The 72,089-nt window shown below is 35.1% G+C and overlaps 1 protein-coding gene and 1 pseudogene across 2 annotated transcripts; both read left to right on the plus strand.

Annotated features, from left to right (window-relative positions):
- The first annotated feature begins 10,032 nt into the window (after positions 1-10,032).
- Positions 10,033-58,658, plus strand: LOC148939842 (WD repeat domain phosphoinositide-interacting protein 3). Of its 2 annotated transcripts, none has more exons than XM_089105851.1 (8): positions 10,033-10,079; positions 18,069-18,221; positions 27,296-27,472; positions 31,090-31,272; positions 36,749-37,025; positions 52,062-52,163; positions 55,590-55,711; positions 58,453-58,658. In XM_089105851.1, exons 2-8 carry the CDS (start codon positions 18,158-18,160, stop codon positions 58,557-58,559), a joined length of 1,032 nt encoding a protein of 343 aa, XP_088961977.1. In that variant the 5' UTR covers positions 10,033-10,079; positions 18,069-18,157; the 3' UTR covers positions 58,560-58,658. The 2 variants fall into 2 exon arrangements, with proteins under 2 accessions (XP_088961977.1, XP_088961978.1); XM_089105852.1 differs by lacking the exon at positions 10,033-10,079 and adding an exon at positions 10,105-10,237.
- Positions 58,659-60,338: 1,680 nt separating this feature from the next.
- LOC148939843 (uncharacterized) lies at positions 60,339-63,007 on the plus strand (annotated as a pseudogene).
- Positions 63,008-72,089: the final 9,082 nt, after the last annotated feature.

Consider the following 72,089-nt stretch of genomic DNA (forward strand, 5'->3'; position numbering starts at 1 on the left):
CTTCCGACTATTAAAAAGGGTACTAGCCCTTTCAATTTCCAGTCGAATGATTCCTTTTTTGAAGTTTTTACGACAAGGCTTTCAATAAAAACCTTACATGCCCCCAGGGCATAACTTACAACCCTTGCCCTGAGGGCTGGGGGGGTCATCCTCAAAGATCTAATTTCCAGAACTTTCAACCATGTTAAAGAAAATTGCTGTCTCAAAATTTGTATTGGATGTATTTGGGGAAATGGTGGGCGTAAGAGGTGGGTTAGTTGCCCTCCAATCACTTCCGACTATTAAAAAGGGCACTCAATTTCCAATCGAATGACCCCTTTTTGATATTTCTTCCATAACTCTTTCTATAAAAGAAACTTTTATGCCCCAGGCCATAACTTACAACCGTGACCTGAGGGCTGTGAGGGGTATGTCATCCTCAAAGACATAATTTTCGGACCTTTCAACTACGTTGAACAAATTGGCTATCTAAAAATGTTGATTGGACGTGTTTGGGAAAATGGTGGACGTGATAGGGGGGTTACTTGCCATCCAATCACTTTCGACTATTAAAAAGGGCACTAGCCATTTCAGTTTATGTCACAGGGCATAACTTACAACCCTTGCCCTGAGGTCTGTGAAGGAGTGTCAACCTCAAAGACATAATTTCCACTCTTTTAACTAGGTCGAAAAAAGTGGCTGTCTGAAAATTTTGATTGGATGTATTTGGGGAAGTGGTGGGTGTGAGAGGGGTGTTAGTTATCCTGCAATCACTTTCGAATATTAAAAAGGGCACAAGCCCTTCTAATTTCCAATAGAATGAGCCCTTTTTGAAGTTTCTACAACATCACTATCGATAAAAACCTTATATGCCCCAAGAGCTAAACTTATAACCCTTGCCCAGATTGCTCTGAGGGGGGTATCATCCTCAAAGCCCTAATTTCTAAAACTTTTAACTTTGTTGAACAAAATGACTATCCAAAAATTTTGCTTGGATGTGTTTGGGGAAAAGATGGGCGTGAGAGAGGGGTTAGTTGCCCTCAAATTATTATCGACTATTAAAAGGGGCACTAGCACTTTAAATTTCCAATTGAATAAGCCCTTTTTCAAGTTTGTACGACAAAGCTTTCAATAAAAATCTTATATGCCCCCAGGGCATAACTTACAACCCTTACCCTGAGGGCTGTGGGGGGAGTTTCATCCTCTTAGATATAATTTCCGGACCTTTTAATTACTTGTAACAAAATGGTTATTTCAAAATTTTGATTGGTTGTGTTTGGATAAATGGTGGGCGTGGAAAGGGTGTTAGTTGGCTTCCAATCACTTTCGATTATTAAAATGGGCACTATCCATTTCAATTTCAAATCAAATAAGTCCTTTTTGAAATTCCTACGACAACACTTTCTATAAAAAAAAACTTATATGACCACAGGGCACTTACTTACAACCCTTGCCCTTAGGGCTGTGGGAGGGGGTTGTCATCCTCAAAGACCTAATTTCCAGATCTTTCAACTACATTGAACAAAATGGCTATGTCAAAATTTTGATTATATATATTCGGGGAAAAGCTGGGCGTGAGAGGGGGGTTAGTTGTCCTCCAATCCCTTTCATCTATTAGAAAGGGCACTAGCCCCTTGAATTTCCAATCAAATGAGCCTTTTTTGAAGTTTTGTACGAAAACGCTTTTTATAAAAAACCTTATATGCCCCCGGGACATAACTTACAACCCTTGCCCTGCGGGCTGTGGAGGAGTGTCCACCTCAAAAAAATAATTTCTATTTAAATAATTTCTGGAAATCAACTACGCTGAACATAATGGCTATCTCACAATTTTTATTGGATGGTAATTTGATGGAAATTTCCAATCGAATGAGCCCTTTCTGAAGTTTTTACGACAATGCTTTCTATAAAAAGCTTATATGCCCCCAGGGTATAACTTACAACCCTTGCCTTGAGGGCTGTGGGGGAAGTGTCCTCCTCAAAACATAATTTCTATCTGGAAATCAACTACGTAGAACAAAATGGCTATCTCAAAATTTTTATTGGATGTGTTTGGGGAAATGATGGGCGCGGAAGGGATGTTAGTTGACTTCCAATTACTTTCTGCTATTAAAAAGGGCACAAACCACTCCCTTTTCCTATCGAATGAGTCCTTTTCGAAGTTTCTACGACAGCTCCTTTGATACGAAGTGCCCTGGCTTAAGACCAAGAAACCAAAAATATAAATAAATAAACAATACATTGTGCCCATGTTGTTCTTTACTTAGGCAGCACTACTGTGCTACCTATGATAGGTGCAACGCCGTGGACAAGTGGCAATTTTAATAGCAGTGGTAGGATACAAATAATAAACCTTATAATAAAAACCTTATGTCCCCCCAGGGCATAACGTACAACCCTTGCCCTGCGGGCTGTGGAGGAGTGTCCACCTCAAAAAAATAATTTCTATTTAAATAATTTCTGGAAATCAACTACGCTGAACATGATGGCTATCTCAAAATTTTGATTGGATGGCAATTTTGATGGAAATTTCCAATAGAAAGGGCCCTTTCTGAAGTTTCTACGACAATACTTTCTATAAAAAGCCTATATACCCCCAGGGCATAACTTAAAACCCTTGCCCTAAGGGCTGTGGGGGGAATGTCCTCCTCAAAACATAATTTCTATCTGGAAATCAACTACGTAGAACAAAACGGCTATCTCAAAATTTTGATTGGATGTGTTTGGGGAAATGATGGGCGCGGAAGGGGTGTTAGTTGCCTTCCAATCACTTTCCGCTAATAAAAAGGGCACAAACCACTCCAATTTCCAATCGAATGAGCCCTTTTTGAATTTTCTACGACAACTCCTTTGATACGAAGTGCCCTGGCCTAAGACCAAGAAATCAAAAAATAAATAAATAATACATCGTGCCCACGTTATTCTTTACTTAGGCAGCACTACTGAGCTGCCTATGATAGGTGCGATGCCGTGGAATAGTGGTAATTGTAATAGCAGTGGTAGGATAAAAATATTAAACCTTATAATAAAAACCTTAAATGCCCCCAGGGCATAACTTACAATCCTGTCTCCGAGGTTCTTTTTTTTTGGGGGGGGGGGATTGTCATCCTCAAAGACCTAATTTCCAGAACTTGAAACTACGTTAAACAAAATGGCCATTTCAAAATTTTGATTCAATTTGTTTGGGGAATAGTGGGTGTGAGAGGGGGGTTAGATGCCCTTCAATCACTTTCGACTATTATAAAGGGTACTAGCACTTTGAATTTCCAATCGAATGAGCCTGTTTTGAAGTTTCTACGACTACGCCTTCTATGAAATCCTTACTAGCCCTGTCAATTTCCAATCAAATGAATTCTTTTGAAGTTTCTACGACAAAACTTTCTATAAAAGCCTTATATGCCCCCAGATTATAACTTACAACCTTTGCCCTGAAGGTTGTGCGGGGGGAGGGTCATCCTCAAAGACCTAATTTCCAGAACTTTCAACTATTTTGAACAAAATAAATATTCTAAAGTTTAATTGGATGAGTTTGGGAAAATGGTGGGCGTGAGGGGGGAAGGGTTAGTTGCTCTTCAATCACTTTCGACTATTAAAAAGTGCTCTAACCCTTTCAGTTTCAAAATGAATAAGCCCTTAGTGAAGTTTCTACGACAAATTTTTCTATAAGAACCTTATATGCCCCCAGGGCATAACCTAAAACCCTTGCCCTGGGGGCTGTGGAGGGGTTGTCTTCCTCAAGGACCTAAATCTATGAACTTTCAACTACATTGAAAAAAATGGCTATGTCAAAATTTTTATTATATGTGATGGGGAAAATGATGGGTATAAGAGGGGGATTACTTGCCCTCCAATTACTTTCGACTATTAAAAATGGGCACTAGCCAATTCAGTTTCCAATCGAATACGCCCTTTTTGAGTTTCTACGACAACGTTTTCTATTAAAACTTTATATGCCCCCAGGGCATAACTTAAAACACTTCCCTTGAGGTTCTGGTGGGGGGAGAGGTTGTCATCTTTAAAGACATAATTTCCAAAACTTTCAACTACGTTGAACAAAATGGCTATGTAACAATTTTGATTGGATGTGTTTGGGGAAAATGTGGGCGTGAGAAGGGGGTTAGTTGCCCTCCAATCACTTTCGACTATTAAAAAGGGTACTACCTCTTTGATTTTCCAATCGAATGCACCCTTTTTCAAGTTTCTATGACAAAGCTTTCAATAAAAACCTTATATGCCCCTTGGGCATAACTTGTAACCCTTTCCCTGAAGGCTTTGAGGGGGAGGGATTGTCATCCTCAAAGACATAATTTCCAGAACTTTAAACTATGTTGAACAAAATGGCTATCTCAAAATTTTTATTGTATGTGTTTGGATAAATGGTGAGCGTGAGAGGGGAGTTAGTTGCCCTCCAATCACTTTCGACTATTAAAAGGGCACTAGCCCTTTAAATTTCCAATCGAATGAGCCCTATTTCAAGTGTCTACGGTAAAGATTTCCATAAAAACTTTATATGCCCCCAGGGCCTAACTTAAAACCCTTGCCCTGAAGATTGTGGTGGGAGTGTCCTCCTCAAAGGTATAATTTCCAGAGCTTTCAACTACGTTGAACAAAATGGCTATCTCAAAATTTTTATTGGATGTTTTTGGGGAAATGGTGGGCGTGGAAGGGGTTTTAGTTGCCTTCCAATCACTTTCGTCTGTTAAAATTGGCACTGGCCATTTCAATTTTCCAATCGAATGAGTCCTTTTTGTAGTTTCTGCAACAACGCTTTCTATAAAAAAAAACCTTTTATGCTCCCAGGGCATGACTTACAGCCCTTACCCTGAGGGCTGTGGGAGGGTTGTCATAATCAAAGACCTAATTTCCAGAACTTTCAACTACGTTGGAGGGCACAAGCCTCTCTAATTTCCAATTGAATGAGCCATTTTCGAAGTTTCTACGACAACTTCTTCGATACAAAATGCCCTGGTCTAAAGAGAAAAAATAATAAATAATACATTGTGCCAACATCGTTCTTATATGTCCTCAGCGCAAAACTTAAAACCCTTGCCCTCAGGGCTGTGGGGGAGTGTCCTCCTCAAAAACATAATTTCTATATGGAAATCAACTAAGCTGAACAAAATGGCTGTTTCAAAATTTTCATTCGATGTCTTTGTGGAAATCGTGGGCGTGGAAAGGGTAATAGCTGCCTTCCAATCACTTTCGACTATTAAAAAGGGCACTAGAAATTCCAATTTCCAATGGAATGAGCCCTTTTCGAAGTTTCAACGACAACTCATTCGATACGAACTGCCCTGGCATGGAAGAAAAAGAAATACAATACTAATACATTGTGCCAACATCGTTCTTTACTTAGGCAGCACTATTGCGCTGCCTATGATAACCCATCGAAACTTTCTCACAGGAGCCTGGGTGTTACAGCTGCGAATGACAGGAGGGTATTGCGTGTGGCACTGTTCAGCACTAGGCCAACGCCTTCTCTTTTCCGACTGCCGCCATACCAGAGCAGTGTGCACCCTTCGCCAATGCCCTCTTCACCATTACCGGGGAGATGTGTTTCAGTGATTCCAGCTATATTCACTTTATATTTTTTTATTTCTTTGCCTAATAGAAGCTTTGAACCGGGTTCCTTCATTGTCAGGACATTCCAGATGGTCACATTAATGCCACGCTGGTCAACAATGTTCAGAAGGAATCTTCCTTGTGTGGTCCGGGGTCGAAAAGCAATTTGAGTTGATGTATCCGAGGTTGAATTTCTGGTTCCATTCGTAATAATAAAAGTTTCGGAAGGAGGGCTGCCAACCCAACTATTCCTAGGTGCATTTGGTTCTCCGGTGGCTAGCCAAATACCAAAGGTACATGGAGGTTGTTGTTCATGCGCAAATTTGCAAGGGAACTAAATCCAGACGAGCATCATTACTCCCAGTTGCATATGGCTATTTGTTAGGGTTCTTGGCTCCGATTATAAAATAAATGCCCTTTTTTATAAGCTTAATTTTGTTTCTCTTTAATTTCATAACTTGAATCCTGGTCCTAGTCTTAGCTATTTATTAAAAATCTTTTCCTTGTTAGTATTCGCATCCGGTTAACCGATCACGAGATGTCTTTAAAGAATTCAGTAATTAAGAAAGCCTCTGAAAAAAAATGCAGGATCTTAGAGACTCATGCAGGAATAAAATTAGCTTGGAAAGGCCAATGGTAAGTTTTGTGCTTCAATTGAATGGGCAATTCACATGCCTTGATTTTTATTGGTCAGAGCCTTTGCACCTCAGTGTTGGAGGTTAGTCGTTGGTTTTTGCATTAGTTGATTGCAATCAACAGTACTTTTTGCGATCTTGACTTGTCACAGTAAGATTTTGATCTTTTGTTCTATATAGAATTACTTTCATCATTTTTTTTTACTTAGCAGAGATCTCTCTAGAGAGAGTGAGTAAAAAGTTTTGGTATAAGAAAGAAGGTTCTATACTATCCCAAATTTCTTTCTCGATGGAAAATCAGATTTTTGAAAGAAGTATATCAGGCTTGAGACCGTGGCCAACCCCGTGGCCCTTAAGCCCACAGACAAACCTTGTCACAGTTTGAAATGATCTAGAGCATGGTACTCAGAACGGGCATTGGTTTGTAAATACACTTCTTGTGAACGTACCAGAAAATTAGCAGGAATTATGTCCATAAGCGAAACAATAACCAAAACCGCTGTCAAATATTATACCAGGATTCAAACTAATGGAGAGAGATACCGTATTTTCACTTTTTTTCGTAGCGCTTGGCTACAGAATCCAACTTGGATTGCGTCTTAGAAAGTATTTTCAGCCCTCTTTTTCAAACTGATCATTGTTGAGCATATACAAGACAAGTAGAGGAGTATCCAACATAGCTAAGCAGAGCTTAACTCTTACAGAAAAAGCAACAGATTCAAAACAATCATCTAGTTGTTTAAACTGATTGGTCCCTAGTAGGAAATAAACCCACTGCAGCAGCAATAATTTCAGATGCCTCTCTGACCATTCTTAGGTCTCTTCCACTAGACTCTACACTTTTGATTGCTGAACTGGCAGCAATATTTGAGTCGTTGAAGGTTTTCAACAAAGTTCTATCTCGCTTATGTAAGACAGCAAGCTTTTCGGATTGTTGAACTGCTCTTAAACTTATAAAAATCTATAACCTGGAATGCAAAGGAAAGTTATTTCAGGAGATAAGGAAGCTACTCGATTCTTTTCCCACGATTAACATAGCAGTGACTTTCCAACATATTCTTAAAAGGAGACAGTCTTGCTGCAGAGAGAGCAAAAGTCTATAAAGCCATAACTTGCTAGAAGACATTCAATCTTTCTAAGAGGTGTAATTTGAAACCGCCATCCTTATAGAAGGCCACCTTTTGCTCTGGTTCTAATTTTCAAAGAGCCTGAGTATGATATATATATATATATATATATATATATATATATATATATATATATATATATATATATATATATATATATATATATATATATATATATATATATATATATATATATATATATATATATATATATATATATATATATATATATATATATATATATATATATATATATATATATATATATATATATATAAATATATATATATATATATATATATATATATATATATGTATATATTATAAACAAAAAATCGCGAAGAAAGGAAACGAGGACAATTAACAGCCAGTGAAAAAATTGAAAAATTATGCAAATATTTCGGTCAAGACCTCCGCTTGACCGTCCTCAGTGCAGAATAAAACTGATAAAAATATAAAACCAAACCTTAAAACAAAAACATCAAACTAAAATTGGACGACCCTTTCCTAGTAACGGTGAAAGGGTAACCCTTTCACCGTTACTAGGAAAGGGTCTTCCAATTTTAGTTTGGTGTTTTTATTTTAAGGTTTGGTTTTATATTTTTATCAGTTTTATTCTGCACTGAGGACGGTCAAGCGGAGGTCTTGACCGAAATATTTGCATAATTTTTCAATTTTTTCACTGGCTGTTAATTGTCCTCGTTTCCTTCTTCGCGATTTTTTGTTTATCATGATTAGCCAGTGTGGTCTCAGAAATTATATATGTATGTATATATATATATATATATATATATATATATATATATATATATATATATATATATATATATATATATATATATATATATATATATATATATATATATATATATATGTATATATATATATATATATATATATATATATATATATATATATATATATATATATATATTACATTTTCAAGTAACCTTTAGCATAGCTGTTTGTGTCTCACAATATTTCTTCCTGGAGGTCTATTGGGTTACGACTGATCTAATAATTTAAAAGATTTTAAAGGCGAACATTTCTATTTGGTTCTGAAAGGTAGATTTGGCCATATGAATATGGTTCAAAATCACCTTCAGTGGTCTGTGATGTGTGGGCCACTAAATTGATTTTGTTGTAGATTTGCCCAGCTATTTTGATGCTTAAAACATTACGACCATTTTTGGTTCGATCATCGCTTACGTTGAATGAAGCTAAAGCGAAACATGAGTTCCAGTTTCGTATTTGCTTGTGGAACTCTTTTGAGAGCATTTGATGTCTTGTAACAGGTCAAACAAAATCATTTGGAAATTGTTCATGCAAAAATGCAATTTGACCAAGCAGGCAGCAGTCCCCAAATAAATCATTGTTTGTTTGCTACTTTTCCTGTGGGATAATGGAGGACTCTACAGTGAGTACATATAGAGTTCAAGGGTCCAAATGACATGTAAATAACCCTTGTTTAGTTTATGGCATCTTTGTTGGTTTTTACTGGGTTTTATGCCATATTTTGTTGGCATCGAAGATTGTGATGGTTGCTGTTCTTCTAACATAATATTCTTTTGGTACTTGTGTGCATAATGATACACAGTTGAGAAGTGAATTCAGGTCAATCCTAATGAAATATACCAAAACATAATGTAAATATAATACATTAGAAACAAATTTGGGCTATATTTTTGCACATTAGGGGGGGGGTAAAGTATAGTGGTTCTGCAAGCAAAATGTGTTAACTACAATTATTCTACATATTATGAAGTGAGAATTGTTTTCTAACTTTACGCTGTCCAAATACTTTACCCCACACCCACCCTCTAATGTGCAAATTTAAAGCCCAAACTATAGAAGTTCAATGTATTCTGTCACCCGTCACTTGTTTCTGATGACAGATAAAACCGGTTTGTTCTCGAGTGTGAACATTGTATGCACAAGTCCTTTATCAGTACAGCTTTTGTCACTTTTGGTGGTCTAGGTTGTTCATTATCACCTGTCATACATTACATTTCTCATTTGGTTCTATTCATCTTATCTCATTTGATGGTCCAGTTTGTTCTTTTTAACCTTACGGTTTTGTCCTCTTCTGTTCTTTTTTTGTGCTAACGTTAACTTACGTTTGTGTCCCCTAGATATTATGAAACTACTGAAAATGCCTTTTGAACTTTACATCACCGAATATGGGCATATGGATTTACATATTTCTAAGTTTTTGTTCAGCAAATGCTTCTAAAACAGTTTTAAAATATATTACCCTTGTGTATTCACTTTCAGTCAACATAATTGGTAAAATATTTAGTCTATCCTGATTTATTTTTGGTATGAAACACTTTTTTTAAGTGGTTTTAGCCTGGAAAATGATCTCTCACAAGAAACAAGACTTATTGGAATTGTTGAGAACATTTCACAATTTTAAGAATCAATTTTTAATTTTTATGGTGGAGTGGGGTCCTTTCAAACACGGGGCCTGATTGGGCCCAAACGTTCCAATCGCCCTTTTTCCATCCCTATATCTGACCAGCTAAAACAATATTTGTCAAAACTCTAAAGTTCATAAATGAAACTCCCAGCATCTCTAAGTGACTACTCACTGACTCCACTGAAACATGCGTGAGCCAAACCTCAAATAACCCAAACCTCAAATAACCTGAGTTGCGAAAACTCAAAGTTCGAAAGTAAAACGACGGCCCATGGGATTCTTATACAAGTAGTGTCATCTAGTCAGCTCATCTGCATATAAGTAAACCAATAATGAAATTATTCTAATCCGCTTAATGTACTAAAATTTTTGTTGTAAAGGTTTATGTAGGCCTATATAGTTTAGGCTAACAAGGCCTTTTATGACATTTTCCCCTCTTGGGCTGTATCCATTGGCAGTGTGATTTCCAGGGCCGGATGTGGACTCTAGGCCAAAGTTGAAGTTTTGTCACTTAGGTAGCCTAAATATAGGCTACTACTCTGGAGACAAATGGCCATATTTTTCTTTATAGGCTAATTTTGCAACAGCCTCTTGCCTATCATATTGCCTATGCATTTAGTACAGATCTTTTTATGTTTGTAATATATCACTAGGCTACTCAATAGGGTAGAGGTAGGCTAAGAAGATAGGCTACTAGAAAATGAAATAAGACCAAAAATGACTTGTGAAAATGCTGTTAAACATTAGATCTACTAATAGTTTATGATAATTAGAGTAAACAGTATATACTTAGTTAAGTACCTAGGCTATAGAGGAGGAAACATATTAAAAAAACATGCAGCATAAAAAAACATATTAAAAAACATGCAAAAATATGTAGAATAATTATAGCTAACACATATTGTATACAGTCCTGCCATATTTTACTCCCCCTCCCCAGTCTCCCTAATGTGCAAATATAGGCCTATAGGCCAGATAAAATTCTAGTTTAACTATTTTTCAGTCTCCCTAATGTGGAAATATAGCCTAGGCCTATAGAACAGATAAAATTCTAGTTCAACTATTTTTCACTATCTTGGAGAGGGGTTAGGTTAAGAAGATGAAACTTTCAGTGATGTATCCAGGGCCAAAAATATGCTCTGGGAAGGTATTACCAAGCTTTTATGTTAACTCTGTTCCAATTTCTAAGTCTTAGAAAGTTCACTAGGCCATGGGCACCCATGTGGGGGGCAGAAGGGGGTTCCAGACCCCCCCCCTGGCTGAATGATTCTACCTTATATTTTTGTTTTGAGATTTCTATTAGGCCTACAAAACATTGGAAGTGCCAATTAGACCAGGTAGGTCCCCCCCTAAAATTCAGCTTATGGGCACCCATGGACTAGGCTACTTGACAGGTCAACATAGCTACTTTTCATTATCTTGGAAAGCAGTTAGGTTAGGAAAATGAAACTTTCATGGACGTCTACAGATTAAAGTATATCCTGGGAAGGTATTTGAAGTACCTACCTCTACTCCTTCCTATAGAGAGTAATGACCTTTTATGACCTTCAAAAATCTTTGTGTGATCAAAGTGAAACCTTGCAAAACAGATCTTCTGTTTAAATAAAGTGCAAGAAAACTGTTTTCAGCTTTACAACTTTGCTCAATCCTAATTTATGAGGTTTCAAAGATCTGCAAATATATATCCTAAATTTAGGAATAAAAACAACAACTTTGATATGGCTTAAATTTCTACTCAAATAAAAGGAATTGCATTTTCAGCCAGAGAAAAAGAAACTGAAAATTAAGGTAAAATGTTGTTTTGTCAAAATTTCAATGGATGTTGAGTAGGCAAATTTCTAAGACCTAGAAATCAGAAGAGGGTTAGTGTAGAAGCTTGTTAATACCTTCACAGAGTATATTTTGGGCCCTAGATTTATTACTGAAAGTTTCATTTTCCTAACCTAACCCCTTTTCAAGATAGAAAGAAGTAGCTAAGCTAGAATTTTACAATGATAGGTTATAGATAGTTTTGGTATCACTATGGCATTAAAGCAGTTGGTAAATTTAGAGATGTTTCTATAACTGAGCTATAAATTTGGTGAACCTATCTTTGTAGGGAAATCTAAAGCTTACAACATAATTTAGCTAGGATGAAAGTGAATGTTTCATTTGATGTTTTTTTATGCTCTTTCATAGTTTAATGATAATTGCTTCTGGGTCTAATTGCATCTTGGGTCCTTAAATGGGTCCCAAAGGTATCTTATTTTTGTAACCACACAAAGAAGTTATCAACACTAGTAAAGGTATTGGAAAGTGGTTGAAAACATACTATTAGTCTAAAAACAAATTGTTCAGAAGTAATATGCTCTAAAGATACTTATTTATCACAATACAAATTCAATTGAGAACTCTTATGTAAACTGTTTTCCTGATGTTTCAATTTAAGCCTGTGTTTTTTGCAGTCAACTAACAATAGCACTGAATTTTTTTTACTTGAAACTTTGCTGCTGACTAACAATAGTGCTGAATTTTGTATTTGTAAAAAATTTGGTATAAACAGAGGAGCATCAAGAAAACAACATCATTGTTAGTTGTCATTTACCAACCCAAATTTGTTGAAAATCAATCATTTCTCTTTGTGATGGTTGTACAGTTATGTACTCAGAGACAGCATCAAAATTTTTATAAAATAATGATGCTAGCATTGATTTTTACAGGTATTTTTGTTCTTTAAGTTCATATCTATTCATGGCATGTTACAATATTTAACACAGAAGAGAAAGAGGTGGCAGTATGTAAAAATCAAATTGGCCTAGTAGGCTATGTTAGATTTATAATAGAATAGTAGCCTAAGTTTTGAACTAATGTTTAACCTGAAAATTAGGATTTCTATTGCAACCTTTCACCTTCATATGATCAATCTGTGTGTCTTTCAAGGAGTTCTGTGAATTTTGACTTTGAAAAAAAAGTAAGGGATAAAATGGAAAGTCAAAGGAGGATAAAAATATTCATCTTCTTGGTAACAATTACTTTTGGACCAGTTGCAACACTATATTTCCTGCTAAAAATGAGGAAAGACCATCAGTATCTGTATTTAAGAAAATGTAAATTATGGAAGTAGTGCAACCATAGTTTCCTTATCAAATGTTAGCCATTCAAACCCTCTAACAACTGTTTTTCAAAATATTTGACCCTGATAGTTTTTTTTGTGTTATGTAAGTGTTTAGTGGGGTAAAAACTACCCCAGATCCCGCTTACCTCCTTTCTGGATTGATGCCAGAAGTTGACTAACTCATCAAAGATTTTCATATGATGTTTAAAAATTGCATGGAACCACAACGGTGTAGACCTAAGGGTTATCGTGAAATCTCAAAAATAAAAGTACATGGGGTAATTCTATGCTCTATGCAACCAATTAAAGGTAAATCTTCAATAAAAATTTAGAAGGGATGCTCTCTAGATATGCTGAAACTTTTACCATTGATGAAAATAATTCTGGAGGTACACTTAGATCCCAAAGGTTGATATCTTTTATTGTTATCTTCTGCAATCTAATACACAGTAATTAAATAGCTACATAATGGCTTGAAAACAGAGACATACTAAAACCAAAGCCTTTAATTGTTAAATCAGAAAAGTTTCTAAGCTTGTTGTTTATAATAAGTTTGCATGGAAATTTTAGACTTCTAGGGGATGTGCAAAATATATCTTGTGAGGAGTATTTTCACAAACCTAACACTCTTATATTTATGATGTATAGTTGCAAGATACTAGTGGGTAAGTTTTTAGGTATTTCAACAAATGAATTGTTTGAACAATCCTGGTAATCTAGCACTTGATTTGAAGTAAAAGCAGAAGTCTGCAATGAAAAACATAGCTTTGTCTGTTGCTACAGCTCCATGACAGCTCAAAAAGTATCATTGGAGTGCATTACTTTTGAACAATTTAGAGACTAATGGTATGTTTTTATCCCATTTCCAAGCCTGTACTAGTATTGATAACTTTTTTGTGTGGTCACAAAAATACAAAACTTTTGGGACCCCTTTAAGGGCTCAAGATGCAATTTGCCCCAGAAGCAATTATTGAACTATGAAAAAGCATAAAAGATGCATCAACTGACATTCACTTTCATCCTAGCTAAATTATGTTTTAAACTGCATGTTTACCCCATTTCATACCTGTTTTGTGCTCTTTGTGCATAGTTTTGTGCTAAATTATGTTTTAAACTGCATGTTTACCCCATTTGATGCCTGTTTTGTGCTCTTTCCAAACATAATAATAGCTTTACTTAGATATTCAATTTTAAGCCCTTTATGGACCTTTAAAGGCAATACCCCTCTGTCTTGTTTTGGCTATAGATAAATTTTAAAATATTGGTTAAAATCTTATATATAATTACAAATCCATTTTGTTAAGGTTTTAGCATCCACATGCGTCAATTTTTCACAATCCAATTGGATACACAATTTAAAATTCATTTAAGTTTGCCATTTTTACTCTTTGCTGCTTTTTTCCTATTAAAGGTTGTGTTTTCAGAGCACCAAAATTGCTCAGTGTTAGGATAGCAAACATAGGAAGCAAGCAATAGGGATGTAGAAAAAAAAAGATTGTTGTCCTTCTACAAATGTGCATAAAAATGAAATCAATAATTATAAAAGTTAAAAAAAGGGAGATGTACCTTTGATGATACAGTTAAACATCCTCATAGACTAAAACCAGCAGGAGGTCCTCTTCATCTCAATCTATTCCCGGGGTGGGTTCTTCCCCCATGGCACTGTGAGGCAAGGGCTCTGACCCAGAGAGGGTAAAACTCCCCAGATTAGATAAAAAAAATAATGAAAGTGCTCTTCTGGCCTGTAGGTTTTTGAGGGAGAGAAATCTAGCCATATAATGTGTCTGGTACAGGCTCTTCATCCCTGACGTTTTGCAGCTTTTTTCGAAGAGCACTATGTGGTAGTATCTCAATCCGTTGGCTATGGAGGGTCACATCCTCAGGGTCAACACAGTTCTCAGAGTGATTTATCTGGTTTTGAGTATAGCTGAGCTCTGATAGTCTAGAGTATGCTTACCAGCAGTCACCCATAATTATTGAACCCATCCTTATGTCTTTCTTTATGAGACAGATTAGGGTTTCTTTGTCTCTTTTCAAAGTCTCACCACCTTCTAGGAGACAGATTATAAATTTTCCTTTGCTGGCCCTCTTGATCCCTCCAAATACTTAAACCTGGTTTAGAGACCTTTCCCTATTGTATTTTTGTTGAATCAATAGAATTTCATCCATTTTGACAACAATGTCTCCTGTTGGCTCCTGGTGTCCTGGCAAATGCTTCAGCACCTCATTGTAGAATGACCTCCACTCCACACTTGTTTTGCTGTTGGTCTGCAGTTCTTGCATTGTGAAATGCTACTCCCATAAGCCACTTATGGGAGGAATGGTTAACACACTTGATTTCTTTATTTGGTGGGATCTGAGCATTATACATCTCTTTCCATCATTAAAAGAAGTTGAATCTTTTCCTTCTTTTTGTATTTGCAATAGAAACTGATTTGTTGCAGATTCACTGTTTTTTTGGGTGATGGATAGGGGAAACAAGGAGTCTGATAACAAATATAAATTACTGCTGTAGAACACCAACCTTGATCCATGAGAATATAAGCCAATTGAAAATAAAACGAATTATTATAATTGAAAAGAGCATTTAATATTAAACTAGTATATTTCTATATTTTTTAAGCTCATTTTGTCGAACAATACTAATTTATTCTAATAATTGATTTTTTATCTGGTGATTATTAAATTAATATACCCTAAAATAAGCAAAAACCAGAAAAGGGGATTAGTTCTAAAACAGAGAAGTGTAGCCTATATTCTAACTATCAACAGTACAGACTGAAAAATAAATATAAACAGAAGAAAAAAGTAAAACTATTTAATTATGAAAAATAAATGAAAAAGTAATACAAATATAATTTACACCAAAAGAAAACTTTTTAAATTAATAAATAAAAATAATTAAGTTATTCGGATAGTAAAAATAATTTATAATTAGATTTTAATTGTATTCATGCTGTTTGATTATTGAAAATAAATAATAAATAAATCATTAACATAATAAAAATGAATTATAATTAAATAGTAATTATATTATTTGATTATTAAAAATAAATGATAAGGTAATGTTTATGTAATTCACACTAAAAGAAAACAAAAAAAGATGCCTGAAAAAATAATACTGAGTTTGCTGACATTTTTACTGAATTTGCAATCATTTAAGATTAAAATATTCTACTATGTTTGAAATATTACCACACTGCAATTTATTTACACATTTTTCCATGGACTCTCATAATTTTTATATATTTAGTGCTCAGAAAATATAGCCTTTAATAGGATAAAAACAGCCTAACAGAAGAAGAAGAAAGCATAAACTAAACACAGAGGCGGATTGGGAGCTTCTTCTTCTAGAAGAAGAAGAAGGAAAGAAGGATTGGGAGCAAAATTTCGTTCTGGAACAAATAGACTAAATTTCCTTGCATTCTCATATAAGCTTTCTAATTCAAGTGGTTCAATTCCCCTGTCCCCTCTTTGCAGGCATTGTAATATGAATAATGAAACAATTGACCATTGCCTATTTGAATGTAATATGCTGACGTCTGCACAACATACCTTGCTTTGTAAACTGTTAAAATACTTTAAACACCACAAAATCCCACTATCAGCCAAGAGCCTAGTCAACTATACCTGCACACCGAGCATAGAAATCGACATCTATCATCTTATATTTGAACTCCTAGAGTCGAAATATCTGCTGAAAGATATCTGAATATATCTAATAAATATGAGGCAATCAAGCCAGTAGCTCTGTAGCCCACAGAGTGAAGCAAAAGGAAAAGGGCTAAATAGTATTACTGAAAAGCTCGCCTGCTGTTAAATAGAAGAAGAAGAAGAAGAAGATAAGGTGGCATTTGGCTTAGGCCATCTTACCTATGGCCCTCCATATACAAGGAATTATTTTTTTTTTTTTGTGTGTGTTTAATCAGAATGGGCCTTGAACAATGAGAGGAAATTGCGCTCCCCGTAATTTGCGCCATCAGGCAAATTAGTACTACCTGCTAAGTAAGAAGTAGGCTTACAGTAGGAAGAGGACAGATACATCTAATCATTTTTTTTTTGTGCCAGATATCCCTGATGCTTGGCTGGACTTGGGGGCTGCTGAGGTTTTCACGTAAAGGGAGGGCAGCATTGTATTTTCAGCAGTATAAAATTGTGAGCTTTTGTCCTGCATCATGGAAATCTAGGCCAAAGAATGTTCATGGTACTTGTCCTCTTCTCAAGATCTCCCTGATGCTTGGCTGGACTTGGTGCTGCTGAAGTTTTCACGTAAAGGGAGGGCAGCATTGTATTTTCAGCAGTATAAAATTGTGAGCTTTTGTCCTGCATCATGGAAATCTAGGCCAAAGAACGTTCATGGTACTTGTCCTCTTCTCAAGATCTCCCTGATGCTTGGCTGGACTTGGTGCTGCTGAAGTTTTCACGTAAAGGGAGGGCAGCATTGTATTTTCAGCAGTATAAAATTGTGAGCTTTTTTCCTGCATCATGGAAATCTAGGCCAAAGAACGTTCATGGTACTTGTCCTCTTCTCAAGGATATTTAACACCACTGAGAGTTTTTCTACTTTCTTTCAGAACAGAAAAGATATGTTTTGATCAGAAACAAAACAAAATAACTGGACTGAAGGATGAAAAAGCTACTGCACTGACAATAGTGATTTTAAAGTCTTCAAATCTCTTTTCACGTCCTCTAGAACATCTTTATATTCAATGAATCAAGCAGCTCCCAATCATATGACATCAACATGAATGCTTGTGAGAGATCATTTGATATTGTAGTTCTTAATCTTGTCTTAACAAGCTTCAGTTTGCTGAAGGATCTTTCACAGCTGATGAGAAGACTGAAGTATAGGCTGATGACCACGGATGGAACCCTAGTAGCAGCCAATACGCGCCAATTATGCAATTATTGCATGAACTGCAGGAACTTGAATCTCGCACATCAGCCCCTCCACATTCAGCTTCAAGTTCAAGTCCATTGTCATATTCTGCACCAAGCCTATCATGGCTATTTTTCAATGAGCTTGGTTGCTCGTCGTTCGACACTCTTGAACGCTTTAGCGTCCGTATGTCCAAGATTGAGAAGTATTTTTCAAGGGTAAAAGTCTAGAATAGTGGCTCTTCAGATGGAGATATCCTAGAGCAAAGAGTTTATATTGTGTATATATGCTCAATGTGTATGTTGTTTTTACTGAAATAGTTTTCTCAAACAAGCAGTACATGTTCTAAAATTGATTTTGAATTTATTAACAGGTAAGGAACAGGACAGAAAGAATGAGTGGGAGGGATGTATGTAACCTCTGAGGATTTATTCTTTGCAAAACGCTGGCTGATTGACTGAAATGAAGACCCCAGGTGAAAAAATGAAACATCCTTTACTATTTTCGGGTTTTAACCAGGATAATGGTAAGTTTTTTTTTGTTTTTTTTTAGTATTTACACTAGACGTGTAATCATAAGTTGTGTATATACAAGATGCTCTCCGCCAGTAACATTTATGTAACAGTTCAATATCGCTATTTTTTTACCATTGCTCCCAACAAAGTGGTGGTGGAACCACTAATTTCAAAAATTGGACGAGTCTCAAATTCAAACCATTGGTTTGAATGTATGATTTTGTTTTGGAAAGTATGATTTTGTTTTGGGATGAAATAAATAGTTTTTTTAAGTTATTTTTTCTGCCAATCCTTTATATTTCTCAATGCTGTATTGTGGGTAGATTAATTCTAAATTTTTGCTTGTGTTTGTGTAGTTGGGGCAGATATTATGGAAGGCAACACTGGTAAAATAGGCCTATAGGACAAAAATCAGGTACAAAGACAGAAATATACCATTTGATTCCTTATTCAATGCTCTTTTCAAATGCAATAACCACTTTCATTATTATTACCTATCATAAATAAAAGTTCAAATAGGGATAAAATCTTTTTAATAGACAGGGATAAATTTCACAGAAAATACTAAATATTTTGGTCACATATGCAGTGAAAGTAAGGAGCAACATTAAAACTTACAAAGAAGAGAAATTGTTACGTATATGGGGGGGGGGGTTGTCCCTACTCAACACCTCGCTCTTGACGCTTAATTTTTTTTTTGTACTTTTGAAAAAGCTTCTTATTGTTCTAATTAAATAACCCTTGTGTTACAGGAGTCGTTCTTAAAGAATTGGGACAAAATTCACACATTAGTGTAAAGGGCTAGTTGTTGAGGAGAGCCCAACCCCTCTCATATACCTAATAATTTCTGATCGTTTTAAGTTTTAATGTTGCTCCTTACTTTCAATTGAAAAAACTTATTTGTGTCCATTCGAATAAACCTCTCCCTATAATCTAGGACCACTGAATTCAAACGATCACCCATAAGAAAAATAAATAAATAAACACGTATCTGTGATCTTTCTTCTGAGAAAAAAATACAAAATTTCACATTTTTGCAGATAGGAGCTTGAAACCTCTATAGTAAGGTTGTCTGATATGCTGACTCTGATGGTATGATTCCCCCTTTTTCAAAAATCAGGCAATTTTTCTCGGGCTCATAGCCTTTGATGGGTAACACTAAGCTCAATGAAACTCATATATTTGGAATCAGCGTAATAAGCTAATTCTTTTGAGATATCTTATTTGTATAGAAATTCCGTTTCATAGAGTTTGGGTTACTATTGAGCCGCACCGTTCCTTCCTTACAGTTCGTTACCTCGGATTGTTTGATATAGATATCGGAATGCTATCTAGAATAGTTTGTTGATTTCAAGGGTTTGCATTTTTGTGTGTGCTTATTTCTCATTAGAAGTGGATTTAAAATCATAATTTAAAAAAGTATAAATTCTACAAAGTTTTGACATAGCTAACTCCATTAGCTCTATGAAGTCTATAACTGACTCCATTAGTGGGGATGAATGGGGAGCTGGGACATAATTTCAATGACAGTAATTATTAATTTTCACAGTGCCATTGAATGGGGATTAAATGATATATATATTTTTTTCTCTGATTTCTATCCTATACCGAGTTTATTTTATCACCTTCTCTGAGCTAAACACTATAATAACAAAATTCTTATTCCATCACTTTCAGAAAATTTCTTTTCAATAGATTTTCAAATTTGCTCTTAGGCAGAGCTGTTCCTACGTTTGGTGGTACATGGGAAGAAGTAATTCCAGTACCTCCTCCCGCATGAAATATAAGCAAAAAAAGAGTCAAATCAAAGTGAAAAACTGTAGTAGAAAAAAAGAAGGACTTTCCCTGGCCACGGTGCCCCATCAAGTTTTGGCACCAGGGAAAATGCCCCGGTCGCCCCCCCCCCCCTTTAGGAGTGGCTGATTTTAGTTTGACCTCATCCTAGCCCCTGCTCTCATTATGTCTCTATATAATTCTAGCCTATAGACCTCTGGTTGCGAATGTGGGGCACAGGCTTCGATAACACGAAATCCTCGATATCTTGAATTATTTTCAATCCCGTTCAAAAAACCTATTTAAGTCGAAGAAAAACCATGCTTAACTCGAAATAATTTTGCAGTTATGTTTTACCTCTGTAAGTTCAAGTGACCCAAAAATTACCTCTATAACTGAAAATCCAGTAGATATCCCAGTATATATATATATATATATATATAGTATATATATATATATATATATATATATATATATATATATATATATATATATATATATATATATATATATATATATATATATATATATATATATATATATATATATATATATATATATATATATATATATATATATATATATATATATATATATATATATATATATATATATATATATATATATATATATATATATATATACATACTCTTTTGAATTTTACCTCTCACAAGGCTGCGGATTCAGTCCTTTCAAGGTCCAAGGAACTAATCATTGAGGGTTCCAAAATCTTTGCCACTTCAGAAGAAGTAGAAAAGTATAAATACGTGGTTTGTGGTGTAGACACCGGTACACCAATAGAGGAATTTACAGCTGAACTAATTGATTCTTCGGGTCATCCCGTCCAACCAACAACAGCCACCAGACTTGGCTTGAAAAATGATGGCAATGTCATACCCAGTCGCTCAGTACTCATTGTATGCAAAAAAGAGTTGCAATGAGAAGTTTTTTGTATTGTATGGCCCTTTGCCATAAGTCCTATAAACCAAAGCCCCTACAATGCACAATTTGCCTAGCTCATGGTCATAGCAAAAATAATTGTAAACAGTCACTCCAATTAGACCCGGACAGTCACTCCAATTAGGCCCGGCGGTCGACCGGGCCTCTGGTCGGCGGCGTTCGGTCGATCCGCTGGCGCGGCGCCGGGGTCTAACTCCAATCATGTCGAAAATGTGGTAAAGCTAGCCACGTTACAGAAAATTGCACTGAGAAAGAAGCCTACTGTAAAAATTGTAATAATAAGGGGCACACGGCACAAGGACCAGAGGAAACAGGTCCCACCCCCAATAGATAAAGGCCTCTTATTTACCCAGTGTCCTATTCAATTTCCTCTACTTAACGCCAAATCGCAGCCTTCCACTTCCCAACTTCCAGTTTTATCGAATCCACAAGCTATTCATCATTATAATCAAAAATGGCAAAGATTAGCCATATACCTCGCAATTTCCCATCTCATCGAGGTTTGTAGTGAACCAGTTGAACTGAAGAATATCCTTAAAAAAAGACCATTACTACGCTCCTAGGAGAGGAATTCTGGCAAAAGCTACGGTCCAACTTTTATCCTTCAAAGAAGGCATGGAATGCCATTCTAACTCAACATTTCCTACGATCCCAACTGTTACCAAGTCCCCCAGAAATTTGAAAGAATCACCAACACCTGAAACGATGGTAGAAGCCCCAAGAAGAACACTTGTTAAGGAAATAAAAAAAAAAATTAAGTGACACTGAAAAAAAAGATAGAAGAATAAAACATAGAAAATTAAAGCAAATTGGTTAAAAGTTGAAAGATTAAATTATATTTTCAAGTTTTGTTACGTTGTTGTACATCATGCAGAAACTTGTGGCTACCTCAACACTGGAGGGTATTTTGTTAAATAATGGATCTGTAAATGGCAGATTGCTGTGCAGCACTTGAAATGCATTTAGGAATTATAAAGACTCTATTGGATGAACGGCAACAGTGGGCTTCCGAATCATTAATATTATAATAGGTTAGTAGTTGAGGAGAAAGATTAGTGTGGAAAGCAGAGTAGGCGAGCGATAAGCTTAGTTTTTGTATGATTTGATCTAGTGGAGCTTTTCCAAAATCTGAGTACAAATCTAGGGTTGGATATAGACAGGAAAGCCGAAAAACTGCTTTAATGGCATGGTTTTGGGCAAATTTGAGTTTTTTAGTGAAGGATCGGTTTGTATTTCCCCAAACTGATCCGCAGTAAAAAAAAAGTAAGGAAAAATAAATGAATAATAGAGGGTAACTAGGATGTCAGAAGGAAGAAAATAATTCACACGGTTAATCATAGCTACTTGTCTCAAAATTATTGCTGTTATGTAAGAAATATGATTCGAGAATGATAAGCATGAGTCAATAAATACACCTCCACTTGGCAAACTTGGCAACCACCACTTGTGGGATGATGTTGGAGGAGTACTTGAGACCAAGAGCAGGTTGGGTTACGTGTTTGTTGCAGGGGGTTCTGTATAATACTACTTGACAAACGAAACATAAATAAATGAACAAACGAAACAATTAACATGAACATTTCCACTCAAAGCAATGCTTGTACGAGTCACACCCGATATTGGTAAACAAATTTATATCACACTATGAAAAGAAAAGAGAAGAGCTGATAACATAAGAGAGGGATAAAGAATTAGAAAGGAAAGAATTGAGACGAGGTGGAGTCAAAGAAGGAGAGTGAGAGGATAAGATACAAACGAAAAATTGAGACATTAACTCGTGCAGTATCCAATACTGTGTAAGAGAGGTAGCATTTGGCACATTCCAAAAACGATACCTCTCTTACACAGTATTGGATGATGCACGAGTTAATGTCTCAATTTTTCGTTTGTATCTTATCCTCTCGCTCTCCTTCTTTTACTCCACCTCTTCTCAGTTCTTTCCTTTCTAATTTTATATCCCCCTCTTATGTTATCAGCTCCTCTCTTCTCATTTCATAGTGAAACATAAATTTGTTTACAAATATCGGGTGTGACTCGTACAAGCATTGCGTTGAGTCGAAATGTTCATGTTAATTGTTTTGTTTGTTCATTTATTTAAAAATAAAAGGCTGATTGATTGATTGATTGATTGATTGACTTTTTTTTTGCTATTAATGGTCATGTTATTTGTAAGGCACCACGCATGGACTCTGTCGAGAAGGACATGGGCAGAGGTTATTGCCGATGGTAAATTGGTGCCAGTGATGAAGAAGTTGCTGTCATCAGCAAATAGTACAGGATACACTGAAAGGTCCAGATTCATAACAAGATCATCGATATATAGGAGAAATAAAATCGGGCCTAGAGCGGAGCCTTGCAGGACACCCCTCCAAACAGGTAATTGCTGAGTCCCTAACAGGATACTCAACATCAGCACTTTCTCAGTACACTTCAATTTATACAAGAGTAGAAGCGAGAGAGAAGAACATCATAAATGTCACAACTATTAAATTCATTTATTAAAATACTATGATCGACCGTGTCAAAGGCCTTGAAGAAATCCAAAAATAAGCCCAGCACAGTTTTATTAAGGTCGAGTTGTGAGCGTATGAACTGTTTGGCGTCAGTTAGAGCATGTGAAGTTGAAAATTTTTTGCCGAAAGCCATATTGATGAGAAGAAATCAAGGAAACGCAGTTCTGACTGCCAAACAGAAAGGGAGACATACGTCTGAAGATAATTCTCTCGAACACTTTGGATATAACAGGGAGAATAGAGATTGGATGATAATTACCTGTCTCAGTTGGATCACCCTTTTTAAGAACTGGAATAACAACGACTGACTTTAGTAAATCAGGGAAAACTCAGTGGGTCAAAGATAGGTTGGCAATGTGCTTGATGGGCTCGTAAACAAAAGGAGATATGGTCTTCAGGAGCTTATTACTTAATCCAAGACAATCAGGTGTAAAACTAATAGGGAGAGAACCGATGATTTGAAGCATCTCATTGCTATCAGTTGGGCAGTTGATCTCACAGGATCAACTTTACTGGGGAAACAAATTGTGGGTAGAAGACCCCTCGCGGTCACTGATTCAAAGAAAGTGTCAGATTCAATATTTTTACCAACATTGAGTAGGTTACAATTAAATTCCCCAAGAACTATTGCCTTTTTATGGGGTAGATTAATAAGATTAGAGAAATCATCAAACAGATTACAAAACATGAGGTCGGAAATGGAGGATGTTTATAAAACAAAGAGAGTATATAGGAATTTAGGCCGATAACTATGTTAAAAATTATTGAATAAATACATCTGAGACTTATTTGTGTAGAGAAAATAGATTCGCCCTCTGATAGCCTGGTAAAACTTACATTCGAACGGATGTAAAGTGAGATACCCCCAGAACACTTAGTCAATCTCCTGGGCATATGGATTATTTGGTAACCAGGGAGTAAAAAATCACTAGTGTCATCATTATTGGAAAGCCATGTCTCTGTTAATCCTATTACGTCAAAAGGGCAGACACCATTGAATGAAATTAAATCTTTAAACTTGAGCCACTTATCCCGGATGCTTCTGATGTTGAAACAAAGAACAGTAAGGGAATTATTATTGACTAGTTTTGGCTTCACATTCGTAGCAAAATCGAGAATATCAAAGTATCTACAATTAGTATGAGTTAAGGTACCATCGGGTCTGCTTATAGGGTTGGAGTGCTGGTTACTTTCTATATCGGAATAATTAAAAGCAATGTTATTAGAAAGGGATAAATTAGTTAAAAACGAAAAGTCACACATTAATTAGTCGTCAGGCATTCTTGTTGAGTATCTTCTTGCTTGGGTTTTGCTTTGAACATGATCCTCGCCCGAAGAGACTTTGTGAGGAGTCGTCAATTTCTGTGTTACTGTGTTGGTCGGCTTCTTCTTCTCCTTTTTTTCTTTTTTTTCTTTTTTTTGTCCTTAACAAGTTTTCTTCTAGGATCTTTATTGTTATTGATGTTTGTGTTATGTTTTTATTCGAATAATAAATTGAATTGAATTGAGTGTGTGTGAGTGGACTATACTATCGAAAGCTTTCGAAAGATCAAGAGCACAGATGAGAAGAGGAGATTTATTACTAGCAGATTGCAACAGGAGGGAAGCTAGTACACGATGGGCGCGCTGCCACCCCAACCTTTTTTGAAAGCCAAATTGGTTTTCACCAAAATTAACATTTTTTGAAGTGAAAAGGAGAAGGATATATTCAAAAATTTTGCTAAGATTACACGAAACAGTAATTGACCGATATGAACCACACTGACGCAGTTTTTTCCACGCTTCAAAACCGAGGTGACTGTGTTGTATTCTTTGTTCTTTGCTGTCATTTTTGACACCTTCTGATACTCTCTTTCGCGTGTCTGCTAACCGCACAATTCTTTGTTCTTCACTTTCATTTTGACACGTTCTGATTCCTGCTGTCGCTTGTAATTCTCGCTGCCACTTATCTTCTAACCGCATATTTCTTCGTTCTTCGTTCCTATTTTTTATTCGTCCTCATCCTTGTTGCTGTATGTCTTGTAACCGTATGTTTTCTTGTTCTTCACTTTCGTTTTTCACTCGCTGTTATTCTTGCTGCCACTTATCTTCTAGCCACAAATTTCTTTGTTCTTCACTTTTGTTTTTAACTCGTTGTAATTTTCGTTGTTGCAAGTATTCTAACTGGATATTTCTTTGTTCTTTATTTTCGTTCATCATTACTTCAGACGTTTTTTCAATACCCCTTACGATAGCTTCTTGGATTGGTCTTCATCACATTTGATGGTCTAGGTTGCTAATTTTTACCACTGAATCTACATTTTTCAGGGCGTCCTCTTGATCTTGTCTCATTTGATGGTCTCCTTTTGAGCAACTGTTAATTTATGTTTTTGTCCTCTAGGTATTATATAACCTCTTAAAACGTTTGGCCTTTTATAGGACGTCACTTGCTCTCAAAAGAGATACACAAACAAATTCGAAACTTGAACTCATGGTTCGCTTTAGCTTTATTCAACGTAAACCATGATTGAACCAACAATAGTCGTTATGTTTTTAGCTTCAACGTAAGTGGACAAATTTATCACAAAATTAGTTTAGCGGCATATCCATCACAAACCACTGAAGGTGATTTAGAACCACCTTCATATAGCCAAATGTTCCTTTTAGACCCAATAAAGCTGTTGAAGAACGTCTTCCACATCCTTTAAATTATGGGATCTCTCATAACCTATCGGATCTCTTGGGAAAAAATTTTGCGAGGCGCAAACGACTATGCCAAAGGTTACATGAAAATGCGAGAAACGAAGGATGGATGATGAAGGATCATGAAGGATGATGGATGATGAAGGAAAGTGAAGGATGGATGATAAAGGATCATATAGGATGATGAAAGAAAGTGAGGGATGGATGATGAAGGATCATGAAGGAAAGTGAAGGATGGATGATGAAGGATCATGAAGGATGATGGATGATGAAGGAAAGTGAAGGATGGGTGATGAAGTATCATATAGGATGATGAAAGAAAGTGAGGGATGGATGATGAAGGATCATGAAGGAAAGTGAAGGATGGATGATGAAGGATCATGAAGGATGATGGATGATGAAGGAAAGTGAAGGATGGATGATGAAGGATCATATAGGATGATGAAAGAAAGTGAGGGATGGATGATGAAGGAAAGTGAAGGATGGATGATGAAGGATCATGAAGGATGATGGATGATGAAGGAAAGTGCAGGATGCTGATTCAGAGGTACAACATCCTTGGTTCATAACACAGTTTGTTTACTAAAAAAAAGCATACGATTTGTCATCTCTCAAGGAAACCCACAGGCTTTGTAAAAACTCTTTATGGTGTGCTCAATACTGGCTTTTCTTTAAAATAATCACTTATATTCCCTCTGATGATTGAAAGTCACTGAGTATATGAATTATGAAAAATCTCCGGAGAACTCGCTCGCCTTTAGGTTTTAGCCACCCTTTGCATTTTCCAGACATCTGTTTAGTTACCTGTACTTTCAATATATAGTTAGATTAAGTAACCAAAGCCTCGAATAATTTTTTATTATAAATTGGAAGTGAAAAAGCAAAATACTCCATTTTTCGCCTATAAAAGAACCTGACCCCTCTTAGGCTGAGGTCCCAGGATTTTTTCATCCCTATCTTTGGGTATGACCCATGCTATGATATATTCCAAGTTTAGACACTCATAGATATGCTTATTTAGACATCAGCTGTGTAATATGTAGATCTGCTTTTAAGGAAAGAAAAACATTGTGTTAAAATAAGTTTCCTTGGTTGAGGATTTTTGGTAAGAATTGTTCCTTATATTTAATATGTTTCTTCTTTTTTTTTTTATTTAGGTTGCTTTGCTTGTGGATTAGAAAATGGATTCCGTGTTTACAATTGTGAACCATTAAAAGAAAAAGAGAGACAAGACTTCGCGGATGGAGGAATTGGCTTTATTGAGATGCTATTCAGGTGCAATTATTTGGCGCTGGTTGGTGGCGGACTTTGTCCAAAATATCCACCTAACAAGGGTATGTTCCGCTATTAGAATTTCATTTATAATAGGTTTTACATATAGTCCAAAATCGTAGAGTTTTTAAAGTCTGATCGGCTTTATTGATATGCCATTCAGGTGTAAATATGTGGCGCTGGTCAGTATTGGATTTTGTCCGAAGTATCCACCTAACAAGGGTATTGTCCACTAGTAAAACTTCAATTATCTTGGGTTTTGCCTAGAATTTAAAATCTTAGAGCTGTTACATCCAATTTGCTTGTTTGAGGTGCTATTCAGGTTCAACTATGTTGTGCTGGTTGGCGGTAGACTTTGTTCGAAGTATCCACCTAACAAGAATATAGTCCACTGATAAAACTTTGATTACGGATGGTTTTCCTAGAGTCTAAAATCGTAGAGCAGTTACATCGAATTTGCCTTTCTGAGGTGCTATTCAGTTGAAACTATGCGATGCAAATTCCTTTTTAAATTCTGCATGTATAAGAGCCTTAAAGCTATTATTCAATAATACGTCGCAACAAAATTGTCACAAAAAACGTCCCGTTTATCACATAAAGCTTCTTTTTTTAAAACATCCCAAAAACGTATTTGAGAACCGTCGCCCCTTAACCCTCATTTTTTTACACTAAAATTTCAGCTCTTTCGCCAAATAATACAAAAACAAATATTCTGGCACAAGGCCAATGGGAATGGGACAAGCAATATTTTTCATAATGGATCGAAAATGGAAAGGTTTTTGATGCACGTTTCCTTAGTACAACAAAATTTTCTGTCCAAATGTTTTGGAAGGAAATTGGAAAATAAAACACTTGGACTTACCCACCATTTTTTTTTTTTTTTTTTTTTTTTTTTTTTTTTTTGTGCACTAAAAGCACTATTTAATTCCAGAATAAACTGAGAAGGGGGGAAATACAGAACGATATCTGTTTTTGAAAGGTGTCATGTCGCTCTGTGCTATAGATCAATGCAGCCTTTTAAAATTTCATATTAAGCCACATTTATAAATACTATCAAAAATCTTAGGATATCTATAAAATATTTTATAGAAATAATTGTAAAGCAAATAATTAGTTTGTACTAAAACAGAGCTTATCAAAGCGAGAGCCAGATAGATAGATAAATGAAGTGTTTGATCGTAGGTTGTAAATAAAATGTTTTAGGTCTTAATTACTCTGATGAGTTTCCCAAATCAAAATACAATTGGTCAGGACCGTACCCAGGATTTTTCTTCGGGGGCGGGGGGAGTTTTTAAAAACGGGTCTTTCTTTTTTTGGGGGGAGGGGCTGGGGTGCGAAAAAACTTTGAAAAACTGATCAAAAATTTGATTATAGTCGTTTTGTTAAGTTTTTTTACGAGTCGGACAAACATTTCGAGGTATAGGGTCAAATCTCATAAGTTATCAAAGGAGAGAGAAAGAGAGAGACAGAGAGAGAGAGAGAGATGAAGTGTTTGATCATAGGTTGTAAGTAAACATTTTTAATATGACGTTGATATACAACGATTATAATTTAAATATATGGCATTAATGTGCAAAATAAAAATATGGCGATGGGCTTCTACCATCGTTTCAGGTGCTGGTGATTCTTTCAAATTTCTAGGGGACTTGGTAACAGTTGGGATCGTAGGAAATATTGAGTTAGAATGGCATTCCATGCCTTCTTTGAAGGATAAAAGTTGGACCGTAGCTTTTGCCAGAATTCCTCTCCTAGGAGCGTAGTAATGGTCTTTTTTTAAGGATATTCTTCAGTTCAACTGGTTCACTACAAACCTCGATGAGATGGGAAATCGATGAGATCTCGATGAGATCATACCTCGATGAGGTATGTGGCTAAACTTTGCCATTTTTGATTATAATGATGAATAGCTTGTGGATTCGATAAAAGTGGAAGTTGGGAAGTGGAAGGCTGCGATTTGGCGCTAAGTAGAGGAAATTGAGTGGGACATTGGGTAAATGAGAGGCCTTTATCTATTGGGGGTGGGACCTGTTTCCTCTGGTCCTTGTGCCGTGTGCCCCTTATTATTACAATTTCTACAGTAGGCGTCTTTCTCGGTGCTCTCTCTCTATATCTCTCTATATCTCAATCTCTATCTCTTTCCCTTTCTCTCTCTATTTTTCTCTCTCTCTCTTTCTCTCTCTTTCTCTCTCTCTCTCTCTCTATATCTCTCTCTCTCTCTCTCTATCTCTATCTCTCTCTCCTTTGATAACTTATGAGATTTGACCCTATACACTGCAAAATTTGATTATAGTCGTTTTTGTTTAGTTTTTTTACGAGTCGGACAAACAATTCGAGGTATAGGGTCAAATATCATAAGTTATCAAAGGAGAGAGACAGAGAGAGAGAGAGAGAGAGAGAGAGAGAGAGAGAGAGAGAGAGAGAGAGAGAGAGAGAGAGAGAGAGAGAGAGAGAGCGAGAGAGAGAGAGAGATGAAGTGTTTGATCATAGGTTGTAAATAAACATTTTTAATATGACGTTGATACACAACGATTATAATTAAAATATATGGCATTAATGTGTAAAATAAAAATAAAGCGTTTCTATTTTTTTTACTGGTTTTCGGAAAACCTTAAAAAGTATAAGAAGCTATTATTCAGTGGTAGCTTTATTTTGTTTTCTATTAGTTTTGTTTGTTTGATGCTGTGTTAAAAATAATGATTTTAAATAAATTAGACGGTTCCCAAAAGCTTTGGAAGACATAGGAAGTTATTTTCCAATGAAAACTGTAAAAGTGTGAGCAAAGTGAGTGAAGTTTTAGAGGTTTTGCGATTTGAGGGTGCTAGAATAGGTTTGAAAATTAATGTCAAGAAGACTAAGTCACTAAGGCTAGGAATAAGTGAAGATGAAAAGGTGACGTCGGGTAATGAAAAGATTGATCAGGGGGGCAGCTTCACTTGCCTTGGTAGTATTATTAGTAAAGATGATGGGAGCAGTGAAGATGTTAAAATTAGAATAGCCAAGGCTCAGGGTGTTTTTCCACAGTTAAAAAAGTTTGGAAGAATAGGAAGATAAATCTGCAAACCAAGATTAAAGTATTAGAAGCTACAGTGATGACAGTGGTCAAATATGGCTCTGAAGCATGGGCGCTGAGAAAAGCGGATGAAGATTTGCTAGATGTTTTCCAGAGAAATTGCTTAAGGATTGTTCTGGGTACCCGGCTGACTGACCGTATTTCAAACAATAGGCTATGCGAAAAATGTGGTTCAATACCGCTCTCTAGGGCTGTAAAGAGAGAAAGGTTGAGATGGCTAGGGCATGCTCTTCATATAAAGGATGACAAAATGCCGAAGATTGTGCTTTTTGGCTAACTGTCTAGGGCTAAACAGAAAGCATGCTGTCCTCGTCTGGGTTGGGAGGACGTCATAAAGAAAGAGGGAAATGGGAACTTCGTGGGCGGTTGTAAAAAGGGAGGCTTTGAATAGATTGGGATGGAGGAGGACCGTGCGTAGCTGTGTTGACCTTATGTGGCTTGGTGCTGTGGTGAGTTGTTAGTAGTAGTAGTAGTACTAGTATTTCCAATAATTAATTTTAATTTCCAATTTTGTTTAGATGTTATAAAGCTAAAATTATAAATATCTGCTAATTTGTTTTCTAGTTGTTATATAGGACGATTTGAAGAAGCGATCTTTGTTTTTTCCAGTTGTTATATGGGACGATTTGAAGAAGCGATCTGTGATTGAAATCGAATTTTCTGGGCCGGTTCGTACAGTACGATTACGACGAGATCGTATTGTTGTCGTGTTAGATATGTTGATCAAGGTCTATACGTTTACCCAAACGCCTCAGCAGTTACATGTTTTTGAAACTTGCTTCAATCCAAAAGGTGAGTTTTTTAACTTTAATCATTGATTTGCTGGATGTCTAATCATGATTTGGATTCGCAGACAGTGATAATAAATATGTTTGATCATCGTTTGAATTTGTCGTTATTGCTGGTTAATATTTCGTATTATTATTTTGATTTGCAGTGAGTGCTGGCTAATGTCTCTGATCATGAGTTTGGCTAATATTTTAGATCGTTGGTTAATGCTCAGATCCGTATCCAGACTTGTAGTTGGTGCTGCTTAATAATTCAGATCATGATTCTGTCTTGTAGTTGGTTCTGGTTAATATTTCAGATCTTGATTCGGACTCGCAGACAGTGATGATAAATATCTTTGATCATGATTCGAATTTGTCATTAGTGCTGGTTAATATTTCTGATCATTTGTAGTCAGTGCTGGCTAATGTCTCTAATCGTGAATCGGCCTTTCAATTGATGCTGGCTAATATTTGGTTGCTGGTAACGTTTAGATCGGGATTCAGACTTGTAATTGGTCTGGCTAATATTTCTGATCAGGATTCAGACTTGTAGTTGTTCTGGCTAATATTTCTGATCAAGATTCAGACTTCTAGTTGGTGATGGTTAATATTTCAGATCATGTTTTGGATTCGCATGATTCGGATTTTAGCGATATCTATGCGTTCATAGCGGAATGTAGATAATAAAAATGCTTCTGTTGCTATTTTTTCTTTGTTACAATCATATTCAGGTCTTATCTTTGCCAACCTTGTATTGCGTTAATGATCTTGGAAGTAACGCCTGATATAGAAATTACTAAAAACACTAAGGGATTAATTAATGCTCATCACCTGGCTTCTCATTTATAGGCCCAAAGAGGGATTGTTATGGGATTGAAGAATTTCTCTTCATCTCGCCTATTATTAATAGGCCAGAAGTGAGTTTCAAATACGCCAGAATCGGAACTGTAACGGGATTGAAAGTTCCCACGTCACCTGGGCTATTATTGATACGCCAGAAGGATTGTTAGATGGGCCAGAATAGGAACTTCTAGTGCTCTTAATGATATTGGTGTGCCATAGTGGTCAGGACTAGTGTCCTGAATATGAGACGGCAGGAATGAAAAAAGCCATACTCTAACTGAAATCTTTTTAATAACTTGATTTGCTTAACTTTGAACTTATCTAAATCTACATCCATAATATTTGACTGTTCTCAGATGGTTTTAAACTCCTATTAAGGAACGTTCCCCCCCCCTCCCTGATTATGAGGCCTAAAACCCCTACTGCTGGTTCCCTTTTTTAATTGAGTATTTGTTTTAAATTATTTTTTGTTCTCAAGCTATGCCAGACCCTACTAGCGCTTAAAAAATAGTAAAAGTCCTGATGAGTGTTCAGCGCGCATCGATGATCACTGTTTGCCAGTTACTGTTCTCCTAGTAGTTCCTAAAATATTTTCTAAATATTTTAGAAGTAGTTTCTAAAATATATGATAAGATGAGATATTTAAAAAAAAAACAATTACTGTCCAAAGCCCCAAAGGGCTGAATTCAAATTTTGGAATCAATAAATTAAGATAAGACAAACAAAACTTAAAAAAAAAACACGAAAAATAAAAAAACTGGCAATGAATTTCAAACTTAAAAATCGTGCGCCTTGAACCGTACATGTTTTTTCTTTTTTCACTATCTCTCACTAACTGGTGCTTAACTAAGCCTTTTGGAGGGAAAGCCGGATGACTTCAGGGATAGGCTTGGGACAGGGATAGTTTGATGGAATGTCTATCAATATGCTTAGGAATAGCCAATATTAATTTTTTATGATAGAATAAACCTAATAAATATAACTTGACCTCAAAAGAAAATTTATAAGTCTCATGCATAGACCCCGAAGCCACGCCGAAAATTCGGCGGCGCGCCGCCGAAAAAAAAAAACGGTGACGCGCCGCCGAGCTTGCATAAGCGCGCGGACGCCGCCGCTGATTCTATCGGTGGCGGCGTCACTAATACGCCGCTGTTTTTTTTTCTCTCTGTTTTTTTTCTTATCGATATCGGCCTCTGGGCTTCAACCGTCATCACGGCTAATCTGTTTCTTAAAGATCAATACTGTCATCTTGGGCTTGCCATGTATATCGGTTCGTAGGAAGGAGAAGAAGAATTTTTTCTTGAAACAAAAATTCTACCTTCCACTTTAAAATTCTGTTCATTTTTGGTCATCAGATGGTCATCGGATGGTTAAATTTACCATGAGTTCTCATGGTAAATTTAAGTCTGGCAGGATTGATACAAGATACTAGGTTATATTAATTGTTGAGTATATTATATAAGAGTATATTAATATACTAGAGTATATAGCAGTTGATTTATTAATTTTAAAAGTAAAGGACACCATAAAGTAGTGGCTAAAGTTCATTTAAAGCTGAAATTTAGGAAGAGTAACTATCTTCCTTGAGTTATGATGTTGCTAGACTTCAGGGTGAGAATTTGGGAGGAACTTTCCAGGTATTATCTGGAGGATAAAATTTCCAAAGATCATGAAGGTGCAGCGAGATGGCGCAGTTACAGGAACTGATTTAGAAAATAATTAAAACGTTTTTGACAATTTGGAAGTTTATTCAAATTTGTTTGAATTAATTTTATTGGAGTTTATTATACAATTTGGATTCTTTTTTTGGTGAAGAAGAGTTAAGGACAGTACTAATAGGATTAGAAAATAATAGGCCTAGGGTGCTGATAGTGTGGTAAATGAGGCCTTAAAATTTGGTGGTTGTGGAGTCAGATATAAATTATTGAAGATTATTAATATGATCTTGTTAAAAGGGGTAGTACCTAGTCTTTTGCGTCTTTTATATTTCTCATCAGTCCATCCTTATTTACTATACTGTTGTTCTGTTTGGTCTGGAACATTTTATGATCACCTGAAACTTTTGTGTGTTCTCCAGAATTCAGCTGTGCGTGCTTTTTATGGAATCGATAGACTTGCTCCAGTTAGAAATATTTATCCGCGAATCCGTATTTCACCGTTTTCAGGGCTGTGCTTATTTTATAAGCTTCAACTAATGTATGATATTATTAATAATATTGGTCGAAAGTGTCTTCGTCATATGTTTGAGACAGCTGCTAATGTCCATGGGCATTTAACGAGACAGGCTGGTATGTATAGAAGGCCGATTAGAGTGTTTGCGACTGCTCGCTTTCTCTGCTTTCTCTGCTCGTCATATTCTTCCAGTGCTGTGGTCTCAGATGCCATCTTCTATTAGGGATATTGCTGAAAGGTCTGGCTTCCGTGAGCAGTTGAGGCACCATTGCCTGCAGGTTTATGAATTCCAATATATATATATATATATTATATATATATATATATATATATATATATATATATATATATATATATATATATATATATATATATATATATATATATATATATATATATATATATATATATATATATATATATATATATATATATATATATATATATATTTTAAGCAGTTCTATATGTTTTATATGTTATTTTGTTTTGTTGTGAATTGGGACCCGAATGCACTGATGTAAGTGGATGTAAGTTTTTTTTTTGTAGTTGCAATACAAGCCCAGGTTATTGTGCTTCATGCTTTTTTGTTTATTTTTTTGTGAATAAATTATATCTACATTAAAAAAAAGTGATTTTAAGAAACTGTTATTAAACTCATTAGCTAATGCATTAGAGGCATTATGTTAGTGTTGACTCACAGTTGAAATTTTTTTTTTTGGAAAAATAGGAAGATAAGTTTGCGAACCAGAATTAGAGTAATTTAAGCTAATGATTTAATTAAGAATTAAAATAAAAAAAAATAAATAATAAAATAAATAAATTAATTAATAAATATATAATTAATAAATATATAATTAATAAATAAAATAATAAATAGATAAATTATTTTAAAAATAAAATAAAATACAAATTTAATTAAAAAAAAAATTAATTAGAAATTTAGTTAAAGCTACAAGACAATAGTGGTCAAGTACGGTTTTGAGAAATGGATGGTTCAGAAGAAGGAGGAGGATTTGTTAAATGTTTTCCAGAGGAATTGTCTATGGACATTGTTGGGCACCAGTTTGACTGGCTGTTTTTCAAACAGTAAGTTCTACGAAAAATGTGGTTCTATCCCATTTTTCAGAGCTATAAAGAGAGATAGGTTGAAATGGCTAGGACACGTTCTGCGGATGGGGGATGACAGATTGGCAAAGACCGTCTTTTTTTGACCCTCCATTTGGAGTTAAACGACAAGTAGGTTGTCCTAGAACGCGGTGGGAAGAGGTCGTAAGGAAGGGCTTAGAGCAGTGGTTCCCAACCAATTTTGGATCTTGTTCCACCTAGGCATTTCTAAGATCCTGATGCCCCCTTCATGGCATTTAAATTTTGTTATTTAAAATTTTACGTTTTTTGCCTGAAGGAAGCTGAAAAGACCATTAACTTGTTATCTTTTTATTCGAAGTCTCCTTAGTATATATTACGCTAATAAAAATATTGTCTGAATACAACATCTTTTATACAATATATGACGACATTGCAATGCTATCATGTATCTTGTATGTATAAATCCGCATAAATGCGGCGGAAGTCACATGACCAATATTTTTTTTTTTTTAAATTAAGGCTGTAAAGTATAGTCAGCCGAAGGGTACGCATCCTGCCTATGACCTACTAAAATATTGCCATGACCCACCGGTGGGGCCTATGTCCCTTGTTGGGAATCACAGGTTTAAAGGAAATTGGAAGTTCTTGGGAGAGGGTAAAGAGAAGCTTTGAGTAGAATGGGACTGAGAAGGAGCGTCCGCACTTGTGTTGATATCAGTCGACTTGGCGCTGCTTTGAGTTGTTAGTACTAGCAGTAGAAAATAAATAAGCAGTATTCATATTTTAAAGAACTATAAAAGTCAAACTCCAGTCTGCGCAAAGTAGACTTAGGTCACTTTTCAAAAATTTTGTCAGGTTAAGTGCGCTGATTGACTCTAATGCCTTCTGCGGCCGTAACTCTGCTTTCTTATAAGATAAGATAAGATTTATTGCTGAAAAATGGCTATCACAAGCCCAAATATCTGCACCCCTCTTCTGATTTTTAAATATCTGCAATAACAAGTATGCGACAGTCTTGGCTAAACAAAGTCGTCAAACCCCACATGGGGTAGGGATTTTTCTTTTCGACGCTAGTGCCTACCATGGGCGCCCATAAGAAGGGGGGCGGTGCCCGCCCCCCCTGGCTGAATGATGCTGCCTTATTTTTATATTTTTGTTGTGAGATTTCTATTATATAGCTTTAAAAGTGCCAATTAGACAAGGTTTGCTCCCCCCCTCTGACGAGTTTTGCCCCCCGCCCCTAGAATTCAGCTTATGGGCGCCCATGGTGCCTACTCCTAATTTTATAACCACCTATTCATAATTTCAGGTATATGCAATTTTAGTGCAGTGACTGTAGTGTCAGCGTTGTGCGTGGTACATACTTAATTTCCAATCTGTATGATCCATTATTTCAGGTCTATGTGTACTCAGTCCTAGCAGTACTACTTCCATTCTTGCGTTTCCTGGAAAACTTCCTGGTCGCATACAGATTGTCGATTTGGCCCATACAGATCACATGCCCTTAGAAATATCCGCTCACGAAGGTCCACTGAGCAGTATAGCTCTTAATTTGCAGGGCACAAAACTAGCCACAGCCTCTGAAAAAGGAACTTTGATACGCATTTTTGATACATCTTCCGGCAATATGCTTAATGAATTAAGGAGAGGGAGCAATCCTGCAAATATTTTCTGGTAATATTAATATCTTGTAAAATCTACTAATAACAGTTATTCTGCGATTGCCATTAATGTTAAATATAGCAAGGATGTAGTGACCGATTGTTGACAATATAGCTTGGGCTTAGTATCGATATCGATGTCGCAGTTTTAAATACCATCAACTTAGTGGAAGTGATGAAAGACTTGTAAGAAGTAATTAAAAGCTAATTAGAAGTAAAGCCAAAACAAGTAGTCTCTGTAATATCGCAGCATCAAGTATTAACAGCAATCTGGCAAATATTTTTCGAAAATTATTCCGTATATGAAGGGGTTGTTCCCTCCTCAATACCTTGCTCTTCGCGCTAAGGTTCCTAGCACTTATAAAAAAAAGTTTCCAGTTCTAATTAAATAGCCTTTGTGCGTCAGAAGTCAAACTTTAGTGTAAAGAGCCAGGTATTACGGAGCTGGGCAACCCCTGCGTACACGGAATAATTTCTGTTTGTTTTGAGTTTTAATGCTGCTCTCTACTTTCGCTGGAAAAAAAATTTATTTTCTTTTTATTTAATTTCTCATCGTTTTCCAAAAATGCCGGTATCTCCAAAAATGTTTTCCAAAAATGGCCTGTGCCGGTATCTCCATGAAAAATATCCTCCTCTTACGGGAAATTTGTTCGCGGAAAGTTCCTCCCACATAAAATACACCCCTCCCTAAAATTCCTTCCGGTATGTTCCATCCCCGCTGAAATCCCCCTCCTCCCTCCACAAAATTTCTTGCAGAAGATTCAGCCTGAAAATTCTCCTTAGCATACTTTCATTTGAAAAGGACTAAGTTCTAGTCGTTTTTCGATCTCCAGGAAATCTCCTTTTCCGTGGAAATTATTTCGTGGAAATCCAAACACGCTGATAATTCCCCCTGGATATTTCCCTCGAAATATCTCCTCATGCAAGATTGAAAAGGTAAAGAAAAATTAAGACAAGTATATGGACTTTTGCATGGGAATTCTGTCTCATCCCCCAGTGTAAAATTTTTCCTTGAAGGTTCACCCCCCGAAATTTCCCTTCAGACGTAAAATTACCCCCATGAAAATCCATCCCAAGCACAAAATCCCCCCTCTCCCTGAAAGATGTATGTATACTTCGTAATAACAAATAGTATACGTAAACAGTAGACAAATTTTATAACAATTTCGGGGGTAAAACGAGGGGGGGGGAGCTAGTTGCCCTCCAATGTTTTAGGTCACTCCAATCTGTTTGAGCACTAAAACATTGTATTCCCTTTCAACTGAACCCTCTCTCGATGTCCCAGAACCATTGGTTCGTTATGATCATCCCTTGGGGAAAAAAACACCCATCTGTGAGCTTTCTTCTGACAAAAAACACAAAGTTCCCCATTTTTGCATATAGAAGCTTCAAACCTCTATAGTACAGTTCTCTGATACGTTGAATCTTATACTGGGATTTTCATTAGGATTGTTTGACATTTAGGTGCAGGTTCCCCCTTTTTCAAAAATCAGGCGAATTTTCTCCGGCTTGAAGCCCTTAGGGTTAACACTAAGCTTAAAGAATCTTATATATTTAAGTTGATACATAAGTTTGGTATTGTTAACACATAAAACTTTGGTTTAAGAATACAAGTGGGCATGCTTTTGATTATGTATGCCTATTTTCGTGGTCCATTCCCAAAAGAAAACCCGAGCCTCCCCCCTCCCCTCCAGAAACTCTGGATCTACCCCTATATCAAAGGTGTAAATATAAAAAAATACATCCCCCCCCCACACAGGATTTTAATAAATTTGTGCCACCGTATTTATGCAAATTTATGAAAGAAGAAAACGACGCTTCTTTACTATAGAAACCACGCTTCTTTAAACCACGTTTCTTTAAAATTACGATTATCTCATTCTGGTAGCACTAAAATAAACCTGTTTGGTTTATAGGAAAATAGATAGAAAAAACAGAAACAGGACAGAAAGGTTATTATAAAAACAGAAACAGAACAGGAAAATAAAAACAGGTCATCTGTTTTTTTTGTTTTGTTTTTTTATTTATGAACAAAACAAAAACAGGTACTTTGAAAATAGAACAGAAACAGGTACTTTGAAAACAGAACAGAAACATGTGCTTTGAAAACAGAACAGAAACAGGTATTTTGAAAACGGAACAGAAACAGGTGCTTTGAAAACAGAACAGAAACAGGTACTTTGAAAACAGAACAGAAACATGTGCTTTGAAAACAGAACAGAAACAGGTACTTTGAAAACGGAACAGAAACAGGTGCTTTGAAAACAGAACAGAAACAGGTACTTTGAAAACAGAATAGAAACAGGTATTTTGAAAACAGAACAGAAACAGGTACTTTGAAAACAGAACAGAAACAGGTACTTTGAAAACAGGACAGAAACAGTTTCCATGCTTATTTGAGAAACCAGAAATATCAAGTTAGTAGTTGAGCACACGTAAAGTTCACGTAAAGTTCGTAAGTACGTAAAGTTCATAACGCTATTTCACTGAGTCGATAATTGATCTGCTTCTCATATTGTCATTTTTATTCAAGCAAATTTAATTCTTCTGCAAATTCTTTTTATTGCAAATTTTCTTGTATTCAAGACACCATGCTAAGCTTTAAAGTATTATTTTACGAGTTTTAGTGTACTTTTTATGTATATGAAACGCGCTTTTTTTTTGTTATACGTGTAATCTTTTGTAAAACAATCCGTTGTTAAATCATGATCATCTTTGGTGATGAGTTTTTAATTTTACTTTTTCTGGTTTGTGTATCTATTTTAGCTTCTGGTATGCATTTGAGGCAAACAAACAGTGGCCTAGCTAGGGGGGATCTTTTGCGGGTTTAATGGGCAACCTCTGGTGCCACAGAGAGAAGAGAAGAAGAAAACGAAAAGAGCGGAATGTCCTTCTAGGGTGTATTATGAGGTAAGGTATATTATGAGGTAATTATGAGGTAAGGTATATTATGATCGTGGAAGATTGAGCTCCTATTTGTGAGAGCATTTTGTGAGATTCGGGAGTGGAAATTGTTGGTATCAAAGTAGAATGTGCTACTGTGGAGTACTCAGGCTCTCCTATCTGAGCTTTGTTGCGAAATTTCCATTGAAGAATTTACTGCTGAGAGAGACGACAGTGGCAGCCAAAACTGACGACGGAGAATATTCCTCTGAAACCGCAGTCCCACGTACAGGGAATCGCGAACATGGAATCCCCAGTATTAATTTGTTTCCATCCCAGAGGATCATGGACGTAATCCAATTGTTTACTTTTTTTTACTTGTGTAAATAATTGTTATTCCCATCATTTCCTTGCATTAATCAAAAAAACGTTTTCCACAAAATAAGTTTTTCAAAGAAAAGTCAAGAACTCCATTAAACAAAAAATGTGCAAAAATAAAATCAAATAATCTACCAAGCGTGAAACTACCACAAATCAGCATCGATAAATAAATGAAACGATAAATAAATAAATAATTGCACTTTACTGAAAAAAATATAAATGTTTTTACTTTTATAACTTTAATAAATCAAATAATATTAAGATTTTTATTACTAATATCAGTATATATATTTTAAACTGACAATGCACTTTCATTTGTATTTTTTTTCAGTAAAGTGCAAATTATGTTGTGGCCTTGGGAAGGCATAGAGGTTTTGAGCCCAACTTATGTTAATTTCTGCTCGTTTTGAGTTTGACTCGGTTATTTATTGTAATTTCTGTTCGTTTTGAGTTTCATTTATTTATCGAATGAAACTCAGAGAGGAGAGAAAGTAACAAAAATGAAAAATAAAATCAAAAAGGGTGAAAAAAAAGGGTACTTAGTTCCTTGGATGTAAATACCTTAGAGGATAAATTTTCCAAAGGAGGACCAGGACAAAATCTAGGAAGGAAAATCCGTGTTTGTTGAAACTGTTGAAATTCCAGTTTTGAGAATTTTTCCGATAAACGAGTTTTTGCTGAATGGAATATGTGTTTGAAAGACCTATGTGAGATTTGTAAAATCTGGTGAAAATCTTGAGGGGACAAAATCTGATATAATAAGGATTTTAAATTAAGTAATTTATTACTAAGGACGTATCTTCTGGATCTATGGTCTATGGTCATTTTAAATTAATAAATTATTATTAAATTATAAATTATTAATAAATTATTTTTAAATTATGTACTGGGTAGTGGTAATTAAATACGAGGAATTTAAAATTCGGAATTTGAAATACGGTTTTCTAATGAAAACCGAAATTGTAGACAAGCTAAAACTATTGCAAGACGAAAGATCCTTGCCCAATCATCTTGGTAAATTCATTTTCATTGATTCCTGCCTGATTTTTTATTCAGTGTCTGTTCTGCCTTTGTTTAGTAAACTTCGAAAGGTTAGATTTTTTTTTTTTTTTTTTTTTTTTTTTTTTTTTTTTTTATTTTTTTTTGACCACTGAGGATGACTTGGCGGACGTTCTTTTCGAAATATTTGCTTATATTTTGTCATCTTCATGTTTCACTGGCTGATAAAATCCTCGTTTTTTCACCCTTTTTGATTTTATTTTTCATTTTGTTACTTTCTTTCCTCTCTGAGTTGCATTTGTCAGGTATAGCCAGTGTGGTCTAGGACTATATTTGCGTCAAGCTTATGGGGAGCATTGGACCAATATTGTTTTAGATTTTTAAAATTGTTTTAAGAAACATGCAAATCTTATTTGTCAGTTTAATTTCTTAGAAACCAGCAAAAGAGATCGAATTCTTCCACCTTCTTTACGTTTCAACCTACATTTAGGCACACATTCTGAAGGCCCATTTATTCAGAGAATGGGTTTCAAAACGTTAACACATATTTTAAAAGACCATAGATCCAGAAGATACGTCCTTAGTAATAAAATACTTAATTTTAAATCCTTATTATATCAGATTTTGTCCCCTCAATATTTTCACCAGATTTTACAAATCTCACATAGGTCTTTCAAACACATATTCCATTCAGCAAAGACTCGTTTATCGGAAAAATTCTCAAAACTGGAATTTCAACAGTTTTAACAAACACGGATTTTCCTTCCTAGATTTTGTCCTGGTCCTCCGTTGGAAAATCTATCCTCTGAGGTACTTACATCCAAGGAGCTAAGTATTCTTTCAAAAGGATCAAAATTTGCAATGGCTGAAACACACGTAAATACATAAGAAATTATTACGGGCGTGGAGTCTGCTATTTTTAGCTCTCATGGTGAATTCGAAAATCCAGACCTACTCAGAGGTGAAATTGTAAAGAGTATTCTTGATTATAGGCCATCTTTGTCACTTTCAACTCAATCAAAGGATGAAATTAAAATCCTCCTAAATTAAAAAAAAGACAAAAACACAGTAATTACGAAAGCGGACAAGGGAAACACAGTTGTAATTATGAATTCTGCAAATTATGAATTAAAAGTAAACACCCTTTTAATGGATAAAAATATTTACAAAGAAATAAAATTTGATCCCACGGACAAATACACACAGAAGTTGAGAAATGAACTAGGAATTTCAAAAGATACTAGACTAATTACACCTCAAATGTACAGAAAATTTTACCCCAAAGGCTGTTCAGCCCCAAAGTTTTATGGTCTGCCTAAAATCCATAAGAAAGATATTCCGTTACGTCCAATTGTGGCATGTTATAGTTCTCCAGTTACGGGTATAGGAAGTTTCTTAGCCACCATTTCTAAGCCTCTTTTAAGCACACAGAAATCCTATATTAAAAACTCCATAGATCTTGTTGAGAAGTAAAAAATCAAAGTACAACAGAAAATACCGTCTTATCTAGTTTTGATGCAGTTTCTATGTAAACTCCATGCGATTTCGATAAATTTGAGCAGGCCTTAAACAGAAAATTACAGGAAAATTCAGCCTGGTCAGATTACAAAACTTTAGAAATTGTTGCTATAATGACCCTTGTCCATCTTTGAAATAAGTTCTCCTCGTATTTTCAATTCTAAAACAAATTTTTTATTCAAATAATGGGCTTATCCATGGGCACTGTCTTGTCTCCTTATTTGGCAAATTTTTACATGGATGTCATAGAACAGTCTGATTTGAATACTTTCCACTTAAAACACTCAATCTGGTTTCGTTTTGTTGATTATATACTTTCTGTTTGGGAACATGAACAATACTCTCTAAGAGATTGTTTGGCACATTTGAACTCATTTGATTCGAATCTCCAGTTCACAATGGAACTCGAAGATTCAGGTAAGCTGCCTTTCCTAGATGTTTTGATTATAAAAACTAATCCTAGTCTTGAATTTTCTATATATAGAAAGCCGACTCATAATGATCGATATCTACATTTCTCTTCCCATCACCCTCCTTCTGTGATAAGAGGGGTAATAATCTCTTTAGTCAACAGAGTTTTAAAAATTTGTTCCCATAATCATATAAATTCTGAACTAAATTATGTCAAGGATATTCTTTTTTGCAATGGTTACCCAATCAAACTCATTGAAAATATAATAGATAGACGATTAAAAAAGATAAAAGAACAAAATAGGGAGCTTGTCCCCCTTGACTCAGTTACACCGGCAATTGAGAAAAAAACTTTCATTGTTTTACCATACATCCCGAAACTTGGCGATAAACTTGAAAAATGTTTAAGAAAACACAATCTCTCTGTTTCTTTCAAATCCGAACAAAAAGTTGAACACTTTTTCAACTCAGGAAAGGATAAAACAGACCCTGCACTAGGTAGCGGTGTCTACAGAATACCGTGTTCTTGTGGAAAATTTTACATTGGAAGGACCCATCAACAACTAGGTGAACGTTTGCATGAGCAAAAAATTTCAATAGATAAGTCCCTGATATTAAAAAATAACAATGACAACTTTGATTCGGCATTGGCTTCGCATATTTTCGTGAATCCGACCCATCTAGTTCTGTTTGACGAGGCAACCTTAATATCAACTGTAATTGGCGTACCACAAACTTTTAAAGAGGTAATTGAGATAAAAAAATACATTAACCAAAATTTAGCAATAAATAGAGATACTGGAGATATTTCATTAAGCCCAATTTACGACAGTTTAATCTTGAAGGACTCAATCAATATTTTCACCCGAAAAAACTTAAAAGAACCTATTTGCATATCTAATGAAAACCGAAATTGTAGACAAGCTAAAACTATTGCAAGACGAAAGATCCTTGCCCAATCATCTTGGTAATTTCATTTTCATTGATTCCTGCCTGGTTTTTTATTCAGTGTCTGTTCTGTCTTTGTTTAGTAAACTTCGAAAGGTTAGATTTTCGTTTTTTTTTTTTTTTGTTTTTTTTTTCTTTTTTTTTTTTGTTTAGCACTGAGGACGACTTGGCGGAGGTCCTTGTCGAAATATATGCTTAAATTTTGTCATCTTCATGGTTCGCAGGCTGACAAAATCCTCGTTTTTTCACTCTTTTTGATTTTATTTTTCATTTTTGTTACTTTCTCTCCTCTCTGAGTTTCATTTGTCATGTATAGCCAGTGTGGTCTAAGAATGTATTTATTTATCGATTTGTGGTACTTTCACGATTGGTAGATTATTTGATTTTATTTTAGCACATTTTTTGCTTAATGGAGTTCTTTACTTTTCTTTGAAAAACTTATTTTATGGAAAAAGTTTTTTTAGTTAATTTCTGTTCGTTTTATATTGACATAGTCTTTTCAGAGAAAAAGAAAATAATACTTTAAATCTTTTCGTTTTTTTAAACATTTATAGTTTGGTCTGCTATTTGTATACTGGAGAAAAATTTTCAGCAATTTTTAACAACATGCACCCTCTTAAAAATCTGGACACAAATAGAAGTGTTTAATTTAGTTTCATACCTCGTCTAGTTGACCTGAAATGGAAAACTTGATAACATTCGCAAAAAAATCTGTATACTTTCTTTGATAGCTTGGATACACTTACGCTATTTTGATTTGGTTAAATATTAAGAGCAGAAGCAGCCCCAAAAGTTTGAACATAAAACCCTCAGTCGTTCTTGGGATACTGCTGAGATGCCTTATTGGGAATTAGCATTAACACAGTGCATTTTGTTTTAATCTTATGGCAACATTTATTGTTTAAAAATAATGTCAAATGGGAGGGTGGGCGTGGGTGGGGGATTAGTTTTCCTCCAATTACTTTCGACTAGTAAAAAGGGAATCAACCCTTTCTATTTTCAATCGAATGAGGCCTTTGCAAAGTTCCTACGACAACTTCTTCGATACAAAATTCCCTGGTCTAAATAACAACAACAACAAAAAAATAATACATTATACCCACATCGATTTTTTCTATATAAATTTCTAGCCTTCCAATCGCTGTCGACTATTAAAAAGGACACTAGGACTTTCGATTTCCAATCAAATGAGCCCTTTTTGAGTTTCTACGACAACACTTACAATAAACACCTTATATGCCCCCAGGGCATAAATTACAACTCTTACCCTATGGGCTGTGAGGGTGGTTGTCATCCTCTAAGATCTAATTTCCAGAACTTTCAACTACGTTAAACAAAATGGCTATCTCAAAATTTTGATTGGATGTGTTTGGGAAAATGGTGGGCGTGAGAGGGGCGTTAGTCTTTCTCCAATCACTTCCAACTATTAAAAAGGCACTAGTCCTTTTAATTTCCAATCAAATGAGCCCTTTTGAAGTTTCTACGACAACAGTTTCAATAAAAACCTTATAGGCCCCCGGGGGATAACTCACAACCCTCGCCCTGTGGGCTTTGGGGGGGGGGGTGTCATCCTCAAAGACCTAATTTCCAGAACTTTCTACTACGCTGAACAGAATGGCTATCTGAAAACTTTGATCGGATGTGTTTGGGGGAATGGTGGGCGTGAGAGAGGGGTTAGTTCCAATTACTTTCAACTATTAAAAAGGGCACTAGCCCTCTCAATTTTCAACTGAATGAGCCCCTTTTGAAGTTTTTATCATAGTCTCTGTCATTAAAACATTATATGCCCCCAGGGCATAACTTACAACCCTTGCAGTGAAAGCTCTGAAGGGGTTATGATCCTAAAAGACCTAATTTCCAGAACTTTCGAATACGTTGAACAAAATGGATAACTCAAAATTTTGATTGGATGTGTTTGGGGAAATGGTGGGCGTGAGAGGGGGGTTAGTTGCCCTTCAATCACTTTCAACTATTTAAAGGGCAATAGCCCTTTCAATTTTCAATTGAATGAGCCCTTTTGGATGTTTTTACAACATCAATTTCAATAAAAACCTTATATGCCCCCAGGGCATAACTTAAAACCCTTCCCCTGAGGGTTGTGGGGTGATGGGTTGTCATCCTTAAAGACCTAATTTCAAAAACTTTCAACTGCGTTGAATAAAATGGCTATCTAAAAATTTTGATTGGATGTGTTTGGGGAAAAGGTGGGCGTGAGAGGCGGGTTTGTTGCCCCCAAATCACTTCCGACTATCAAAAAGGGCACTAACCCTTTGAATTTCCAATCTAATGAGCCTTTTTCAAGTTTCTACGACAACGCCTTCTATAAAAAACCTTATATGCTCCCAGGGCATAACTTAAAACCCTTACCCCGAGGGTTGTGGGGGAGTGTCCTCCTCAAAAGCATATTTTTTATCTGCAAATGAACTGCGCTGAACAAAATGGCTATCTCAAAATTTGTATTGGATGTTTTTGGGAGAATGATGGGCGTGAGGGGGGGGGGCTAGTTGCCATCCAATCACTTTCGACTATTAAAAAGGGCACTAGCCACTCTAATGTCCAATCGAATGAGCCCTTTTCGAACTTTCTACGACAACTTCTTCGATACGAAGTGCCCGGGTATGGAGAAAAAAACAAAAAAAAAACAACACATTGTGCCCACATCGTTCTTTACTTAGGCAGCGCTAGCGCGCTGCCTATGACAGTCGCTTTTAAGGTATGAGAAGAGAAGAAAAATAAGCCATTGGACTTTAAAGTCCCTACCGGCTCTGCGGATATCCATCTCATGGCCATTCATCTAGGAAGACCAATACGGGCTGGGGAAAAACCATCATGGGATTTTTCTTTCCTGTTTAACTTCCCTGTATTTCTCAAGGTACCCATTTAGAGCTGGTTTGACACTGGCTGGGCTTACAGGGTCCAGCCACTGACCATCTTTTCTAACCTAAAGCCGCCGGCACTAAGATTCGACCCTCTTTCCTCACTGACAAAGGATTTCAAGGTTAGCCTTCTAACCGATCGGCTAGAACGGTTCCTCGCCGATTTAAGATGTGGAAGTGGGGTGGTTATTTATTATACTTAGAAAGGAGGTGACACTTTTAGAGTTCACTCCACGTGACACCTATGCTAGCTGTGTCAATGGTAAGAAACATTTTTGTTCACGTCTAATATAATCAGTGACTTTTAAAGAAGGATCATATGAAATTTTCAAAAACAGATAAGAGGGGCAAAATACTTATACTAAATAGATGGGGTGTGTATTTGAGGCTAAGAAAAACTGGTCTTATACTAAATAGATGGGGTGTGTATTTGAGGCTAAGAAAAACTGGTCTTGAACACAATTATTTTACTATCAAGTAACTCAGAATAAATAAAAAGTTTAATTTTTTAGCAGTATCAATCACCCGTCATCAGGAGCAGGAAAAGTATCTCATTTTAATAGCTGCTTTCACCTTGTTAGCAAAACAACATTACCTCACATAAGCCGGATTCTTAGGCTAGCTCCACATCATTGTTGTTCCAGTTATTAATTCTTAAAATGTATTTATTACCTCTGCTGATTGATTCGACATTATTTAAATAGACTGACTCCATTTCTCAGCATATACGACATGGCGTATGCAGATATATCCTTCCATAGATAAAACCCAATATTTTCAGTATATTCTTAAGCTAAGCTTTAATGCTAGTCATAGCCAATATATCTTAGCTGAATTCTCTAAAAGATGGATGTTGATTTACAGAAATAAAGATGGTATTATGATTTCCCTGCACACTAGCCAATGAATTGCATTTATTTTTGTTTTGATTTTGAATTAAGCCAATGAATTGGCTTAATTCAAAGTCCGTTGATTTTGAATTAAAATCAAGTATTTTGCAGTAGGCATCAAGACAGGCTTATCCCAGATTTGCCTCTCAATTACTCGGACTGTCTGTCTTGTCCTTTTTCTAAAATTAGCCATGTCTTGATGCCTACTCAAAATACTTGATTTTTTAATTGAAAATCGAATATTTTGCAGTAGGCATCAAGACAGGCTTATCCCAGATTTGCCCCTCAATTACTCGGACTGTCTGTCTTTTCCTATTTCTAAAATTAGCCATGTCTTGATGCCTACTGCAAAATACTTGATTTTTTAATTGAAAATCGAGTATTTTGCAGTAGGCATCAAGACGGGCTTATCCCAGATTTGCCTCTCAATCACTCGGACTATCTGTCTTGTTCTTTTTCTACAATTAGCCATGTCTTGATGACTATCAAGACATGCCTATCAACGGCGTAGTAGTTTATTGTGATGCCCCGTAATTATAACAAAATTAGGACTTTTATGGAGGGATTAATATATTTGCTAGATGTTTTCCTGGGAAATTGCTTAAGGATTGTTCTGGGTACCCGACTGACTGACCGTATTTCAAACAATAGGCTGAACGAAAAATGATACCGCTCTCTAGGGCTCTCTATTTTGCAGTAGGCATCAAGACATGACTAATTGTAGAAAAAGACTAATTGTTTGTCATATATGACTAATTGACTAATTGTTTGTCATATATCTAATCCATTTTTTTTTTTTTGGAAATGCAACAAATGCCTCCTGTGGTTTTAGGGAATGGCAAAAAAGCTTTGAAAAGAGTAAAATCAAACCTGCAAACAGAGAAAAGTTGGGGAACTTTAGGAAATAGGGATTAGTATTGGGGAACTGGAAAAAGTAAAGGAGGAGTGTCAGATAGCCCATATATTAATATATCACGGTAAATTTCACAATGTGAGAAAACCTTAGTAATTTTGAATTTGTGTCTTGCTTCTTATTTATTTTAATAAAAAAAATTCTGGAGATTATTACCGAAAAGGTATTTGCCCGAGCTGAATTTCTGAAATTATACGTACCACAGGGGAAAAAAGAACTCGCAAAATATTGGTTCGAAGCCCCTCCTCCTCCTTCTAGAAAAAAGGAAAAATTAGTACCCGAAAGCTTCGAAAATATGGCCATATATAGGCAAATTTTATCGGGACATGAAAAAATTCAGACAAAACGTATGAAAATATTGAGATTTTTGAGGAACTCTCCTTGTGTAAGTCTAGTCTGAAAAGTTATTTGGACAACTATTTGTGGCCGCAGTTTTAAATTTGTCCCTCAGGAGGAGGGATACATTGAACCAAGTAAGAAAAAAAACCGCCAAAATTGGGCCAAATTATTTCGTGTGTGTATAGGCCCATATATAGTATATGTAGTATATATATATATAGTATAGTATATATAGTATATATAGGCCCATATATAGTATATAGGCCCATATCTTTCGCCGTCGATAAATAGGAATCAATATTCTCGAATCGATACTCGAATCAATCGTGATCGATACTGCTTAATGAATGTCATATCCTGGCCATTTTAGTCTGGGATACTAAATGGACGCTTTTAGTGGCTTTTGGACACTTTTTCACTCTGAGGGACACCGGGACACTATTGGGTCAAAAAAGGCAGCTTTTTGAAAAAAAAGGACACTTTGGACATTTTTCCAAATCCAAACCAAATGTCTTTATTCTCTTTTTCTTTTTTATAAATACGACTGCTTTTAATTTGTACTTTACTTTTAAGCTTTGGGAATTTGTACCATAGCTTGAAATTCACTCTTGTATAGAGATAAATAATTGGATTTAACCGCTTGGGGATTTTTCTTAGATGTTTTTGCGCCCTGTGCGACCGAATAGTTCAAGTTCAAGTTCATTTAATTTCTCATTAAATCACTACAAGACAGAATAACACTTTTACAATATGAATCCATGGAAAAGAAAAAATTTACAGAGGGTGCCTACACAGTGAGTTATACTCGAAAACAGGCACCCTAAAAATAAGAAATAATAATAACAAATGATGAAAAGAAATAATAATACACTAGATATACTCGGAAGAAAATGAGACACTACGCTGAACCCACAGCCCACACCTCAAATTAATATATTACAACATAATTAAATATTTATCAACAATAGCACCGGCCAACATGACTTCAAATAAATAAATAGTTATCTATAATTGCTTATTGGATATAGTTTGAATTTAGCTTTAGAAACTAGAATAGAAAAACGCGAATCTATATTACTTTCATAAATATTCCATAACTTTATTATCGAATTTTTAGGAGAAAATCTGGATCTTTCAGTTCGGATTCTAGGGCAAGGTAATTTGGCTGTACTTCTTCATAAACAATAATTATTCTGGACAAAAGAAACTAAAGAGAAGTTGCTAGAATTTAAAGCCAATGGTAATAACTCTTTTATCTGTTTTAGTCTGAAAAGGACACAATGTACAGGAAGGACTAGATCAACCGGCAATATTCTTAAAAATGTATAAAGGCTCTTAGTAGGGGATTTATCGGGGAGGGAAGATGGGGAAGGAAGGAGTGCTTTTAACGTACGAAGGGCATTATATTGAAGACGTTGAAGGGGCTTAATTAGAGCTTTGAAAGTATTTAAATAAGCAATCGGACAATAATTAAAATAAGAATGGATTAGAGAATAATAAACTGACTTAAGAGCAGGGACTTACGGTTGACGTAAGTCTTACGTCTTCTATCTTACTTCTACCTACTGCTTGTGGCAAAGTCACGAAGGCTGCTGAGAAAGTTAGGAAGAAGAAGCGAACGACCAGTCCATGCTGGCGCGTTCTATATTAATCTCTGTGGTATTTGGCTGTGTGCACGTGGCTATTATTACTCTGCTGCTATAGAAAGAAAGGAGTTTCACAGAAAAGCTGCTGCGGCTCCATTCTATTTATAGCCGCTAGCCAATGTTTCTGTTTTATATTCTATACTTTCAGCTGTGATTTTTTGTCAAACGCTGGTCGCCAGTTTCTATCAAGTATAACTCAAGCGAATTTATTTCAACCGGCCTTGTCTTCTCACTGTTGTAGTTGTCGAAAACGTCAGTTTTGCTCTGGGCTAATTCTAAATGTTCAGAAAACGGCCATACAGAAGAATCTTTAAAAAATTTTAATCAGTTGACTGAGCGGTTAAGGAGATTGACGTCTTTTTTTTAACTTTAAAACCACTATAGGTCAAAATAGATATTTCGTTGCTACAGCCGTTCGGACCTTGTTGCGCCAAAAGATCCTTAATTGGTATCGAAGATCAACGACTCGCATCTTTTTCGCATAACTTATGAAAGTGCCGAAGTGAAAATGAATCTCTATGATTGGTTCTTTACTTTTCGACTAAGATAGGTAGCGGCATCGATAACCGATATAAAATTTCGCTCTGTTGAAATTCTCATGACGATTTTTTTATGCCATCTCTTCAAATTGAACTAGCACTAAACTTAATTTATCGGTAGCGTTAATGTCAAAGCTGGAAATACCTGCAGAAGTCATGCAGGTAACAGACCACGAGGTAGCAGAACAAAGAAGGTTGAATTTTACAGGTGTTTTGGCAATTTTTTCACGGTTTTGAAAATTCATAGTGGCAACCCAGTCTATTGGCTAATTTTCTAGAGGGAAACTAAGTGTCCATTTTTGGCTGATTTGGACACTTTTGTCCCTAAAAGTTTTGGCAACCCTGATTTTAGTGCTCTACTTGTTATTCTTCGATTAAAAAGAATATATATTAATAAACATTATTAAATTGCTAAAGTATTAAAATATTATTGAACATGGGTGCATAGAGACTCAATGCTGGTAGGCAAAGGGGAGAGGGGTGACTCCGAAAACAAAGACTGTTTTTACTCCTTGTAAAATGAGGACGCTTCTTTGGATTTTAGCCACTTTTTTTAAGAAAACGGTCCTCATTTCTGCATATCTGCCTGGTCTTTTAGGAAAGGGAGATACTCCTTTGGTCCAGTTGGTTTGATTTTCTCCGTTGCTTTTCGTTAGCAAGTTTTCTATTTAATTTGACCAAAAACACGCTTTTGCTTTCTTTTCAGTTTGAACTTCAATCAAGATTCTTCTCTGCTTTGTGTGTCGAGTGATCATGGTACTATTCATGTTTTCTCTGTCGATGACGAAAGTAAAAACAAACAGTCGAGGTAAGACATTCATTAAAAAACATTTACGAACAAGAAGTTTTTCAAAGAAAACAGGCCCTTTTAAACTTAAGATCAGCAGATACTAATACTTTTTAAAATTCAAACTCAATACGACCAGAAATTACTATTAAAGAGTAAATGAAACCAAAACGAGCAGAAATTAAATAAACAATCATAGCAAAAAACATACAACAAGTAATAATATAAATGAACAAATAAATATTCAAAGCGAGTAATGCTTAAATTGAATATGCAAATCAAGCTTAAAACCAAAAAAAACATTTCTATGGAAGTGTAAATGAAACTCAAAACGAACAGAAATTAAATAAAAAATCAATGCAAAGAAACATACAATAGATATTAATGTAAATGAATAGACTGAAACTTAAATTGAATTTGCAAATCAAGTCTGACATGAACAAAAATCACTACAAACATGAGTTTGGGTATGACCTCCTTCTCTCACTGTAAAAGTCTAAAACCGACTGCGTCATTGGCACTGAAAGCGAATTGTATTACAAATATTTTATTTTGTACTTAATATTGAACATAAACATTAAAATTACAGTGAAATTTTGGACTGATGAGCTTTCAGCAATTACTATCATCATACATCAAATATTCAGTTTACTTTATTAGTTCTTTCTAAAATTCTTCAAGAAGAATATAGTCTCACTACAAACAAGAGTTTGGATACTGCCCCGTTCCTTAACTGTAAAAACCTAAAGCCTACTGCGTCATTGGCGCTTCACTGAAAACGAATTATGTTACAAATATTTTCTTTTCCAGTTCTTACAGCATTAAAAATGAAAATAAAATTACAGTGAAATAAAATATTGAACTGATGGATCTTTCAACAATTAATATCATTATATATGAAATATTCAGTTTCATTTTTTTTATACTTTCCAAGACTGTTCAAGATACATATAGTTTTCAGTAAAGCGCCAATGACGCAGTAGGTTTTAGACTTTTACAGTGAGAGAAGGAGGAGATACCCAAACTCTTGTTTGTAGTGATTTTGTTCTTTTCAAGCTTGATTTGTATATTCAATTTAAGTTTCAGTCGTTTTGAGATTTATTTATTCATTTAAATTAGTATCTATTGTTTGTTTGTTTGCATTGATTGTTTATTTAATTTCTGCTCGTTTTGGTTTTCATTTATTCTTCAATAGCTAAATATTTTTCTTCTGTTTTAAGCTTTTACTTTGAAAGTAAAAAAAAAAATGGGTTTGTGACAACCTCGGAGTTTTTATTATCTGAAGTTTGAACTATTTTTGACAAAATGCATTTATTTTTAAAATCACTTCATATAATTTTATATCTAAAAATTTATGTTTTTTTTGCTGCTGTGCTTTAAATAATGTCCCAGATACTGAAACAAAATTTTATTTTGCTATTTCTTATAGACTATAGCAATTTTTCTAGGATCCATTCATGAATATGCTTATTTCTTACTTTAACTTATGTCTCTAAGGAACGATCGGGTGTTTCTTTTTTCTTTGATCTTAGTTTGGATTTTTTGCAAAAAAATCTTCATTTGATTCTAAAAATGTATGACATTTTCTTTATAAAAGGCCATTACAATCTAACTAATCCTTTGTCATTAATAGTGTTTTTTTTTATGATTTTTTGTTTGTTTGTATTTTTTATGAATGACCTTAAAGTGTTATTTCTTATTTATAAATCTAGTTACATAAATTACATCATGTCAAATGTCAAATTACTCATGTCATCATGTCAATTTACACAAGTCATCATGTCAAATCGAATTTACACATGAAAGTTCCCACGATATTGTAGTAAAGGAGCATTTCTACTGAAGAGATTGTCAGATCTTATTTAGAAACTATGAAAGTAAGTAAAAACCTACAAAAAATTAATTAAATGCCAAGAAAAAGTTTCCTTTTGCTGGAAATTTTTTCTTCGTAAATTCGGAAAACCTGAGAAATCCCTAATTGGGAAAACTCGTGAAAATTAGATAAAGAATCTCCCAAGAAATTTTCCTTCAAAAAATGTATTTAAATGTAAGGTTCCCCTGTTTCCAAATTTATGGGCACGCCCCTGAATATACAGAGAAGAAAAAAGCTTCTGGTTTTTGAAAAAAAAAACACAAGAGAAATTGGTACCATGAGGAAGCCGATCGGTTTTTTCCATAGTATCTATCGTTTTTGGGGCTAGGATTTTTTTTTTCTTGGTTACCTATGGTACCGATCGGATTTTCGTGTGTTGTCGAGCTAAAAAGAGGAAACATTTTCGAAAGTGGAAGATATGTCAGTTGTTAAGCACGCGAATGTTCAGGATTTGGTGGTTCTTGTTTAGAACCAGTTTTGTATGATACGATGAATCTGACGACATATTTTTCAAGTTTTTCATTAAACTTTTGGCCGCAGAAAATGCGCACAGGTACGTTTTATCTGCGCTTTTCAGAAAAATCTTGCACCTATCGTTTGAACACTTTTCTTTTCTTACCGATCGGTTTTCTCATCGGTGCCTGATGCTCGTAAGCTTTTGAAAAGGCTATAACCTATTGGATAATGTTCAAATAGCGCCATCTATAATAATATCGCAAAATTGCATAGTTTTGAGGCAGCACTTTCAGAATCTGCAAATTTTCCAAAAAAGAGAACTGATTTCCTGAAATATTAACAATAAAGAAAGATACTTATATCGTGCTAATGTTTATGTATTTACGTTATTGTTCGAGGGGGTTTCCAAAAATCCAGTTTCCTTGTGACAAAAAAAAAGCGGAAACCCTGAAATATTAGTGGAAGACAGAAGTCGAAAACCTATGAAGGTTTTTGCTAATTTATTGCTATGTAGTCGAACAATTAGTTTAAATAAAAGGATAAAGTTCATAAAAAGAAGAATAAAGTTCATAAAAAAAGGAAAAGGATAAAGGATAAAAAAAGGAAAAGGATAAAGTTCATAAAGCTGCATAAAAAAGTTCAAACTATTTTACCTTCTCTGGTACTTGTAGGGTAAACCCCCTACCGTGCAAGTTTTTCATTCGTTGACGCTTCATAGGACCGGTTTTTTTCGTTAGTTTCTTTCAGCTGAGCGTGAGACAAGACAAAGAGAAGTGACAGAACAGATGGAAAATATATAATTTGGGCTTTATATTTGTATATTAGGGGGGGGGGAATATTTAGACAGTGTGAAGTTAGAAAACGATTCTTACTACATAATATGCAGAATTACTGTACCTAACACATAAGGCATGCAAACCCGCTGTACTTTACCCTCACCGCCCTAATTTGCAAATATATGGCCCAAATTTGTTTCTAAAGTATTATATTTCTATCTTACTTTGGTATATTTCATTAGGTTTGAGCGTCAGAGAAACATATTAGAAGAATATTAGGTAAGGGATATATCATACAAGTACCCCTTTTTTATCATTATTTAATTGCAATGAGTTTTACAGCTTAGCGTCTGCTCCACTATTGCCGAAGTATTTCAGTTCGAAGTGGAGTTTTGCGAAAATTGATGTTCCTGGTAACGTCCGTTGTGTTTGTGCTTTTGGGAATGACCCTAATTCATTGATTGGCAAGTAGCTTTCTCCTATCTAGAGTGTACAGATTTGTGTTCCATTAAATAATTATACAGATAGTAAAAATGCCTATAAAATTGAATTATCCAAAGAAAAAAAATAGACAAACGAAATAGGAAAGTATAATAGCAAAAATAAAACATGTTTCTTTAAAAAAAAATGAATACACGAATAGTTAAAACTTTAAAGATACAAATTTTTGGAATCGTAGACATTTGTTTCAAAACAGCTTTCGTTGTCTTTGTCAAACCAAAATCATCTCTCTTCTATATTCCTATCCTAGGGCATTCTCAATTATTCATCAAACACCTCAATATAGTCATTTAACAAACAGTTCAATAAGTCATATAACTCAAAGTAATCAAACACCTTTATTCCTCAGTCTTATAGATTATAAGCAAGCGTTTGATTCAGCTGATAAACGAGCTTTCGCGAAGGTCTTATCCTTGTATGGTATACCTGATAAATACATTAAAGGAATGAGTGCTGTATACGAGAATAACATTGCTGTAGTTAAGGCAGGAAGTGAGGTTAGTAGCTGGTTCCGTATTAAATCAGGAGTGAAGCAGGATTGCTTTCTATTCCCGGTTATGCTAGAAATGCCAAAAGTCATGTTGGGAGATAATATTTCCAGGTTTGTTTTGGAATTTAAATATTAAGGACTGAAACATTTCTGAAAGTACCCATTATAATGAAGTGAAAAACAATTGTTATTGTGAATACAGCTTGGTGGGGGGAGGAGGGAGTTGGTCGTTCCACGTTTTATTGCCCATTGTTGAAATGGCTGAATGGCTTAGTGCATTAAAGGCATTTTTCTATTTTTTTTATTTCGGATCTATTACTCACTCTCGTCAAGTCGAAAAGAATTGTGGAATAGGCTAGGGAAAGGGAGTTTTTAACATCTTAGGTTTTATCTTGTTTGATTGAGCGGCCTAAAATTTTGGGAGAAAAATAAAAAAGAATGTTTTTTTTAAGGATTTGTCAGTGATTACAATCGTAACAAACACATAAGCCAAAGAGAAGAGAGGAGAGGCTCGAAGCCAAGAGCTTCGATCCCGCTTGACTTCGATCCCGCTGGAAATCTCAGGATTATGGATTTTTTTTTTTATTCTAATTAGTTATCCTACAATTTGCACATTATAGTTATTTCTAAAATCCCCCCCCCCGCTCCCTCCTCGTCAATCGAAATAATATCTCAAAATATTTGCATTCAATATAGTTTTCAGTGTAGATTATTTTATTAGGGGGTAAAAGACATGTTTACAGTTTTAATACAGGCAGCAATATAAAATAAAAGTCTATAGATCCCTTAATTTTTTTAACTAATTAATTTTTTATGGACTCGTACGTCTTGATATGAAAATAATAATGCACAAAAGAACCTATTGACAAAATTGAAATGTTATTAACATCAGTGATGAATTTTCTTATATTTTTAGAAAGCAAATAAATGCCCAAAAATTATAATGTTTGACAATGTTCGAAAACAAATTATACATACCTTGCATACCCCCCTCTAAGATTACTGTAGGCCTTTGCCATTGATAGAAAATAATCCGTTTCACTTAGGACGTTCTGAAATCTTTTATATTAATTTATAAATCTGGAAATGTTGAGTTTGGTCTGGAAAGTTCGGTTACCGAAGTTCGAAACTTCAAAATTTGGACTGTCGAAAGTTTTTACGTTTAAAATTTGGACTGTCCAAAATTTTAACGTCTAAACTTAAGACTGTAAAAAATTTAACGTCTATATTTTGGTTGCCACTTTAGACACAAAATAAGTCATTTCCGAAAAACTGGTCAAAATTAATTATACTGAATAAAAATGCGAAAAAAATTTATCCTTGCGACTAAAAAACGCGGAACAATTTAGTAAAAAAATCTATAAAATTCAAATTTATAATATAAGCATTTCGCTATGAGTAATAAAAAGGGGGTGGGGAGGTGAATTAATCATATTTTATCTCTCCTGCTTTACAATATTTTTTATATACTTCACCTGTTTTATAGTTTTGGTGATCATGAAATAAAGTCTTAAAACAGTTTTGTACGAACTACTGTGTGTAGGCGTTAATATAAACGCAAAAGTAATTACTTTGTAAAAAATTGTCATGTTTTAGAATTATAATAAGAAAACAACAAAATTAACACTATGGACGCGAAAGAAACTATTCAAAGCCACGCCTAGGCGTGTTTAAGGTGTATTATGAGTCATCAAGTAATTTTGCTCATATATTGCCATATTTCGTATATTTCAGTTTTGTAATTTTGACAATCTTGAAATAAAGTTTACAAGAGGCCTATTTCTTTGTATTTTACGGCCTATTTTACTTTACAGTTTACGGCCAATTCCATTTGAAGACCAGGAGTTTTATTTGAGGTTGAAACTGCAAGATGGTTAAAATTCAACTCTTTTGGTAAAAAAAATCCTTTGGCTATCCTTTGTCCTTTAAAATCCTTTGTCAAATCCTTTGTCCTTTCAAATCCTTTTCTCAACTAAGGATTAAAATCCTTAGTGACCCTTGTAACTTCATGACGATGTCAAGAATACAAAGTCAAAATTATTTGTAATTTAATTTTCCAAAGGTTAATAAATTTAATGTGTATTTGTAAACAAAGATTAAAGAAAAAAAATTTTTAGAGCTTAGTACCCTTTCCATTATTATTTTTTTTAACAAATTATGAATTTTACCGCATTTTTTTTAACGACTTTAGCTATTAACGAAATGTCTTTTCAGTTATTTGTTCTGATGGGAGCTACTACAGATTTATTTTCAACTGCAAAGGAGAAGCTACAAGAGACCTCTATGCCCAGTTTTTGGAAATGACAGATAATCGTAAATAAGTTATTTTGTGAAGTGTCAGTCTGCCAATTTGATTTATTCTTTTTTATTGATTTTCTTGTGATTTGTAATTGCGGAATATAGATTGATTAACCTACGGAGCTCTGACTCAGGTTTTAACGATATTTTAGTTGTATTTTACTGCTATCATTCAAGAAGAAACTACAAACGATCAAAAGAGGCTATAAGATACTAGGAATCTAAGTTCTGTGGTGCCTAGCCAAAAGGGGATAAGTCACCTTATTTAAATTTTTCAGGAGGGTGAATTTAGTGTTAAACTGCATCCATCAAATCAGTAAATTCTGAGGTGAAAAATAGGAAATACCTTGGGTGTTAAGCCTACTTAGCTTGGTAACCCTAACGATTAGACCAAATTGTAAATGTTGAGGAGAGGAATCTAATTCGCAGTAAAAATGCAGGCGCAGTAAAAATTTTACTGGGCCTGGCTATAGCACGATAATCCCTGTTTTTCAAATGTAATAACATGCACTTAGTCTCGAAACAAAGGCCACTTTGAAATTTATGGCAGGGTTTAGAATGGGAAAGGGAGCAATAATTGTCGTTACAGTGACCAGTAGTTAAAAGACATACAAGGGTGAACAAAGGTACAATCACTCTTTTTTATACACTTATTGGTCAAGTGAAAACGGCAGGCAATAGAATTCTTCCCTGATTTGGCTTCAGGAACCGATTTACTAATAATACTCAAGTTGTCACTGACCCCTGGAACTGGAATATTGGCTGAATTCACACTTAAATTGTCACTGACCTCTGGATCTGGAATATTGATTGAGTTCTCATTTAAGCTGTCACTGACCTCTGGAACTAGGTGACCGATTAAGTTCATATTTGAGTTGACACTTGCTTCATTAATATTCATGTGTTGGGAGTTGTTGCTTGTGGATTGAATTGCAGTTGGTTTCAAATTGGTGTTTTTTTATTCGCATTCACAGACTTAAGTGTGTTCTTAATTATATTCTTCCTAAGATCAATGAAAGTAGAAATTTCATTGGTAACGAACTCGAGTTTTTTTTTTAGCACTAAAAGGGAGGGGAGGAAAGAGTCGCATAAGAGGCTGGAATCATAATTGCCACAAGGAAAATTTTCAGTCTGGCAGGAGACATCATTAGAAGGTTCACAATTAGATTCAAAATCGGTCTGGGTGCTGGCATCTTTAGTTTCTAGCAGAAAATCAGTCTTGCAACTGGCAAAACTCGTTAATACTGGTAGGGAAGCAGTCTGACACTCGCTTTGGGCTGCAATGAAAGTTTACCATCCCTTTGGCCAGTCGGGGCAAGGGGGGACGACCTGATATCATCTAAAATTCCTATTAAGGAAGAATTTATTTCTGACAATCGGCGTCGAGGGGTATCGCTAGTTTTTGAAGAATTTATTCCTGACAATCGGCGTCGAGGGGTATCATTAGCTTTCAAAGAATTAGGGGTGGTATATTCTTGATTTTTGGTGATGTTTTGTTTCGAGGAACAATCCAAACATAACCAGTTTTTATTCCACTGGGAACGTTTTATCCTCGCACATTGCTCATGAATGGAAGAGTTGCAGGCAATACATACCAGGCCATTGATTGTTGCCCTTAATATACACTCAGGACACACTCTTTTAAAGTCCTTTGGTTGTCCTTTAGCCATTTTGTTGATTAATCAAAAGGGTTTAAAAAATTCAATTCACCTGATGGCTGGTGACAAAATCCGGAATTAAGGTCACAGTTAGTCAACTTTGTCACTGAATTGGTTGACCTTTAGTTATTTGGTTGGTTAATATAAAGGGTTAAAAAGTTCAATTCACCTGATGGCTCGTGGCAAAATCCGGAAGTAAGGTTACAGTTAATCAACTATGTCACTGAATTAACTGAATTTAATGCAGAAAGGCATAAACCAAATAGGTGTTAACAGGTTGAACGCTGGTTGAGAACTGAAAATATATAGTTTAGATGTAATCGCTATTACTGAAGTTCAAGCTCAAAATTTGCACATGTTAAAGATTAACAATTTTTCTCAATTTATTAAACTGAGACCTGAAAACCACCCTCTGTGTAAGAAATGTGGCGAAATTCTGTTCTTTATCCGTAATGATTTATATCAAAGTGAAATCCCAATTCCGTGTCTTATTCCCTTTGATGAAGTTATGTGGGTGTGTGTTCGACCTAAAGTCTTGCCGCGTCCTTTTAATTTAATTGTCCTTTGTTGTTTTTACTACTCCCCTAATCAGAGATCCGCTGACAAAATAAATTTTATTGAAAAATTACATGCAAGTGCTGACTTTGTACTATCAAAATACCCAAATGCAGGAATTTTCCTGATGGGTGACGCAAATGATATAAGACTTAATTCTACATGTAACGCTTTTAATTTAAAACAGGTCGTTAATGTCACTACTACAAAAGGCAATACTACTCTTGATTTAATTTGCACTAGTCTTTCGAAGTTTTACAAACCCGTCTCCACTTTGCCCCCTCTAGGGGGTAGTTACCACTTTAGCGTTTTCCTATCTCCGCTGGCTAAAGTTAAACAATCGTTTTCTATACCTGAAACCGCTTATAGACCTCTCACTGACTCAGGACTTTTCAATTTTGGCTCCTAGATTACTTCTGAAAATTGGTCCACTGTGTATCAAACAAATGACGTTGACTACATCGCTTTGTCCCTCCAAAATCTAATGAGGAGTAATTATGAATTCCACTTCCCTGAGAAAAAATTTAAAACGTGTTCTACAGATAAGCCTAATGTTACTGAGTCTTAAAAAAGCTTATAAGAAAAAAAAATCAACTTTTTCAAGGCAGGTCGCATTACTGAGGATGATAGTCTAAGGAAGTTCCTAAAGAAAAAAATAAGAAAAGCAGCTTATAATAATTATAATAATAAAGTCAAAAATCTCTATTCTAACAAGCCCAAGCTATCTTACAGAAAAATTAAAGAAATATACGAAAAAAGTCCTTCCGAAATTGATTTTCATTTCCCTGAACCCCCTAATAAGACTGCCAACGATCTGAACTTGTACCTTTCTTCCATCGTACAAAGTCTCCCCCCTTTCACTGGCTCAAGTCCAACTATTCCTCCCAATACTTCCTTCCCCTTTATTTCTCCCTCTGATGTTATAAACAAAATTCTTAAGCTTAGAAAATCATGTATTTGTCCCTTGGACATCCCAGTTGACTTAATTAAAGCCTTTTCTGACAAAATTGCTGAGCCTTTATCAAATATTTTCAACCACATCATAAAATTCGGTAAATTCCCATGTTGCTGGAAACAACGTTTTATAACACCTGTCCCTAAAAAATGCGCCAGTCTTACTTTCGCCAACATTCGCCCCGTTACGCTCACTTCTGTTTTTTCCAAACTTTATGAAGGTTTCCTCTGTGACTGGCTTAAGGATAAAATTTGTCCGCGTATTGACACCCGGCAGTTTGGTAGCTTAAAGAAAACTTCCACCACCCATTACCTTGTGCACTTAATGCATACCATCGTAAGTAACCTTGAGAAACCAAATGTATGGCTGAACCTTGTCTTAGTTGATTTCCAAAATGCTTTTGACCTGGTTGACGACACCATACTAATTCGTTCATTACTGTTTCACTATAAAATAGATCTTCAGTTAGTAAATATTGTTATATCGTTTCTTTCGAATAGATCTTAAGTTGTTAAATACAAAAACATTTTCTCTAACCCCCTCTCTATATACTGTGGAATTCCTCAAGGAACTTTATTGGGACCACTTTTATTTCTAGTCATGATTAACGATATTGGTAATGAATTCCCCCAAAGGTGGAAATACGTGGATGACTTGACGATCCTCGAAGTATGTCACAGGAATATTAAAAGTGACCCCCTTGAAATTCTATCCCACATTTCGGATGAAACTAAGAACCTAAATATGAAAGTAAATTCCACTAAATAAAATATAATGACGATTAATTTCTTGAAATCTATTCCCGCATTCCTTGACCCTATCCCCCCAGATATTTCTGTGTCTTCCTTTAAATTACTTGGGGTTACAATTTCCTCTAATTTAAAGTGGGATATCCACGTGAAAGATATTGTCCGTAGAGCTAATGCGTCCATGTCTTTCCTTAAGCTCTTGAATAAATTTAACATCCCCCCATCCCATTCATTAAGGATTTATACTTCCTTTGTCCGCCCGCATCTTGAATATGCTTGTCCAGTTTGGCATCCTGGCATCTCCCGTGATGAATCAGATAAAATTGAATCTATTCAAAAAAGAGCTTTAAGAATAATTTTTAAAGAAACTTTGGTACCATATTCACTCCTTCTAAAAAAAGCCAAGCTGGAAACTCTTGAGCACAGGAACGCTGTGCCTCCGTTTCGCAAAAAATGCAATAATAAACCCTCGCACGGAAAACATTTTCCTCAAAAGACACTCCCCATCCAGACACCGCCTGCCACGTACTGTCTCTGAACCCATTCCTATCTTGTCCCCCATCCGTTGTTCTACCTCCAGATATAAAAAAAAACCTTTGTCCCCATCATTACTTTTCAAATAAACCACTAGTTTTTTTTTGTTTTTTTTTTTGTTTTTTTTTACTGGTGATACCCATGGTGGTGTCCATTTGGGTGTTCCGTTACCTCCCCTTTTTATATATTCTCTTTTAAACCTTTTTAATATTATTTTTATCTCAATTTTCTTTTTTGGTTTTGCTTTAATCTGTGCCTTTTTAACTTTCTTACTTTTGATACTTTCTGTTTTTTGACTAATGAATGGCTTTGCCTTTCTGATATTGTTGTTTTTGGCATTTTTGGCCAGTTTTTTGGTTGTTGTGCTATTTCTATGTCTTTTTTTATTATATGACCCCGAAATGCGAATTCGGCCCTTCGGGGCTTGTGATAGTCATTTTTCGAAATAAATATCTTATCTTAATAGTATCTATTACTGTTTTTGCCAAAAACGTGACTTATCCAATAAACTCCACAGAGTTATTACGCAACGAGAATGGGACAATTACAAAAATATGGTTATTGGTGATTTGACGTTAGAAGATACGGATTCAAAATTACTAGCGCTGCCTGTAGTGTAGTGTCTGGTGACTTAGTTAAAAACCCAGAGAGCTTCAAAGAAAGTTGGATATTTGATGTGATTACTATACAGCATAATAGGATTGAAGCTGAAATTTTTCTGTAAGTGATACTTAACTAGAATTTTTTATTTTCGTGAATTATTTAAAGTGAAAGTCCTTTTTAGATAAAATTTTGAGATATCCATTTTGTTCAAAATAGTCCGAAGATCAAATAACTATAGTTCCAGGCTCGATAATCCTCAGCCCTCGGGGGAAGGGCTATACGTTATGCTAGTTGCCGATTGTTAACTTATAAGGTTTTTGTGGAAGGGGTGGATGTATAAACTTTATAAACGGCTCATGCGATTCAAAATCATAAGTCCTAGTTCCCTTTTTAAGAGGCGAAAATGATCGGAGGGCAATCAGCATCCCCGCTCCTCACGCCTTTTTTTCCCAAATGTTATCGACCAAAATTTTGAGATAGTTATTCGTTTCAAAACAGTCCAAAAGTCAAATAACAATAAATCAGGGGGTTTACAAACCCCCCACAGCCCCTGGGCCAAGGGATGTAACTTATGCAAGTTGCCACTTGTTAACACATGAGGATTTTGTGGAAGGGGTGGACGTATAAACTTTATTAAAGACTCGTGCGATTCAAAATCGTAAGTCTTAATTCCCTTTTTAAGAGACAAAAATGATCGGAGGGCAACCAGCATCCCCGCCCCTCACGGCCTTTTTTCCCAAATGTGTTAGACCAAAATTTTGAGATAGTTATTTGGTTTAAAAAAGTTCAAAAGTCAAATAACTATAAATCAGGGCTTTATAACTCCCCCACAGCCCATGAAGCAAGGGATGTTACTTATGCAAGTTGTCCATTGTTAAAATATGAGGTTTTTGTGGAAAGGGTGGTTGTATAAGCTTTTGACGTGGCTCATTTGATTGAAAATTGAAATTTCTAGTGTTCCTTCTTTAAGAGTTTAGAGTTATCAAAGGGCAACAACCTCCCCCCCCCCTGCCACACACTGTTTCCCATAATGCGTGTAGTCAAAATTGTTCCATAGCCATTGGGTTCAAAATAGCTCAAAGGCCAAATAACTATGCTTCTGTGGTTGCCCCCCCCCCGCCACAGGGGCAAGGACTGTAAGTTGTGGAAGTTGCTTATTGTTAACATATAATCTTTTATAGAAGACGTGACCGTATAAACTTGTATTGAAAATCGAATTTTAGTGTCCTTGCTAAGAGTCAAAAGTGATCAAAGGGCAACCACCCCCCCCTACAATCTTGCATCAGATCAAAATCTGATGCAGATACGTCAGATCAAAATTTTGGAATAGCCATTTTTTCAAAATAATTAAAGGGTCAAATAAACTACGGCTCTGGGGTCAACACACCTCCCCCCAGCCTCCAGGCAAGGGCTTTAAGTTATGCAATCTGCCTATTGTTAACGTATAAGGATTTGTATAAAAAAAAGGCATGTTTGATCCTGGATCTTCAAAAAGGCTTAGGGTGTTAAGGTGAAACTTTAAGGAAATGTTGAGAGGGATGCCGAATACAAAGATGTACAGTAAAATAGGATAAGTTTCCCTCTAACAAATTAGTCGGTGACTAACTTTTTTTATCTTTTTTATTTGTTAAATTCCGTTTTAAAAAAATATAATCGCTTAGACTTTCTTCAGGATAAAATCATTGAAATCTACTGGGAAGAGAAAATCTTTTCATGTACAATCTCAAATAGGGTTATGATTGACTTGTTCAATCGACTTGTACAATATCAATTGGTAATGATTAATAGCCTGAATAACTGTCTATTAATATTGTCGAAAGTAATTCTAAAAGCGAGGACAATTCGACTTGATCTGGGGGCTTCGTGGGTTTCAATAAGAAAGGGGCAACATCCTACTCACACATTCAGACTAAGAAATAAAAAACAAAAATTTGTTAATCCAAACCTGTCAACTTGTCAATGTTGCTGCCTTTTTGAAACATTAATTAAAAAAAAACAAAGCTTATCTGAGGGAAGTAAAGAGCGAAGTTGGAACTTAAAACGAACAAGAATTATTACTTCACGATATATGTAACATATATCAATAAAACTAATGCAAATAAATCAACTGGTGATATTTCCCTATGTTTGTAAGATTACAGAAAACTAGCGGTTTACTGAAAACACAAAAACCAAGTATAAAAAAGAACAATATTGATTTAGGAATCAAAAGTAAATATGTAGCCTTACAACAACAAACTAATCTATAACGCTTTTCATAGTCTTACAGGAACTGTGATATCAGTAACTTTCGGTATGCAATTAAAAATATCTTAAAAATTTAGGCATAAAAATAATTAGTTTACAGTCATTGAACAGCATAAAAAATAATAGATTGATTTATCGGGTAACATCTTGGTCTCACCTAGTATTACTCGAAATGAAGAACATATCAACCATAATATTGACACTGGAGATCTAATATGGACTCTGGTAATCCATCTACTTCATTCTGTAAAACGGATGATTTCATGTGTTGATACAAGTTTTAAGGTAATCTTGCAATCTTGATACTAATAAAATTCCTTCGTTTCGAACTTTCGTATAAAAGATATACGTAAAATCTTTTTCAGATCGAAAACGACAGTCAATCATTAATTTGAGCACATTAGATAGAAGTGATGCCAAATTAAATGAAAAAAATAAAGCAACAATCTAAAAATGCTTTACTTTTATGCTGTTAAAAGTGCCCTTAACTGTTTATTTTTACCGGTTTATGTTATACTTCATGGTCTATGTGACATATATTAATAAAACTAGTACAAATAAACTAACTGATGATATTTCTCAATGTGTGTAGGATTATAGAAAACTAGCACCTTACTGAAAACACAAAACACAAAAAATTTTGGTAGAGTAAAAGTAAAACATTTATGAACACTTTATGCAGTATAAAAATGAAGCATTTTAGGGGCATTTCATGGTTATTTTGCATACAAGTTCAAAGCGAAGCCATCTTGATAGTATTAAGACTATAGACTAGCTGTAGAATTTGTATCATAGCTTGAAATTCTCCGTTCTATAGAGAGAATAACCAGATATCCAGAGTTCACATTATGGTTTATTTGTTCTTCATTTCTAGTAATACTAAAGCATGTTTTTTTTACAATTTAAAATTGTTCATTACTCACTATTGGTATTATAACCCGTGAGACCAGCTATATGAAGTTGTAAGATTATTTTAATTTATACAGAAAGTTAATGATATCACAGCTGGTGTAAGACTATGAAGAGCGTTATAGACTAGTATGCTGTTGTAACGCTACGTACTCATTTTACAATCCTAAACCAGCATTTTTGTTTTACTTGGCTTTAGTGTTTTTAGTAAAGCGCTAGTTTTCTAAATTGTTGAATTAAAATCAAGTTGCCATCAAGCCACTGGCCAATTGGAGACAAAGCCAAGACAGGTAGTCTTAGGGAAAGGCAAAGCTGGCCTACACCTTTTTCAGCATTGTATAAAAATGATGTCATTTTCACTTTGAATTAAAATCAATTAAATTTTTTAATTAAAATCAAGTTGACATCAAGCCATTGGCCAATTGGAGATAAAGCCAAAACAGGTAGTCTTAGAGAAAGGCAAAGCTGGCATACACCTTTTTCAGTATTGTATAAAAAATGATGTCATTTTCACTTTGATTTAAAATCAATTAAATTTTTTATTTAAAATCAAGTTGACATCAAGCCACTGGCCAATTGGAGACAAAGCCAAGACGGGTAGTCTTAGTGAAAGGCAAAGCTGGCATAAGGCTTTTTCAGTATTGTATACAAAATAATGTGATTTTCACTTTGAACTAAAATGAATTAAATTTTTGAATTAAAATCAAGTTGCCATCAAGCCATTGGCCAATTGGAGATAAAGCCAAGACAGGTAGTCTTAGTGAAAGGCAAAGCTGGCATAAGCCCTATTCAGTATTGTATAAAAAATGATGTCATTTTCACTTTGATTTAAAATCAATTAAATTTTTGAATTAAACTCAAGTCGCCATCAAACCATTGGTCAATCGGAGACAAAGCCAAGACAGGTAGTCTTAGTGAAAGGCAAAGCTGGTATAAGAATTTTTCATTATTGTATATAAGATGATGTCATTTTCACTTTGAATTAAAATCAATTAATTTTTTTAATTAAAATCAAGTTGACATCAAGCCACTGGCCAATTGAAGACAAAGCCAAGACGGGTAGTCATAGTGAAAGGCAAAGCTGGCATAAGGCTTTTTCAGTATTGTATACAAAATAATGTCATTTTCACTTTGAATTGAAATAAATTAAATTTTTGAATTAAAATCAAGCTGCCATCAAGCCATTGGCCAACTAGAGACAAACCCAAGACAGGTAGTCTTAGTGAAAGGCAAAGCTGGCATAAGCCTTTTTCAGTATTGTATAACAAATTATGACATTTTCACTTTGAATTGAAATCAATTAAATTTTTTAATTAAAATCAAGTTGACATCAAGCCACTGGCCAATTGGAGAAAAAGCCAAGACGGGTAGTTTTAGTGAAAGGCAAAGCTGGCATAAGGCTTTTTCAGTATTGTGTACAAAATAATGTCATTTTCACTTTGAATTAAAATAAATTAAATTTTTGAATTAAAATCAAGTTGCCATCAAGCCATTGGCCAATTGGAGATATAGCCAAGACAGGTAGTTTTAGTGAAAGGCAAAGCTGGCATAAGCCCTTTTCAGTATTGTATTAAAAATGATGTCATTTTCACTTCGATTTAAAATCAATTAAATTTTTCAATTAAACTCCAGTCGCCATCAAGCCATCGGTCAATTGGAGACAAAGCCAAGACAGGTAGTCTTAGTGAAAGGCAAAGATGGTATAAGAATTTTTCACTATTGTATATAAGAGGATGTCATATTCACTTTGAATTAAAATCAATTAAATTTTTTAATTAAAATCAAGTTGACATCAAGCCACTGGCCAATTGGAGACAAAGCCAAGACGGGTAGTCTTAGTGAAAGGCAAAGCTGGCATAAGGCTTTTTCAGTATTGTATACAAAATCATGTCATTTTCACTTTGTACTAAAATAAATTAAATTTTTGAATTAAAATCAAGGTGCCATCAAGCCATTGGCCAAACTGGAGACAAACCCAAGACAGGTAGTCTTAGTGAAAGGCAAAGCTGGCATAAGCCTTTTTCAGTATTGTATAAAAAATTATGTCATTTTCGCTTTGAATTAAAATCAATGAAATTTTTTAATTAAAATCAAGCTGCCATCAAGCCATTGGCCAATTGGAGACAAACCCAAGACAGGTAGTCTTAGTGAAAGGCAAAGCTGGTATAAGAATTTTTCAGTAGTGTATGTAAGATGATGTCATTTTCACTTTGAATTAAAATCAATTAATTTTTTGAAATAAAATCAAGTTGCCATCAAGCCAATGGCCAACTGGAGACAAAGTCAAGACAGATAGTCTTAGGGAAAGGCAAAGCTGACATAAGCCTTTTTCAGTATTGTATAAAAAATTATGTCATTTCACTTTTTGCTAGTCTATCATCCATTCATTCATCCTGTGGTAGGATTAAGGTTCTCACTTTCCCTCTCCTCAGGCCTTTCGTCCCATAAGGACTACAAAAGATTTATATGTTAAATCTTTCTGACTTGTCCAGTATAGTTCTGAATTTTTTCGAACTAGCAAGAAAACATGCGGTATTCCATATTAAAAATGAACTGCACACTAAGAATTAACTCCTAAGATTTGTATCGTGCATAGATATTTTGGTATTCTAGAAGTAACTATTTTTCTAAAGAAGATTACCAAGGTTCAGAACCTAAGCATAATTTCCGTATCTATCATAATGTTTCGTGAAATTATACCAATTTCTAAACAAAGCAGTTTCTATTATTTATCTTTAATGGGCTACCAATATACTTTCACGTTCATCGTCTCCATCATTCAATTCTGATTCCTGGGTCCGAATTTACCTTCCCAGTACCACAAAATGCAATAATACGAGGGGCATTCCGAAAATAAGGGAAAGTTTTGTCAACAAGGCAATGGTAGCCGTTTTCTATGACTGTGAAGGAGTTGCGCTTGTGGACTTTTCAGAAGGCTGAAGGGGATATCTGGATTTCCCTAAAAATAGTCTAACAGGATGGAAGTATCACCTGGAGAAGTGATTTGGTATTAAAGGAGGTTATGTTGAAAAATCCATTGTAATAATGAACGTTGTAAATCCATTTTATGTTGAAAGATCCGTTATAATAGAAAAATAAATAAACAGTTCCATTTCTCTGCAATGTCAAACTCGCTGAGTATTCCTGCAAAACGTGAAGTTTACAACAAAGAGTTGATTATCCATACTTTAAAAAGCAATACATGTTTAGACACCGAGGTTGGAACTATATCAAGACATTATCAACAAATAATGTGGTAGTACCACACTTTGGATGAATATTCCAACATTGGAACCGACATTGATTTGTGTTTAACGTTTTAAATAAATTTAATGCCATGGTGAGCAGACAAGGAAACATTTACTCTTCTATATTAAAAATGAACTGCACACTAAGAAATAATTTCTGAGATTTTTATTGCGCTTAGATTTCCTTGGCGTTCCATAAGTAACTATTTTCCTAAAGAATATTTTCAAGGTTTTCAAAAGATAAGAAAGATTTTAGTATCTCTAACTTATTTCACTAAACATCTCCCTCCCTGCTAAACACCAAAAGACCTTAGACATACAAGTGTGGAATAGTAAAAAAAAAAGAAGTTAGGATGTAACCTGAAAACTAAAAAAATACCACAGAAAAAAATACAAATAAGTTTTTAGTACTATGAGTTTTCTATAGGGTATGCATTACAAATAATTTATCCTGTCTATTAAATAGTAAAAATAAGCACATAATTTGAATAATTAAATTTAACAATAAGTAATCCTTCTTTTAACATACGACTTTAAGTGTTCCAGAACCACATGCCTACACTTCTCCAAGCCCTAAGTGGCAAGGGTTTGGGTATGGATTTAGTGGTCTGCTAAGAATGTAGTTGCAAATCATAAAACTGGATGACCTCCATTCCCCTTTTGAATCAAAATGCTTGATAAGTTTTAGAAAACACGTACATCACATTTAAAAAATAGTGAACTATCAGAAAATTGTCATATAGAAGGGACAAAAATATGATTGAAAAAAAATGCCCAAGCAAAACCTGAAAGCTTGACATTCTGACTTGAAGCCTAATGCTGTACTAACTAAACCACGGCTCTGTTAATCTAATTTAATCTACTGATTTTTGTAGGACCATAAATGCGTAACTTACTAAGGGGGCTTGTAGGGGGAGCATACACGAAGTGTTTTTGTAAACTTCCGGCTAAGGGTTTTAGACGATAATCATTACAATAATACCATTTTATACTTCTAAGCTTTTCTACTTAAGAAGTGGTAACAAAAGTGTTGTTTTTAGCAAGCAGATATCCAGGATTTTTGTTCGGGGGGGGGGGGGGTAAATTGATTTTTTTATAGCATCTTTTTTATTGTAAGGTTTTGTCTTTACAGGTATTTTTAGACTAATTTTTGACACGGTCAAAAATTTCGCGAGGGGGGGGGGTTAAACCGGGTAAGCCCCCCTGGATATGGCTTTGGTGGCCTTAGTGCTATATCACACTTGTAGAATTGTTAAAAAGCACGTGTATATGAGCAATAGCTTTCAAATAAGCCATTAAACATCACTCCAAAAAGTTCTGGCGGCCCTCTAGTTCCAGCTTTTCCACTTGAGACATGGCATCAGAAGTGCCAGTTTCAATGCCATTTGGAACTTGCTGATGATGGAATACATAGTAAGAACTTAAATACAAGCAATATCTTCTATATGAGCTATTAAGCGTCTGTCTAAGATATTCTGGTCACCCGCTAGCCCCATCCTATGAGAAATGGCACAAAAAGTGCCATATGGAACTTGTAGCTGGTGGAGTTTATAAAAAGCACGTAGATATGAGGAATAGCTTTTGAATGAGACATTAAACATCTCTATGATGTTCTAGTAACCCGTTAACCCTGGAAAAAAAGAAAAAAAAACGGGAGACAGATCATTGCTACCCATGCAAAAAGTGACTTTCCTTGTTGTTCAAGGTGGGAACTGCAATTTCCCTTTAAAATGTTTTCGACCATGCTGATTTCAATGGTACATGTTTTATTTTGGTCTGACGCCATTTTTGAAGGCTTTTAGGTTTTTTTTCAAAATAACCATAAATTTCTTTTCGTAATAAACTTTTACTTTTAAGACAAACTGAAATAATAGTTACCTGTATCAGTGTATCAGTATCAGTGTATCCTGTATCAGTGTCGGATGGCAATTTTTTTCACTTGGAATTTTTTTTTCAAAACGCATGTTTAACTTTTGGTTACTAAGGGCTATGACTCGCTCCTTACTAGGTTGAAGTTATTGTTGCAACCATGAAAACAAGATCAAGTGCTAAAATAGGTTATGCGGTAATTGACAGCAACTTGGAGAATACTTTC

Source organism: Artemia sp. Qi Xiang Cuo, chromosome 20 (genome assembly GCF_049724085.1).
Source record: "Artemia sp. Qi Xiang Cuo chromosome 20, ASM4972408v1, whole genome shotgun sequence".
Taxonomy (NCBI): Eukaryota; Metazoa; Arthropoda; class Branchiopoda; order Anostraca; family Artemiidae; genus Artemia; species Artemia sp. Qi Xiang Cuo.

What these genes read in the sequence shown, in the direction of transcription:
- LOC148939842 (XM_089105851.1), top strand. Translation starts at nt 18,158, where the DNA reads ATGAAGACCCCAGGTGAAAAAATGAAACATCCTTTACTATTTTCGGGT. An exon ending in AACTTGCTTCAATCCAAAAG is followed by an intron (nt 31,273 to 36,748) that starts GTGAGTTTTTTA and finishes CCATTATTTCAG; the next exon opens with GTCTATGTGTACTCAGTCCT. An exon ending in AGTAAAAACAAACAGTCGAG is followed by an intron (nt 52,164 to 55,589) that starts GTAAGACATTCA and finishes TGAGTTTTACAG; the next exon opens with CTTAGCGTCTGCTCCACTAT.